Below are 72,089 nucleotides of genomic sequence, written 5' to 3'. Positions count from 1 at the left end.
AAGAGTCAAAAGTTCGAATGAGTTGAAATCCCGAAAGGGCAAAATTCTGAATGGGTCGAAATCCAAAATGATTGGACTACTAGAAGAATCGAAATCCGGAAAATCAAAATCTCGAACGCTAAAAATTCAAATAATAAAAATCCAGAATAGCCAAAATTCGAAATAGGTCAAAACCCCGAAGAGCCAAAATTCCAAGTGGAGTCAAAATCGGAAAGGGCCGAAGTCCTAATGGGTCAAAATCCCGAAGACATAAAATTCCAAATGTGTTGATATCCCGAAAGGGCCCCAATCCCCAAAGATCCTAAATTCACAAGAGCCCAAAATCCCGAAAGCCAAAATCCTCAACGCCAAAATTCTCAATAGTCAAAATCCGGAATAGACAAAATCCGGATTTGGTCAATATCCCGAAGAATCAAAATTCTGAATGGGCTGAAATCCCGAAAGGCCCGAAATAGAGGAAGAGCCAAAATCTCGTGTAGCTGAGATCTCGAATGGGTCAAAATCGCGAAGAGCAAAGTTACGACTGCGTTGAAACCCCGAAAAGGCAAAATTCTGAATGGGTAAAAATCCAGCAAGATTGGACTACCGGAAGAATCGAAATCCTGAAAGTGAAAATCTCGAATAGTAAAAATCCGGAATATCCATAATCCGAAATAGGTCGAAACCCCGAAGAGCCAAAATTCCAAGTGAAGGCAAAATCGGGAAAGGCTGAAGTCCTAATGGGTCAAAATCCCGAACAGATAAAATTCCAAATGTGTCGATATCCCAAAAAGGTCCAAATCCCCAAAGATCCTAAATTCACAAAAGCCAAAATCCTGAACGCCAATATTATCAATAGTCAAAATCCGGAATAGACAAAATCCGGATTTGGTTCCCGAAAGGCCCGAAATAATTAATTAGCTGAGATCTCGACTGAATCAAAATCGCGAAGAGCAAAGTTACGACTGTGTTGAAACCCCGAAAAAGCAAAATTCTGAATGAGTAAAAATCCAGCAAGATTGGACTACCGGAAGAATCGAAATCCCGAAAGTAAAAATCTCGAATGTCAAAAACTCGAATAGTAAAAATCCGGAATATTCATAATCCGAAAAAGGTCGAAATCCAAAAGAGCCAAAATTGAAAGTGAGGCCAAAACCGGACAGCGCCGAAATCCTAATAGGTCAAAATTCCGAATGGGTCGATATCCCGAATGTGCCCAAATCCTCAAAGATCCTGAATTCACGAAAGCCCAGAATCCCGAAATCCAAATTCTGAACGCCAAAATTCCCAATAGTAATCCGGAATAGGGCGAAATCGCGAAGAGACGAAAGTTCGAATGAGTAAAAATTTCGGAAGGGTCAAAATTCCACAGAGCCAAGATCTCAGTAGCCAAAAACCCGACACTCCAAAATCCTAAATGGGTTAAATTTTGAATACGAAAATTGCAAGTATTTGGGAAGTTTTAATATGAAGTATTCGAATAAAGTAAAGAGAGTAAAGTAAAGTATTCAGATCTTCCGGTGTTCGTTAGGGGCAGATTCTCTTCCTCAATGAAACACTCAAAATTTTTCTCCAAAGCTTTCGACCCTTGGCACGGGTCTGAGGAAGATTTTTGGAGAAAAATTTTGAGTTTTTGATTGAGGAAGAGATGCTGCCCCTGACGAATACCGGAAGATCTGAATCCTATCGGAAATACTGTACGTATATTTTGTAAATACTATCTGCCTCTAGTACAAGCCTTTGAACATACTGCAAAATGCAGATATTTTGACCAAAACGTTGAAGATGTATAGGGAGACTGGGGCAAAATTTGTCAAAACGAAAATTTCAATAATCCCTATTTTCTAAAATAAAAGGGACTGTGGCTTGAAATTTTTATTATAGATAGCCTTTATGAACCTTTTTAAACTTGCAAAGTTTCAAGCAATTCGAGGAAGGATTATGTAAAATAAAAAAAAAAATAATGAAATTTTGAGCCCTATTTTTGGAATATTTGGCTTACAGAAAATTTCCATACTGATTAATTCAATTTAAGCACATTTTTCGTTAAGGATAGAGAAAAATTATCTTGGATAAAGTTGTAGAGGAATAAATTTCCTATAAAAATATGTCTATTTTTAATATTTTTAACGTTTGCGAGAGTAAAACGAAACAAATTATCCGAAGACTGACAAAATTTGCCCCAGAAATTTTGAAAATCTCCACAAAATTGACTTTTAGAAAATGATTCGAAAATCACATTTCTTTCGAGATAGAGGAAAATAGTCTTCTGCAATGTTGTAGAGCAGTAAATTTCCTATAAGTATATGCTCATTATAAAACGTTTAAGTTTTCTCAGAGCTCGTGAAAGAATTAAATATGCGTTTTGACAAGTTTTGCCCCAGTCTCCCCTACTCATGATAAACAAGAATAGTTGATGTATCACAAGATCGGTATCGTTCACTAATAATTTGTATAAATGAGTTATCTCTTACTGGCATTAAAATTTCAGAAGGAAGAGCATTAGGTTATAGCAACATTGACTGCTATTCCATTGATCTTGATAATAAATTATGGGATCACTCTCACCGATTTGATGCAATAATGACATTGAAGGTGCGCTGTAGCATGATCATTGATATTAATTCAAAATTATGCTAAATATTGGCAAATTTTGTAAGAAAATAATGCTAATTTATTTTATTTGGTGTGATATGTAATTTATATGACACATTTATGACTAGATATGTATATAAATTGGATTGTGTGTTAGTGACTCTTTTCACGTGGATGCTGATGAACCTATATGGAAAATCCCTGCTGTGTATAATTTCTTCGCTAAGTCGCTGAATTTCTTGGAAATGGGGAATACTAGTTAGTACTGGGAAAATTCATTCAGAAGCTTCGTGACTTTGGCTTATTTATGCGAGCTTTTGCGCGGATTTGTCTTTTTTTTCGGAAGAGGCTACGTGACCAAAGCCTCGATCACCATCAGCTATCGGAGGATACTGATATTGATATGGAGCCTTACCTATTGATCAGTACTTTGATTTACGATTTTGTTCAAATTTCTTTTCTTGGGGGAGGGAGGGGGGATTTTATTGCTAATTTATGCAAAACTTATTCGAATAGAAGGAAGTATGAAAATGCTATGGCCCTATGGATTTATTCTTGATATTTACAATAATTTATTGTGAGATTATTCAGCGAGGGGCATGGAAAGATTATTCAATTAATATATATGTTTCACCTTTGTGGTCAATGTGATGAAGACTTAGAAGTCAAGGTCTAAATTGAAGATAATGATATTTGATGAATGAGCTTTTTTTTCAAGGGGTTCAATCTTGCAATTGTCGATGATTTTACTATGAAAGGTATTTTGGTTTTTTTTCTGTCGTTCATTGGAACTTCTGTGCACTTTGCAGTACGTTGACATTGATTTTTGACTAACATGATCATTTGCAATAAATTAATGAAGAGTGGGGTAATTTTCGTATAATCTTCATGAGGTCTTTTGGTGGTTAAGCGTTAACGACATTGTGCAAGAGCTATTTCAAGGAACACCTCCACATATTTCGTACAATGCATGCGATTGTTGCATGAAGATATGATCATAAACAATTAATTTATGTTTTTGGTTTCAATATTGGTGACCCTTTTGTCAGATTAGCATCACCGTGTTAATTGCATTAATGCTGACGATGTCAATGCATTTGTCACACTTACTTTTGGTGCCATTGCACCACAGGATCAGCAAGAATATCACTCATGTCCACCTGGTTGCCCTTTCGGATGACATCGGGATGTTTCTTCATCATGAGCCATCCCACATGGGCAAAGAAGAAGCCTCGGTTGGAATTGTGAGGATCTGCGTCCGTTTCGGAGAATTTATGGTGCACCCGGTGGTCGCGCGTCCAGTCGAATAACGTATTCTAATGAGATGAATGAATGAAAGTTATTTGCATATTTATCGACATGTCAGAATATTTATGAATTTAGTCATTTAATCTAATCTACAATCATCTTACCTGCCCGGCAACTGAGAAACAGAGAGCTAAGATTACTCTGAGTTGAGTTTTTGCCTTGTACGATCTATGACTCCAGAGCCTATGGGCACCTGCTGTAACCCCAAATCCACCAATTCCACCCACAAGAAAGGCTGTTGGGTTTAAAATTAAGAAGCTTAGTACATCACTTGCAAAAGACTCCAATGCTCAAAATGAATGATGCACACAAATACATTTTGATGGAATTTTATGTTATACTATTACGTGTACGAAAAGATGCGATGTTTGCAGAAAAACCTTAATGAGTTTTTGAGGTCATTTCTGACTTTGCTATTGCAACAAGGGGCATTATGTTTTGGTTACAATTTTTTTCTTGTTTATTTTTCCTCGAGTATATTTGTAATGATACGTGAATTGAGGTAAGTTCACAATATCAGTTTTGGGTTCTTCTTGAATTAAACAGAACCTTTAACACATTTTAGAACTGATAGAAAACCGAACTTTAATCCTTAACCTTTGACTTATCTCATTAATCTGTTAGCCCTATTAGAAATGAAATCACGCTATGCATTTTTCGTTAGAATTAGAATAATATAAAAAAAAATCATGACATTGCTTTATAATCTTTGTTCTCATATTAACAAGTTCTCTTAAATTTAATAAATTTAAATATTTATCGATCTAAAATTCCATGACGTAAAATGACGAATCTTGTTATAGATATATCTTTTAAGCAAGGGGCTGCAAAGTTGTTCATTTCTCTCTTTTGTTTAAGAAAATTATTGCCAAAAGTTCAAAAGGTAGATATGTTTTCATACAGTGGAACAGAGCTAAATAGAGATATAATATAAAATTTTTTGTAAAAAAAAATAAAAGATTTCAAAAAAAAGCTTTTGTGCTAAAATCAATATATATTAACATTTTCATATTTTTAGCAAAGAAAACATATTTATCTCTATATAGCAAATGTAGTCTTCATTGCCTATAATAGATTCAGAGGTACTGTCCCTATTTGGCTCTGTACCACTGTAAATAAGTTGGAGGTGATAATAGATTAAAAAAAATTGCAAAATCATTGTTCGTATTGGTTCGTATCACCCATTGTTGTAGCTTATTCGTCATATAAATTAGCAATTTTTGTATGAAAATTAGCACAACTGCTGAGGCAAATGGGGAAATATAGATGATTGGTCTTGAATATTTTTTACTGATCGAACACAACAGAGAGAACAGTATAATCAGTATAATCCCCCTACACGGGGTCCACTTTTGTCAACACATCTTCTTGTTTGAGATGATTTCTAAGAAATGACGTCCGTCTGTCCGTCGGGCTGTCTCAAGCTCTAGATCTCTCTAGCTATCTCTCACTCACCAAGCGGTGAGAAATAGCGACTTGGGCCTTATAACGGACCCTCCCATAAGTCGATCCAAAGACTATTAATATACCTTCTATTTTATTGAATGTTTATCTAAAAAATCGTAAAAAAAACCCTCTTTTAAATAAGAGGATACGGACTAACTTTTTTCTTATTGAGAAAGCTTTTAAAAATCAAAATTATTATTTTAATGTAAATAAAAAGTTAAATTTTCGTCCACTAAAGGGAATTAAAGGAAATTCAAGAGTTTTCTTATTGAAGAAATCTAATTGATATTCAAAAATAAATCTAATAATAATATGAAAAATCATTAATAGTTTTCAATTGCTATTAGAATAAAATGTTTTTTTTTTAAATTATTTATTTATTTATTTATTTATTTTTATTTATGATTAATAACAATGCTTTGAGCTAGTGATCTTCAAAGCAAAAAAAGGATACACGTATTAAGTATTTTTTCTTGATATTTTAGTATTTTTCTTCATAATTAATACATATTTCTCTTAAATTTTTGAATTCGACATCCAACAAAATATTCATTAAAAAATATAATAAAATAAAAAAATAGTGTGCAAAAGCTCTCTATGATATTTTTCTTAGCGAATAAATTATTAAATTTTTAATTACGATAATACTCCTGCGCAGTTTTTAAAAAAAATAGGGGGAGTAGGGCACCTTTGAATTTGGGTAAGGTAAAGTGCCCTCAAGTCGAACGGTTCCTCAATTCTACCGGTAGAGTTATTTATTCAATTCATTTATATTTGCACTGATATTTGGCCTATGATCTAATATTATTAAGTCAATTATTCCATAAATAAATACGAAACAGTGACAATTTCATAGAAATTCACCATTAAAACATTCAAATATTGACCACCGGCCAAGTCTAGGAACCGGTCGACTCGAGGGCACTTTACCTTACCTTTGAAATTGGGCTTTTTCTCCGCTTTTTGAAAGGGAATGAAGTTTCCCAGTGAGCTCAGTTAGCTGAAAAAAACAGTGTTTTCAATATATTTTTGCTTAGTTGATCAGCAAAAATATGCTAACAGATCAGCAGTCCCCGAACAAAAAGTGCTAACCAAATGTATATAAATGGCACTGCCTAGCGGATGTCGTTTAAATGTTAGTAGAATTCATCTGAAAATACTTATATTTTCAACTGAATTGAAATCGGTTAAGCGGTCTTCAGACTATAGGTTTAGTCCAGTTCCCGAAGGTCTCAAACTCCTAAATAGCGAGCAATTTTATTGCTTTTGAAGAACCTAATAGGTTTTTCTAACCTAACAGTTTACAGCAATTAAGCCAATTTTAGGTCTGAAGCCAGTATTAGCATTTGGTGCTCGCTTGGTTATTACAATAACTGAGCTTTACATTTGGTTGGTTGAGCTAAATTATGAGAGAAAAAACTTGTTATCCCAGCCTTGTTGTTAAGTTTCCCTACCAATACTAATATTCCACATACGAATGACTTTGCAACCCTGCTTTTCATGAGCTATTTTTTTTAATTCTAGCAATTCTAGCAATTAGAGATGGTCTTCTTTGATCCGTGCTATTATGTCTAATTAGTAAATATCATACTTAAGTGCTAGAAGTGCTGGAATTAAAGAAAAGCTTACGAAAAGCAGAGGTGCAAAGGTGGAGCGCAAAGTTTGTTAATACTGTTTGTCAAAAATTTGTCAAAAATTTGTCAATCGCAGTTTGTCAAAAGTACAGGTAGGTGGGACTACTTTGAGCTGTGGGGCTACATTGTTATACGATTTTTTTTTGCATTATTTCTAAAGGAAGGATTTTAACATGATGTAATGTGAATTTATCAAACAATTCGTCGGTTGCCTCAGCAACTGTGCTAACTGCATTTGCTCTGTGTCAGCATTCGTTGTAAGCAACGCATCGCTGCGCGGCGTTTGCAATGAATGCAGACACAAAGCAGATGCAGTTAGCACAGTTGCTGAGGCAACCGACGAATTGTTGATCTAAATAAAATAATTGTAAGGACCAGTTTTATCAATGGGGGTCCGGAAAGCGACGGAAGTGGAAAGTCACTCACCGTGGTGTCACATATAAGATTAATACTAAGAGTAAGAAAAGACGGAAAGAGAGGTGTATAGTATGCAAAATTTCAAATGGAAAATCACGTGTGTTAGAAAGAGTACACTCTAGTAGAGTAATACGATGAGTAAAATATTACTGTTCGTATTAATTGTTTTCTGAATCGTATTAATTGCTTTCTGAATTGTATTACAAGCAAATCGAGCAATTTTCCATGCGTGCCAACTGTGAATCGGTCAGTTTTCGAGTGAAACGCGAGTGAGAGGCAAGATAAAACACTTGCTATCTTTTTTTTGACATTCTCGCAGTTTAGAAAGTATTAATCTTAATATTAATCTTATATGTAACAAAGTCATCAGGGAAAATGCATCAACTTTTTCGAGAGCTTTGGTTGAGTGTACCAACCTTCATCAGTGGTCAAGTCTTCAAGTTCTTCTCTGAGTTTCGTTCAATTTGTCATCAGACTTATTTCGACCGGCCATATGCAGAGAATGGTGACACTTCCTTACTAATTTAACAATTTTCACTACTCTATGTAATAACAAACTTTATATCTCCCTTTCTCTTCTCGGGATTTCCGTGGTATCAGGGAACCAGTCTTTGTTTTTATTCATCACTTACTGATGAAAGCTTGGGCACTGAGCCGAAAGCTCTGGAAAAAGTTGATGCATTTTCCCTGAGTGATTTTCCACTTCCTATGATTTCCGGTCCCCCATTGATAAAATTAGTTTCACGTCGGCTTTTTTTTTACAATGTAAGGACCAGCTTCATATAGAAATATGCGAAAAAATCATATAACAATGTAGCCCCACAGCTCAAAGTAGCCCCACCTCCCCCTATGACATTTACTGAGAAAAAATAGGGTGAAATTTACTTTTATTCGACTTGTACATTTTTTATATGTAAAAATATATATACATTTTCCATGTTGATTTCACAATTTTTTAAGGGTAAGTTTTTTTTCATAAGGGTAACTCTAACCTTTAAAACGCCTTAAAAAGTATTATTTCTGCCGATTTCGAATCGCTGGCTAAGGGTAAATTTAACACTATCGGAATGTTATTTTAAAATTTTCTGATTTTTCTCAGTGTTCATGTAAAAGGGTTTGGATGGAACAGTTAGTCAAAAAGATGAGTTTGGCTGTTAATTTGTCAAAACCTTTTCACCCTTGACAAAGTGCATCAAGAGCTTTTTCTTTCCCAGTGATGAAAAAAATTTTGAGTATTTCTTCTTAAGGTATTTAAAAATGCTAAGATAGAAATGGACACCCAGATCACGTAGGGGGAAGTGGACCACCTTTGAAGTTGGTATTTTTCACCTATTTTTAAATAAAATTGAGCGTTATCGTGATATAATTTAGCTTCTCAATCTGCTTGTGCAGTCGAATTATATACCGATATGGCTCAATTTTATTTAAAAATAGGTGAAAATACCAATTTCAAAGGTACCCCACTTTCAAAGGTGTCCCACTTCCCCCTATAAAAAAAAAACGGTTTAACAAAAGAATTCAAATTAAAAATCCATTTCAGTTCTTTTGGTGCTTTTAAGTTCTATTTACTTTTACATTTACTAAGTATACTGAGCAATTATAAACAGAAGATGCTTTAGTTGTACCTTGACCCTTTTTCCCTAAAAGCTCTTTGGGTTGGAATTGCAATATTATTCAATATTCTCAAATAAATCGGATTGTCTTGAGATTGCGCGACTTATGATACCTATTTCGTCATGTACACTAAATTGTGGGCTTGAGGAAATTTGATGAGATAAATCAATTGAGTGTGTTTATCTTATTCAAATAACCACAGTATCGTAAAATTGAATACCTCAACAATTTGATGGGATGTGGTTTGTTTTAATTAAACAATTGCCACAAAAATCGTGAAGAAATCATAACGCAAAGTGGCAATGATATTAATATACAGAGAAACTCTAGCCTCCAAAAATTAATGTAACTCATTAACTTTACCAAATATTCATCATCATAGGTACTCCAACACCTCTATAATTCAACAATATATATTTTTTTCTATTTTTCAATTAATTACAAAACGCTTAGTATTATCATGGAAAATCCTTCGTTTGTTGCGAAATGTTAGATTTTGTGCAGAATATCTTGATATGGGGAATTTTTTGGTGAATGAATAATAATTTTGTTTATACAGGAAAAGATACTTTTGGTGAGTAGTTTTTTCTTACGTCTTATGGGTGAGTCTTTGAGCCTTGAAATTATGATTTTTATGGACATCCTATTGGTGAGTAATTTTTTTTAGTATATCATTGAGAGATTTTTCACTTACCCCAGAGCACAGTGTAGAAATGCGGAGAGCGGAAGTTCACTAAGAAAGCGTAGATTGATACGAGGTGGAATCCAATGATCGACACAGCATTAACTAATTTTAGTGGTTGTTTGAATTTGATCCCGAAATACACATAATCCTTGTCTTCCTTGCTTTTAGGATCATAATCACTTTCATCACTTTTGCTATTCAATTTGCTTTTACCTTCGTAATTATTATTATTGAAGGTGTCATCACTTTCATTCACTGTTTCATAAAATTTATTAGCACTTTTCTTGTCACCATTTGCTAATCCATTTGCATAGTGTCCATCGGCGGTTGTTCCTGCCATCATCGTCATCGTTGATAATTGTGTCATGGTCACGTTTTGTGATCCTCCTCGACTGGGATGGAGAAAAACGAATTTTTGTTAATTTGTTGTGAACTAATTTTTTACGAGCTTACTCGCAGAATATATTTAACCACAGATTTTTTTTTATTCAAAGTCACGAATATGGTAATTTTTCCAAAGATATTTCATTCACATTTGAGGACACTACTCTTGCATTATATTTAGATCTTGACGTACTTTGTATCCTATTTATGGACTTAATATCCTTCAGCTGGATTTTATGTTTTTTTTTCCAATTAAAGAAAATCTTTTCCTAGGGAGATTACAGAAATACACTGAGCCAATCAATAGTCAATCACGATTCACGATGCTTATTTTCAGAGAAACTCCTCTGATACATGAGTGTATCGTTAATTTTTAAAAGACTAAACCATACAGATAGCTGCTATGGTCTTTATATAAAGACGATCCCTCCTCTTCAATTTCAAATGGTCAATCCGTTCGTGACTAGTGTTTGGTCTACCGGTTTTTATTTGATTTTTGCTAACACTATGAGGTCGGAGGATCAATTATTCTATCAGCATACTGATTAGGAAAATGAGAGAATGATATCTCACCAGGTTGCATCTCAGAACAAGGAAATAAGTCAATCCCCTCAAAAAATCGCAATTTAGAGGTCTTTGGCATTTTCTTACCTTTTTTTTTATTTAAACTTCCTCAATATCCTGGATGATTGCCACCCTAAAGGCTCAGCGAAAGTGGAGGACACTTAGAATTCTAGACACTTGTTGTACACTTGAACACTGCCACATGAATGACAAATTTTAATTAATCTACATTTAATTTAGCTCGAGCTGCTACCCCAAAGTGCAATTCAGCATAAACTTTCTTATAACATTTGCTGGAAAATTTGCAACATTATTTCGAAAAGATCACAATATTTTTTTCCACCAATACCAGTGCAAATCGTATGGTTTTCCACTACACTGAGAGAAAAGCTTTCATTAAACGTGGTTCGAAACATGGTTTCATATTTATTGGAAACTTAGTGCTTTAACTTGCAATCAAATAAGCATTTTATGATCTCAATTTTACACTCAAATTTTTTCTGTGAAACAAATGTGGGTAAAAAGAAGCTTTTGGTTGTATCAATGTTACACTTGATGAGTTTCTCTGTATAAAAATGGATTGTTTTCCAGAACAAAATATTTGATAAGCATTGTAATACACCTTCAAAAGTCTTAGACGGAGAATTATGTGGTGAAATTCCTGCAGAAGCTGTTAAGTCTCATGAGAGCGCCACTTTACTTTTAGTAGTCACGGAGACGAAACCAAGAACACTATAAGCAGATTATAAAAAAATTGATTCTACAATGCCTTACACAGAGAATTCTATAAGATTATAATGAGAAAAAAGTGTTGAAGTGAGGGACAACAGTGTTGAATTTTGCCCTATGTGTAGTGTTAGACCAATCCCAAACGGAATAGATTTAATCCCACGATGATATAGAAAAAAATAACGTAAAGATTTTGACAGAATCAATCCCACAATGGATTGAACCAGGCCTAAAACCCTTCTTAAATCAAATAAGCATTATCCTAAACTATTTTTCAAGAACCTCTTTTAATAGATTTTAAAAATATAACCAACTTAATATTTCGTTAATGATAATTGAGATGCTGATATAAATTGCATTGATGTTGAGCATATTGAGTCAGCTTAGGAATTTATTGTGGAGTTGAGTTAATCCCAAAAGAGATAGATTCAATCCCACGATGAATTTGAAAAAATAGAAAATAATAGAATCAATCCTACAATAGATTGAATCAATCCCAAAGTGAATTAAAAATAATTCCAGTATATCTTGGAGTAACTCTCATTTTTTTTAAAACTCGACCCCAAAATTTTAGTGATTAAAAACGGTTTTTGGGATATAAGCTTGACCAACCAAAGGGATAGAATTAATCCAAAAAGGGATAGATTCAAACAATCCCACAATAGATTAAGTCAATCCCAAGGTTTATTAAAAATAATTCTAGTGTATCTTGGAGTAAATCTCAATTTTTTTTTAAACTCGAGCCCAAAATGTTAATGATTAAAAACTGTTTTTGGGATTCAAGTCTGACAACCAAAGGGATAGAATCAATTCTAAAAGGGATAGATTCAAACCTACGATGAAACCGAAAAAATAGAAATGAATAGGAACAATCCCACAATAGATTGAATCAATCCCAAAGTGAATTAAAAATAATTCCAGTATGTCTTGGAGTAAATCTCTATTTTTTTTTAAACTTGAGCATAAAAATTTTAGTAATTAAAAACGGTTTTTGGGATTTAAGCCTGACAACCAAAGGGATAGAATCAATCCTAAAAGGGATAGATTCAATCCCATGATGAAACCGAAAAAATAGAAATGATTTGAATCAATCCCACAATAGATTGAAGCAATCCCAAAGTGAATTAAAAATAATTCTAGTATATTTTGGAGTAAATCTCAATTTTTTTTTAACTTGAGCCCAAAATTTCTGTGATTAAAAGCGGTTTTTGGGATTTAAGTCTGACCAACCAAAGGTATAGAATCAATCCTATAATAGATTTATGCAATCCCAAAGCAATTTAAAAATAATTCGGATATATCCTAGAGCCAATCCCTTATTTTTCGTAAATTTGATTTCAAAGTTTCAGTGAATAAAAATGGCTTTTGGGATTAAAGCCTAATTAGCCAAGGGGATAGAATCAATTCTAAAAGGGATATATTCAATCCCACGATGAAATCGAAAACAAATAAAAATTAATAGAATCAATCTGACAATAGATTTATTCAATCCCAAAGCAATTTAAAAATAATTCGGATATATCCTAGAACCAATCCTTTATTTTCGTTAATTTGAGTACAAAATTTCAGTGAATAAAAATAGCGTTTGGGATTAAAGCCTAATCAGCCAAGGGAACAGAATCAATTCCAAAAGGGATATATTCAATCCCACGATGAAATCGAAAACAAATAGAAATGAATAGGGTCAATCCCACAATAGATTGATTCAATCCCAAAACAATTTAAAAATAATTCGTGGTATATCGAAAAGTAAATCTAATAATTTTCTTAAATTCAAGTGCAAAATTTCAGAGATCAAAAACGGTTTTTGGCATTGAAACCTAATTCATTCTTGCACACAAAAATGATTCTAGAAAATTTATATTATTTTTAAAACACGTTGGATTTAATGTTTTTGTCTTAGTTCCTATTCTAAATTATTCTTAAAAAGTGAAAAGTGAAAGTGAAAAGTGTAAATAATAGACACATTTCTCTCAGTGCACACTGTGCGCAATAAAAATGGGTTGGGTTCTTTTCTTTCTCTGGAAGTACCTGTTGGAATATCTCTAGAACTTCGATGTTGTTTAAGGAAAATTACCCACAGTTATTATTTATTTAAATATTTTCTTCTTCGAGAATTAACACTTCATTTCCTCACATTTGTTTTTTTGCACACAATAAATCTGTGTTCTTTTCTCAGTGTCAGATACTTTAAATACCAAAGTTTTCATTAATATTTTTCTTGTCGAGAACAATGATGAATCCTTCAGAGATATTTTGGAGTTTTTTGGGAAAAATTCAAAGGTAATTGAATAGTAATTGCTGACAGATAGTCTTGAACTTTTAAAATTTTCTATTACCCATTCGAATGAGCAGTAATATTGATTACGTTGATGGGCAGAATTCTCTCTATCAACAAAAATCATCAATGCCACTTGTTTTTCAGCAAAACTTTCCCACAGTAAGAAACAGTCCCCTGTTTATTCCCAATTACCCCTTTGGTTCTTGTGTCAATATACGATCTCAATTAGCAGAATTATAATTTTCTTGATAGGATGACAATATGTAGGTAGGTGAAAAAAGCCAAAAAGACAGTAAACATCGAAATACTCACGACTATAAACGGACCTCATTAGTGATTCTAAATGATTCATGATTAGCAAACTTATGTCTAAACAGCGCAAATGAGAGACGATTTTCATTAATCGTCACATTATTATTATCAAGTGTATATTGAGCTTGTGATAAAAATTAGTTGTGAAAATGGGAATGACGTAATAATTCTGTATTGTACAAATCCTATGTTTCTTTTTAATTTTGATATTTTGTTCTTTAGAAGTTTTCTTACCGCATCTATTTATGTGCATAATATATGACGTGGGACAATATTCATGAAATTACTATGCTTTGCTTAAACTTATGTAGTAAGAGTCAGGATTAATCTTATGCATGGTTGGGCTTAGTACGCATAATTAAATTTTTAGTGTCGTACGAATTACGAATAGATAATGACATCCTGGTTAAACGTTTTCTTCTGAGGAAAAACCAGAATTTTTATATGACAGGGGCTTTTTAAACCATATTTAATTTAAATAAAATTAAAATACTTAATTCATTTAATAAATACATTATTTAAATGGGTTACACTTTCAAATAAAACAATATTTTTAGTGGAAAATCATGAATGAGAGGTCATTGGAAACCTAAAGTTGATATCTCGTACCGTTTTGTTCTTGGTTCTAGGTCTGCGACAAAAGGACAAAACACCGTATTGTAAATTTCCTCGAAACATCACCAAAGTATGATACCTTGGGGAGTACAGACGCAGAGATAAAATTTGTTATATAAGGTAAAGTATCCTGTAGTCGGCCGGTTTCTCAACTCGGCCAGTGCGGCTATTTATTCAATTTACTTAGATTTGTTATAATATGGTCTTACCGATTTAACATTATAAGGTGTATTATATTATATGTATATAACATAAATCAGTGAAAATTTCATAGAAATTGACTATAATACGTTAAAAAATTGGTTAAATAATTCAACTGGCCGAGTTGAGGAATCGGCCGACCAGAGGGTACTTTACCTTATCTCAAAATAGATTCATTTTATTGAGGAAGGCATCCATTACAAGAATTTTGAGACAGGTGTTACTCCTTTAGAATATTGAATATATTGAAATGGTAAATAAGGTTTTCTTTTAGTCTGATGTACTTCTAAAATAATTCTTTACATAATTTTTTCATTGATTAATAAAATTCATAGTATAGTGGAAGTCCAAGTAGTACCAGATCACTTAACTAGGGTCGAAGGAACACCTCTTCGACAGCGAATCCCTATTGACACTTTTGTCAAAATTATGAAATTTATTTAATGTATCTGGTAATATGCAAGTAATATCATGTTTTTTCTGTAATCTACATTTTTTCATAAAAAGAGGTGTTCTTTTCACCCAAATTTCTGAGGTATTTCCAAAGTGCAAGAAGTATCAATTGATATTACATATCAATTTCGGAAGTCCTGGAAGTGGCACACGGATTTCTTTCCTATAAGATCTTCTCTTTGACAAAATAAAACGCTTCCGAACTTACGATTGTGGAAGCATACTATAAGCGGTGTCAGACAAATTCCGAAAGCCATAATCCTGAACGTCAAAGTCCCGAACCCCAAAATTCGAAAAGCTAAAATTGCGAAGAAACAACATCCCGAATGGATCGAAAAACCAAAATCCAAACCGCCAAAATCTCGAAAGCCGAAATCTTGAATGGTCAAAATCCTGAACGGGATAAAATTATACGGAGGATAATGTGTAGAATAATTTCCCAAATACACAGAAAATTTCCCTTTGCCATGGAAGCAGTTATAACATTTTTAAGAATTCTAAATTTTGATTTTCGGGATTTCGACCTACGGAATTTTGAAAGGAACCTCCTACAAGATATCGTTTAGAAATTTTTGTGGGCCGGCAGCAAAATATAGGGGAAACTGGGGCACCACCAAACACGGGGTAGCACCAAACACTAATTTTCATTTCTGAACTACTTGGACTATCTCTACCATTTCTTTAGTGGACAAGCATCCCTATAGGGTAAGTGTGCCAAATTTCGGCATAATTGCGTGCAAGCGCCAAAGTCTCAAGTTTGAAATGTAATATATTTAATAGAAATTGATTTTTTTCATTCCTTCTTGTTAAGGAGTGTTGCTTAGAACCTTGTAGACAGTTTATCGTCTTTATTTACTTTAAAATCATTCTCAATACATTTTAAAATGAATAAAAATGTAGACATAGCTTTGGTGCCCTATTTCGGCCACCTTCATTCTCATAGTTCCTTGCCCTTCGGGAATTCTTCCAATGCCTTTTTCACGTCTTCTCGTTTGTTAAAGCTACATTTTTTGTTATTCTTTTGCATTGTGTAATCTCTGGAGTATGTAAAAACTAAAAATTCGAGGAACAAAAAAGGTGGACGGAATTGCAAGCTGGCCGGAATTTGGCACACTTACCCTAATGCCTAAAAATTTCTATAGGTTTTGTCATCAGAAGTTGAATATCTGATTAAAAAATCACAGTGTTTGGTGCTACCCCGTGTTTGGTGGTGCCCCAGTTTCCCCTATATCCACATCCGTCTTATAAACAAACTCTAGGGCCAATTTTTAAACAGAAGTGGAATGATAAGTTTGCAACACCATCGAATCGATAGTATCGGTAAATCTATATCTGATAGATTAAGTGAATGTCGACTATTTGCGCATTGTCGGGATATTCATTGTAACATTCTTTAAAAAAATGTGACTGTTGATAAATATCTATATTAATTACAGGAAGTGCAGCTATGAAATAAATTTTTCAACATCTACTCGACAGTCGATAGTATCAAAAATAAGTTATCATGTCACCTCGTGTTTTTTATATCGCTCCTTGGAAATTACAAAGAGATCAATTCATTCTGAGCATTTTGCCAGAAAACACCATTTCAAACTCAATTTGGACTGAAAATTTATTTTTTCCTATCTGTCTGAACTAATATAAACAGAAAATTTCATTTTATTCCTTTTCAATCTGAAAATTTTAAGATTTGAAATTATTATAAATTAGAAGAATAAATTAAGAATTATAAGGGAACTGTACTCCCTGTACTATATTCCCAGATTTCAATACCATGGCCAAAGAAAAAAACAAAAAAAGAAACGTTGTTATAATGAATGATAAGTTGTAAGAAAATTATTGAAATTGCAGAAGGGTGAGGATTTTTGGGAAAATTTGTGTCCGATATAGCACACAAAGGAAATCCATATTTTTAACCAAGATCAGAATAATTTCAGAGAAAATAATTATGTTAAACCTGTTTTAAGGTTTCTAATAACACATCTGAAAAAGGATTAAAAACATTTAGTTTGCAATAAATATATTTTATTTCAAACTCACAACATTGGCTGTTGTAGTAACATGTCCGAAATTTCACACAGTTGATCTAAATTTGATTTATATTTCTTATTTGATAATTTTTTAAGTGAATCTAAATATTTTATTATTAAATGACAAAAGTCTTTAGGCTTTTTATAAAAAATTATTATTATTAATCGTATCGTGATATATAGTTACAATGTAATTATGTTATATTGTTATTGAACCCGTCTTGGAAAAATCTCCTAAGTTCCTTTGTAGACTGCCTAGGAGCGCCTTATGCTTCTTCCATGCTCCCGGAGTTGTTGGGCGGAGTAATATTTTCCTGACATTCAGATGCTTGTACCGGGCGGGACTCAAACTCACAACTGTGAGAATCGAGTCAGAGATCTCATCCGCCCAAGACCCAATGGTCTTGCCTATTGCGCCACTGAGATCCTCTATAACAAAGTATTCAAAGACTTACAGATGTTCTATATCGTCCACACAGTAAAAAAAAATTAACACTATTATAGTGTGTAATCTTTCACATCAGTATTATAATGTTAAATTTGGAAAAAGTGTTTAATTTAAAATTGTTGAATTTCAAGATGTTGAATTTTTATGTGTAAATTCAAAAATTGTTGAATTCTGTTTATTGTTGAATTTTTTTTTCATTTCGAAGATTTTGATTTTTTGCCTTTTTAGACATTTTTATTGATTTTTCCTGTACTCGGGATCCCCCCTAATGCGAAATGATTACACCTGATGCTCGGATTTTTACGATATACTTATTATTCATATAAATATTTGATGTTCTATATGACTTTTTCCCAATGAAAAGCATCTCGACTGAAGTATATGTCTTAAATGGAAATTCAACAATTTTTACACAACTTTTGCTTAAAAATTCAACAAATTTGGTTGAAATACACAAGGCTTCACACTATAATAGTGTGAAAAATTATGATCAAACTACAATAGTGTTAATTTTTGATCATGTGAAAAAATACCATAAAGTTGTGTATTTTTTCACACTATAATAATGTGAAAAACTGTAATCATACTATAATAGTGGTAATTTTTAGAATTTGTCAAACAGTTTTTAATCACAAAACATTGTTGAAAATTTTATATGATTATAACAGTGAGAAATTTTACACAGATCGCAATTAAATAATTAATTTATCCGATTTCACTCAATTATAGTGTTAAAATTTTACACATTTTCAAATTAAATAATTTTTCAACTATAATAGTGGTAATTTTCAATCGCGTGACAATAAATTACCAAAATGTTGTGTTTAAACATTTTTAAATTAAACAACTAAAATGGTCGATTTTGCACTATTATAGTAGTAAAATTTTACACATTTTTTTACTGTGCACTGTAGGGTCTACTTTTCACCGTAAACGATACAAGCATATAAAAAATCATTTCGAATACATATTATGTTGCTAATTTTCTATGTTAGAGTTTCTTCTGTGTCTTTCTAGTTAATTAAAAAATAATAATCAATTCTCAAACATTTACATAATTCGATCTTGTAGATAGATGATTGGAAAAATGTATCATCTTTCTAGCTTTATCTAGTGTACACATGACAACCAGCACGTAATCTCAATTTGCGATTCAATTTTTAGTTCTTGCAAAAATCTTCTGACCTTTGATACCAACGTGCACTTGACACAGTATCATGTGCAATTCTCTTTGCGAAATTCAGTAATTAGATTTGCATTTCAGTATAAGTGATTTGTACAATTTCGATAGGATTTTTGTGTACTGAGAAAGATACAAAAATTTGGTAAACTTTTTAGATTACGCATATTGACATTGAATTTATAAAAAAAAGAGAAGAAAACTTTTTGGGTGTTTGTGAATTTCGTAAATTACTTTTATTAATTTTTCGACATTGATATATGCGCATAACCTTAGAAACATAGAGAAGAAGTTGAAGACGAATAGTTGAATTCACTTAAGACTCTAACGATCAACTATACACAATACGTTGATGGGGACAATTCTTGTAAAATAGTCAAATTCCGAGAAGCTATCATTTATTTTGTTTATGTAAGACAAAAAAGTCAAATTATTGCACAATATGGTCAGAAAAGGTTTAGACTTATCATTAGAAAATTGCTGCTGAATTTTGAGTGTTAAAGCAAAATATCGGGCAATTTGTCTTATTTTGAGAAGAATTTCAAGCAAGGTTCGATGGCGCAAGTGGAAGTAAATCTTTACATAATTTACGATCTTGTCTCAGAGCTCTTTTTGACTTTTTTTAATTTCAAACTATCAGGTGATAATGAATACCGCGCGTATGAATAAACGCAAAATCACATAAAATTTTCATTGCTATCCAAATATTGAGGCCAATGTAGTCAGAGAGAATTCATTTTGCTGCACAAAACACCTTTTTTTTCCTCATCTCTCCATGAATCTTGGCCTAAGTTATTGTAATTTAATTCATACACCGATTAATCATTGATCGAAGATGCTTTATTATGCACAGTTTCCTCGTCCAAGTATCTCTATTTGGGTTTTTTTTTTAATAATCAAAACAAAAAAGCTGCTGCTGCTGAATTCTTGCTTCAGGAAATAAAAAAAAAATCTCCGATGAATCATGATTTCTTTTTCATCAAACTTTTCCTTGATAAGTGAAAATCTAAGACATTAAATTCTTAACTTTTTTTTGCATCCAGCGTGTTAATAGTTCAATAATTTCGTAAACTACCGTGGAAGCTTAATTATTCAGTTGTTGCTGATTATTAGGAAAAATTGTGATTTTCACAAGTTGTTGGGCCTCAAAAAAACACCTCTAGTTTGACCTTAACACATCACTAACGTCAGAATTGTTTGGTTGATTCAAATGAATTTTTAATTAAAAAGACGGTGTGTGTCTTCATCCAAATCCAACACTTACCTTCGTCATTTGTGGGTGATCCCGCATTAATTAGAAAATTCGCATATACCACCAGCAAAGCTCCAAAGATTTCCGGTGATATCTTATCACATAAAAAAACACAAAAAGACTGTACAAACAAAACAAGTTAAGATCAGTCTGTAGTCAGGTACCAATGGATCGTGGATGGATTAGCGATGCAATAAAAAAAGTTATCGCATTTCGAGATACTACAACTCTCAGTTTTCCCGCCAAATCATTCACTGGAATCACGTTATTAGCCGTAGTCTATGACCTTGCTTCTGTTTTAATGTTGATTCCATTTGTGAATGAGAGCTGAGATCACTGAACTAGAAAAATGTAGTCAGACACTGTCTCTGGGTCAAAGGGTCGTAAACCGACTGAGAAGACACAACCTATAAGAAAAGTATCAAAAAGAAATTTAAAAAAGGCAATAAAATGAAACTATAAAATGATGATTCAATAAATTTTATAATCTTTATAAAATACTGCAGGGTACAATGTCCGAAAAGCACATGGATGGTTTCGTGATTGAAAGTCACACTGATAGATTGGAAGATTGAGGAAAATTGTGCAAGATTAAACATATCGCGTGATGCATCGTTCTAGATGTCCTCTTATACTAAATTGTATATATACTTAGTAGATAGATTTGATGCATGCATTATTACTGGTCAATTCTGGAATAAATTAATTTCACACATTTCACAAGAATTTTTCCTTATTCTTTGATGATATGGGTTTGTGCGATATATTTTTATTAATGAATAGAGGAAACCGGAGTAGAATTAGCCACGTATAGTATTAGATAGTGGTAACTTATAGTTTACCTTCGAAAGAATATTCATTCATTCAACTATTCATTGAAATATTTATCAGCCTCATACAAATATATTTTGTACAAATTATACGAAATGGAAAATTTTATTTGGTAGCTAATTCTACCCTAGTCTCCTCTAATATCGACGATTTAATTTCAAACATTAAAATACATAATGATAATATTTTAGGAGAACCTTTCGAAGTTAAAAAAAATCCATATACCTCCCGCGGGGACATGACCTTTTCTAACATATTTCGTATTGTGCCAAAAAATTTTTGAATTAATTAGCTGTTCATTGTTAGGTAGGGTGAATCAGTTAAAATTATTAATATAAAATAAAAACCGGTTAATATTGAGCACTTTATGAAAAAACCCTAATTTATCTTGTGACGTATAGGGTAAAGTGGTACAAGTCGGACAATGGTACAATTTGGACAGGGCTTTTTGTCTTGATAAATTTAGTACTTCATTTTTATTTGTATATTTTTAATGCTTTAGTTTTATAATTTGGTTCCTTGTGCTTAAAAACAAATTTTGTACAGTGTTTATCAAGAAAAAAGCCATGTCCAACTTGTACCGACAAATTGTCCAACTTGTAACACTAATTCCAAATTATATCACTTTACCCTAGTTTTTAAAATGTTACGTAAAATGCTTTCGAAGATAGAAAAATGGTAGCATTTTTCAAACCTCGTGTTATACCTTAGACAAACTTACGACTTAACCCGAGAGAAGGCTTAGTAGGAGACTTTCGCCTTAAGCCGTAGATTTTCCAGAACATTACCCAAGAAGCAAAATATCTGCCTTATTGAACCAAGTGTTAGACAAGAGTTTCAGTACACTTTTAAAATACTTAAAGTGAGAATTTTCTGCTGAAATTCCTATAGAAGCTCTTATGATCTTTAAGAGTGCGTCATTTATAATAATTTATTAATGGAATCAAGAGCGTTATAAGCAATTAAAAAGATTTTTGGTTTTATAATGCCTTACTTAGGGAATTCTATATTAAGAAAATTAAGACTATATGGTCATTTGCCTGAAGCGAAACAGTTTGGAAAGTTGGACAAAGCAGTGTGGAATGTGAGACACCTCCCTAAAAACTTGATAATAAATAAATTAAATATTTCAATTTTCAATAAAAAGAATATTAAAACTAATTTTATGATTATTTTAGAAGTTAAAAATGCAAACATCGTTATAAAACAATCAAAGGGTGACTTGCAAGAAGAATTTAAAAAATGTATTGCATGCGTGATATTCATAACCTTGACACGGTAATTGTCATTTTCTCTGTTTCTTATGGAAGTTTCTAGGAAAATATCAAAGTGTTTTGTTTGATTATTTGGCATAATTTATGAAATATTATGAAGTCGGTAGTGAAAATCGATGGACATACATCCATCTAAAAGGTGAATAGAAAATATTTGTGAAATATTACATTTAAAAAGGAGAGAAAAGTAATTTAATTTCGTGTTGCTTTCAAAACAAGTTTTATGAAATCTTGGACAAGTTGATTTTGTGAATGAATTTGGTGGTTTTGTGCAGTGAAATCATGTTCACAAGGAAGACAAAGATCCTTAAGTACCCGAAGAAGTAGTTGCAACAGCAGTTAGTAGCTGATAAGGAGAAAATCTCATGGAAAAGGCTGCAAGGATTTCCAGATTCCGAAGACCACTTTTTCTGACAGGATGTATAGTAAAATAGGATGGACAAATAGGAGCCTCTACAGAACTCCCAAAGCAAGTGGAAAAGGATTTGGGCGGATGGGGAATTGAAATGTGCCAAAAATTGCATCCGTTTTAAAACTAGAACTGCTGGACAGCGCGAGGCGTCTGTGAAATGTACTTTTTGGTTGGACGTCCAGGAAGTTCTTGGTAATTAGTGTACCTCAACAGTTACCCGGACATAAAGGAGGGATTAGGATAACCATCAAATGTGCAAGTATACAGAGAAAACCCTCAACATTTGATTTTCTACATATTTCGTATGATATTTTGTCATTAATATCACTATGTCCAACTTTCCAAAAGTTTTTGTCCAACTTTCCAAAATTTTATCCATCTTTTCAAAATATTTTGTTTTCTAATTTGATTGAATATTCTAATTAATTGATTGAAAATTGTAATAAAAACTGTTAAGATTCTGTTAGAATATTTCACAAGGAATCTCATGATATAAATTAAATTAAAATAATAAATATTTATTCGGCTTAAAAATGTATTTGAAATTAAACTAAGTGTCTCCCTTTCCACAATCCACCCTATTACGAAAAAATCTTGAGAAAAAACTATATTTTCCTTATTTTTAGTTTAATTGAAAGAATTCTAAAATGAAAATTGATAAATAAGAAAATAATTATTATAAAAGGGAAAATTAAGAAGCTATGAACCAATTTAATTTTTTACTGATCCAAATGGATCTTTTTACTTAATAAAATTGAATTTTTTCATTTAACAAATTTACTAATTTACTTATCAGAAATGTTTTTTTTTGTATTTTGAGTTATTTTCTGATCTATTTGATTTTATTTCTGACTATTATTTCTACTTTTTAAACACTAATTTCGTTTTTCTTTTTAATAGAATGTGTTTTTTTTTGAATACTGGTTTCCTTTACTGATATACTGGTTGATACAAAGCATTCTTTATCCTTTACTTAGGACCATTAAAATAGGAGAAAGTGGGTCTTCTTTGATTTGGGCTACATTTAAAATAGGGCTTTTACGGCTATTTTTAAATGAAACTTAGCCTTATTGCAATTATATTTAGCTTCACAATTGGTTGGTGAAACTAAATTATAGCATGAAGCCCTATTGAAGCTATTAGCCTATTCTATGAAGCTATGAAGCTATTCTATGCCTTATACTTATTGAAGCCCTATTTCAAAAGTGATCCAATTCATAGGTACCGCACTTCCTTCTATGCCTTATACTTACCAAAATATGCTCTAAATAAAAATCTTATATCTTTAACTTATAAAATATTTTTTCTCAAATATAACTTAAAATAAGTACATATTTAATAATGTTTGGATAAATTAAAGTTAAATGATTAGATCCAAAAAAATATTTTTGCATTATAAATTATATCTAGAATTTCTCACTGACTTCTTAAAGGTTTAAAAGGTTTTAGTAATCAGTTTTAAAAATAAGGAAAATAATAGAAAGCTTGCTATTTGGATTTAAATTTAATTCCTTAACTAATTTTTATATGTAAAGTCTCAAGATATATCAAATAGATGAGATTATGATGAGGAAAATTTATTTTAAACGGATACCAAATTCGTGATTCATTACTGATGATTCTGATCTTTCTTTTTCTCTTTTCAAGTTGATTACTAAAAGCCATGTACTATTTAATTATAATAATTTGTATGAATACTCACAACACCTGGACCATCCCAACTTGTGGGCTTGCAATCATCGTTTCGCTGACCTTTAAACTGCACCCACACAATACGTGTTAACTGGTGAATAATCGTATAAGTTTAAGTCCTTTATTAACCAAATATCATTTCTACACAAATCAAAAGATATGACAATTTTTTGGGGTAATGACAAATAAGACAGAACGGGGGTAGGGGGCAGATTATAATTCACAAACACATAACCTTCGATAAGAGTGCTTAGAAATGCGGGTGTGAATAATATTCGTTGGGAATTGCATCATCTGCAAATTGGACTCAGATTTGATGCTCGGTTATGGATAATTGGGAGAAATTGCATGTTATTTGTTGTAGGCACGACAGACTTTGGGATATTTCTCCATCTCTGCAACTCCAGCTTCTCTCAAGCAATCTACAACAGATCTTCCAGAATCTACAGCCATAGTTAGACCTGTCTTCACGGCATCCGTGGAGATCGTTGAGAGATCCGTTGCCAATTCTAGTGCAGCAAATACCCGAATCAATATTGTGGTGAGTCCTTCCCCTGAAAAGATTATACCACAAACCGTGAAAATAAACTCATTGGAAGTAGATTAAAAAAATTAGGTGTTAAGTAAGATGATTTTCTTTTGGATTATAGAGGCCATCACACGTCAAAGACAACCTTTAGCAGATAATAAAGTACGACCATTGATGTATTTCGTTATCATAAATTATCAAATAAATTAGATTGCGATCAGCATTTATGGCAATAGGTTATTAACTACCGTGTAGAAATGTCTATACAAAACTGTGTGAATTCGACAAACCTTTTATATCTTTTAAATTGATTAATGGCCTATAATTCGTGTGAAGAGAAACTTATGCTCTGATGAAGTGGGATATTTTTACATAAATATTTCTTATGATTTAAAAGTATGAAAAAAATAGAAATATTTTTGAGAAAAATTCATATAATTTGCATTAGCACAAAATTTTCCTTGGGACGATCTTGTCATCTCAATAACATTATGTCTTCTCTTAATGATTAATAATATATCTATTCCGATTATTAGGGGATTATTGGAAGAAGAAAAGACAGCTCGTGGGGCTGAATAAATGTTAGCGAACATGTGCCGCGACAAATTTGCTTCAAATGTCAAATGAAAGTAAATTAATAACCTACGGGAGAAGTATAATTATGCAAATGATCTAGTTCATAAATATATATTCTTTGTGGTGTATCTTTGAAAAAATGCTGAAGAGGAAAGCATAGTTTAAATCACGTGCAAAAGCGATCAATGACGATCGATATTTGACTAAATCAGTGATTATTGAGTAATACGCTAATCTATACCTCTGAAAAAAACTTCTTCTTTTTCTTAAAAATATTTTTTAAAATTACTAACGTTAGTTTCAGTAAAAGCTGTACTTGAAAAATTTGCTTTCAAGAGCTTTTGCCCAAAAGTAGTTTAGTAAAACCAATTGAAATGGATAAAAATAAAAGAAATTAAAAATTGTCCGAATAATGCATTATAACAATATATTAATTTTTGGTTTTAAATTTTATTAACTTTTTACGTACTGTAGGATATCCAGCAAGCCTATTTCAATCAGCCTAATTTTTTCAAAGGTATAGGTTGTCCCTCAATTAGAAATTTATAGAAGAGAGTTTTTCAGATTAAAAAATACTTGTTAATTAACTTTGAAAATTTCGCGTGATTCCGAGAGAATCACAAAAAATATATCAATTTTTGGATTTAAAAGGTCTTGTAATACCTAATCCTCCTCCTTAGAATAGATTTTGTAAAGTGTACTTCTCCGGAATAAACGGTTTACCCAAGATTTTAAAAGGTGTTCCAAAGTTTAGCTAGATCTTTGCAAAAATTGTCTTACATTTCGATGTACTTCTACTTTACAAATTATTCACAAGACCAGAATTTTTAATAATTCTATATAGATTTAAAAAAAAATGTTTTCTTCTTAGATACCAAGACCCAGTGTTCCAAAAGAGACGAAAGAGAGTTAATAAAAATCATACAATCAATAAAATCTCACCGTAATTTCCAAATTCACCAGTTTGATAGTCCCATGGCATGAGGTAGTGGTACTGAGGCCAGTATGTCTTGGTTATCACGAAGATGAGATTTGAGTCAGATTGCTTGAAGTTCTTATCGAGACCCCAGATAAAGTGCGCGGAATTTACCATCCAGGCTACATTGATCACGATCATATAGCGCAGGGAGAAGGCTACAAAGAGGGCAGCCTGCACGGTATCATCCCAGTATTCCAGTGGAGCATTGATTGGCAACAATACAAAGAAGATCAAGTACAGAATCCAGTAGAATTTCTTCTGGAACATGACGATTTTGTCATCTTCAATGTCACTCATATCGATGGTGTCCAGCAATTTCTGCTGCTTCGCACTCAGAGTCCGAATTTGAGCCAGAACTTGACTGTGCAGAAGATCTTTATCACTATAGTAGGGATCATCTGACGTCTTGAAGACTTTATGATGAAGTCGGTGCTGGCGTACCCATTCATAAATTGACCCCTGCGGAAATTCATTGATAAAGTCAAAATAGTGCACAAACAAATCCTTATCTTATCTGGAACTATTTATCTATGAAAAGTTTTATTTCTTACAGTTTTTGTTCCTCATGAATTCCTAAGGTATTTAAAGTTTTAAGAGGTTTATGAGCTTTATTGGCTTCATTTGGTCATTCGAAAGATAGTACAAAATTGTTAATTAAAACCGCGTCACAAAAACACTATTTTTACGCATTTTACAATTGCAATAGAGTCTCGCTAATTCAGCTCTTTAATGATCGAAATACTTTTCAATTCAGGCAGCAGTTGAATTTGAAAAAAGTTTGTTGATGTTTTTCAATTTTGATAATAATTATCGAATTTACAATGAATATAGGGGAAAGTGGTCTGCCTTTGAATGCGGCAGCCTTTGAATATTGTAATTTTTTTCATTTTTCTTTAAAGCATAAATTCTTTTCTATTAGCTATTAGATAGCTATTCATAATCCTCACAAGTCATTAAAAAATGCAGACCCTAGCTCTTATTTTCTAGGTGCTAGGGCAGAAAAACCAAACTGAGCTCTAAACTGTAATTTTGATGTTCCACAATTCATGTGTTTTTTCATAATCAAAATAATTTTTCGAACAAATCTTCTATTGTGAGTCATAGAAGGGTATACTTGGATGGTATTTCTCCAAATACATTTTGATTCAGATGAGACAATTTTTGTGGGTGATAAAAGTTTGCAAATATTGCTCTGCGGCAGCCTTTGAATCTTAATTATGTGTGCTTTTGAATCCTCTCTTTACATACATTGAAACGTCTGACAGCTTCCTGTCCGGGAGCAGAATAGAATTTCTACTTTGGTCTGACGAATGTCATACAAATACTTATAACATGCTATCTTGCTCCGGCCAGGATGTTTCAAACTGACAATTGTCAACTTCAATTGCGTTTTATTACAAATTTTCAAGTGAAAAACAGTGCTTCAGAAAAATGTTAAAAATGTTGTTGTATAATGACTTTTGACTACAGTGATTGTTTTATTGAGTGCATTAGGGTTCATGCTAATCAATTATGGGCCGTTTAATGTTACAGACCCAATATTCTCAGTGAAAGATTAAGATTCAAAGGCTGCCCAAACACATTCAAAGGCAGACCATGCAGGCTGCCTTTGAATATATCGACATCACATTTTCAAGTTTCTCACCAGGAAAAACTGAGGACTTGCGAGTCCTGAATGGGGTAAGCATAGAAGCTCAATGAACAAGAGAATTTTTTGGTGTAGTGCAAAGTAAAACTCATGTTGTAGTTTACTCTGAAAAAAATCTCAAATTTTGAACATCATTTTACGTTCAAAGGCAGACCACTTTCCCCTAATAATTTCATGTCCGAATTTCACTCTAATTTGGATCACATTTCGGTCCCAAATACTCGAATTCGAGAGAGTCTACTTTATGTCAAAGTAATCATAAAAATTGGTCATGTGGTAATCGAGTTAATTTAGGTAATATTATGTGGAAATTGGTTTTTGAGTACTACACATAGCGTTGATTCCACGAAATTAAAACGTTCTAAGAAGAGTTGTAATGTTTTATAAGATTTTACTGCAGGAACTCCATGGAGAGAGAAGTGTATACAGTGGCGGCCAAAATAATAGAATAACTCCTGAAAACCTGAGTTTTTTTTACTTTTTTCTAGTATATGTTTAAAAAAGTTTATTTTACAAATGTTTAAATAATTGCTTTACATCGAAAAAGTACGGTACTTCCCGGAAAAGGTCTATATTTTGACTCAGAATACGTCAATAGTGATGTTCTCCTTGGACAAAAAAATAGAATCACTTTCATGTATAGTTATAAACGGAAATTCATTTCGAGTATTTAAAAAAAAACAAAATTTTAGTGTAATGTCCATAATTATTTAGTGTCTTTACAATTAGTTTTCTAAGTTTAGATACACGAAATTATTGGAAATTGGAGAAAATGTAGAACTTTCTCGTTAGAGGCTCTATTAGATTTTTGAGGGTACAGAAGCATAGAATGATCGTAAAAGTTATCACAGTGAATTACGAAAATCAAATCTATAACATAATATAGTGTTTACGTACACATAAGACTCGGAATTTTGTCTGCCATCGGATCCACGGCCCAATGGTATTAAGAAAACAACAACAATTCAGGATTTCCGAATTGTTCAATGTGTTAAAATAAACGTAACATTTCATCAGAAGGTATTCTATGGGAAAAATAGAGTTGAAAAGGTTCTCAGATAAGTCCTGGCTATGTTAGAAATACATTTCGATCAACTGAATTACTTGAAAGGACGAACATGAAAACACAGTAGTGTTAATATCCTTGAAAATGTAAAACAAATTTAGTTTCATTACGAAAAAGGACTCTTTTATGATTATTTTCATTCCAGACTTGGTACTTATTGGAAAATTCAAACCTCTTTTTTTAAAGTAATTAACCGCGTCATCCGTTTTTCAAGGCCAAAGTTGAAAAAGGCTCTAGGTAGCGCATTTATCTTGGAATTTCCGAAAAAACTAAAATGGTTCCACTCGGTTTTGAACCGGTTTCATAACCTATAACTAATTTTTATTCCAAATTCAATTATATTAGTCCTAAGTGATTTTGGGCAATGTTTTGAGTGATTTATAAACCTGTTCAAATCGGTTGTGAACAGATAATGAACCGATTATGAAACGATAAATAATTTTTGTCCGAAAATCAATTTCATTACCCTTAAAATTATTTTCTGAGATCTTTTGACTGATTTACAAATCAGTTTAAATCGGTTGAGAACCGGTAAACGGTAAATGATGCGAAAGTACTTTTGAGGCATAGCATCTAAGTTTGAGGGGTAACTCATTTCGGGAAACTCGAGCCAATCTGGCTGGGGAACCCATACATTTCTTTTTTCAGAAAACCCGGGGAACACATACATTTTTTGGGAACTCGAGCTAATTTGATTGATTTTATGAATTACCCCTTGTTTAAGTTACGAATTCGAGCACTTTGTAAAGTCTGGGACGCTTTGCCACCCCTTTTTATTTGCAGTTAATCATCAAATTCAGTGAAATACAACCAGAGTGGTTAACGATAGAATTTTTGAAAATTTTATTAGTTCTCTCTTTAAGCATTTACTATTGCTAAATTGCTATCAACAGATGATTTCGATATTTAAAGTTTATGATCAACATTTGACATAAATGTACGTAAAACTGAATAACAATTGGTCAAAAAATCGTTAAATTAACTTTTGTGTAGATAAAATCAACTTTTTTACCAATAAGTTGATAATTCTATTAATTAATTAATTAATTTTCAGTTTTAACAACTATTTTGATCAACACCGTTGATCTTTATCAAATATTTTTCTCTCTGTATATAATGTTAGTCTTATGACAGGGACAGATATACTTTGATCTTTGAACAATTACCTATAAGATTTTTTGTAAACATTAAAAAAGCAGAGTTAAATTTGGGCTTCAGAAGTCGGATTGACCTAAAAAAGTATAATTTTTTTGCGTTTTTTTCATGGATTTTTAAAATTATTTAATCCTAAACATTAAAAGTTTATTCCGTAAGCATTATAAATATTAAAGATTTCAAAGATAATTTTTGGTTACTGAACTAAAAATTTATTTATTATTTATTTTTTAAGAAAAATAAATTGAATAACAATATGACATTCTAAATTGTCTTTTATCTGTTTAAGTTTGAAAAAGCGACGTAAACCGGTAACTTAAGTCTGCTATTTTTGGGTCAAAACTTGTCATCAAATTCTTAGAAAATAATTTCACACCTTGACAAAACTTACAACCAAATTATGTTTAATAATAAAACTATCAAGCATAGGTCAAAATCAACAAAATAAAAATTTTATTAGGTATTTCGACGATGAATATGAAATTAGATTATTTAATTTTCTGCAAAAATATACTTCTGTTGATCACTAAAGAGCGGCATTGGAAAATTTTATAGCTTTTTAATGTTTCTTTCTAGATGATCAAGATAAATGTGTCTTATTGAAATAAAACTGGGACCTTACGCAGCTTTGGTCACGTCCGCATTTGATGAAACATTTTCAAAATAGCACGAAATTTTAAATGGCATGCAGTTGATTAATTTATTAATGCATTTTTGCAATGCTTTGGTACATTATTGAAGTGATTGATAAACCCCTTGAGCTTCCAATGTGAACTGTTATATGATTAAATATTGCCGGTATTTAGGCGCTGTTGAATTACTCTGAACTGAGTGTAGAGAGAAGACATTGATTTTCAATTCTAAACGGAAATTGAAAATGCGCATGGAAATTCATTTTGTAATGTCATTGTTTTAAATTTAAATGAATGCAGGTCAGGAGAGGTCTTCGTGGTGGGTAATTATATTCGTCTTACTGTACACCGCTGTACACTTACCTGACCGGCCATGGTTTGGCACAGCATAAGAAATCCACGAAGGAACGTACTGGCTGTGTAGGTACGATGGGCCCAGAGACGGTGGGAGCCGCATGTGACACCAATTATGCCCAAGAATGTTAAGATTATTGCTGAAAAGAGACAAGGCTGTTGATCGAGGATGCAGACATGGAGAAAGGGTCTGGCCTTAACTCACTAAATAATGCTGTTATGAGGGAGGTCTGTGTAAAGAGCACTACAACTCCATATATTCCTAAAATATTGAGATGGATGTAGAACAAAACAGCTGGCCAGCTTGCTTCCCTCTTGAGATCCTTGGGATTGTCCTTGGGCTCATCAGCGGACGTTGGCTGAGACACAGTCTCCGTTTGACTCATTCCGTTTGTGCTGTGTTTTTCCGTCATCTCAATCGCACTTTTACCTGGAGTAAACAACACAATATCAATTGGAGATGAGATAGAATTTCTCAGGCTTATTTGTTGGAAATTTCTGAGAAATCAAGTTCAGGAAAAATTACAAGATTTGAACCCCCCACAAAGCTCTTACACGTGTTCTAATAACCAGTTTCTTGAACTTGGCTTTTGAGCAATAATTTCTATTTCTCATTCATATTTCTCTCCTAAATGTCCGGACGGTTACAGCCAGAACCATGAACCTTAGGAATTAAGGTCAAGGAGAGAACGCAAAAAAGAAATTTCCAACATACAATATCGATTCTGATCCCATTCCTGGCTAATATACAAATTTTATTGAGAAAGATTGACCGATGAGAAATTGGTTGAGGTCATTTAGGAGTGAAACTGCAGACAATACAACAAAGTTGTTCATTATGAAAATGCCCCGACTATTCCTCAGGCCTAATAGGAAGTTCACATGGTTATTCAGCGATTTTTGCAGTAGTTTAATTAACAACAATTGGAAATGCAAGTTCATTTAAAGAAAAGTATTGGATAGGATACAAATATTTAGTTAGTTTTACTACTTGTTTTTTTTCTAATTTTGTGGTAAATGCAAATATAAATTATTGTTTATTCAATAATTGTCAGATGCAAATTCTTGCTGGATATAATCTACGATTTCTGACTTGTTTACAACTGAGAATTAGATGTGATTAGAAATTCCGTCATATTTGTAAAAGAAAAACATTTTATTTAAAATTTAAAAAAAAACTTGGGTAAGAATGCCTTAAAACAAGTATTTAAAAGAATTGTGTCAGACTTATTCCTTGTAGTAAGGATATTAAAAATATTCATAATACAAGTTTTTCATTTAATGAAAGAGAATCCTTGTATGTAGGAAAATTTAGGAGAGATTAGGGCAAAATTAGACAGAAGATGAAATTCTTCTTAGCATATCGTCAGTTAAATCAGCATTTGTCGTAACTTCCTTTTGTCAACTTTTCAGGAGACAAAATTTTCAGTTCAATATTACTTTTCTTAAAAATGAGCCCCGAATGCGATACTTTTGAGTCAAAATAATAAAAGTGGCACTAATAAACTGTAAGTTAACTCGAGATAATCTTTATAAAATTATTTAAAAGCTGCAATATTGAGAAATATATTAGAAGCAACACAATAATATTTTATCGTAACTTCCATAATTTATAAAGCCGTAACTTCCAATGTATGGAGATTCTGGAAGTTACGACAATTTTCTAAAATGCATTATATCAATTTGAATTATTCTAGTGATAATAAGCGCCATTATTTGACTAAATTAGTCAATAATACTGTTATCCTTGTCCCTAAAAGCTTTTATTTCATAAGTTTTTATTGAATAAATTTTGTGCACCACGTCGCTTGTTTTGTTTTGAATTAATGACAGATGGGTAGGGATTTTTTCTCACTTTTTTCTCGCAAATATTGAATTAAAATGATTTCATGTTACACTATTCGCACTGTCTTTCGATATTTGGAAGAGTGTATAAACGTTTTATTGAGAAATATTGCAATTTTGCTGCAAATTACAAGCCACGCAAACAAGCAAAAGAAGTTACGACAAATGCTGATTATTGAAAATTTTGTATGGATATTTGTCGTAACTTCCCCAAACATGGAAGTTACGACAAATTCTGATAAATTTTTCTTAATTAAAGGCACTTACGATAATTTTTGTTTAAAATAATTTTTATTAATAAAAATATATAAAAGTTATATTATAAAAGTTTCTTTTTCACAAGTGCGTTTAATAAAGAAAATTACGCTGATTTCAAATATGTATATATCTCAAAATCGCAAAAATGAAGTTACGATAAATGCTGATTTAACTGACGATATGGTTTGTGAAAAACATGTTTAAATGGGATTGATAAATATTTGAATGAGTAGAGAAGGAGTTTAATAAGCTGAATAAACAGTAGTTTACTCCGGTGGCAGCCAAAATCCCGAAAGCCGAAATCCCGAATGTTCAAAATCCTGATAGGGATAAAATTATATGGAGGAAATTGTTTAGAATAATTTCCCATGACACATAAGATTTCCCTTTGCCTCCAGCAAGCGCGGATATAATCGTGGGAGTAGCTATGACACTTTTAAGAATTCGGGATTTTGCCCCATTCGGGATTTTGACCGGGACGCGTTTACTCTATATTCGTTCTAAAGAAACCTGTAATACCCCACTGTCATTCGGGCTCACCTATGTCTTAAAGAATCAAAAAGTTAAAAGAGTTTTTAACGTGAATATTTATGTCCAATATTTGTAGAAACTTTTGAACACTTAAGAAAGGAATTAAGGAATGCGCAATTTTGAAAAAATGTCGAATAGGTTTTAAAAGTATAGGCTTGAATTCCTTATAATTTAATACTAAAGCGGCCTTCAGATTTGAGGTTTACTCCAGTTCCCGAAGGCCTCGGAATCTAATATACCATATTTGTCCTTCACAATCGAATCTTAAGTAAAATTAAAACAGTTAAGCCATATTATGGCTAAGCCTTAAGACTTGATGCCGATGTAAGGGCCTATACAGATTTGAGGTTAGCTTACAGACGGTTAAGTGGAAAACTGACTGAAATGTAGTTTAATTTTTGTATGATAGGGGAGGGTGGGGCAATTTCACGTAACTGAGTTTTTTTAGAACTCATTTGTTGAACACATTTGAACCGTATTAAACAGACTATATTCCGTTTCTTGGCTATTAACTATCTAAAAATATACAGGACAATTTCTGAATAATTATATTTCTTCCTAAAAATCTTTATTTTCAAAAGTAATGCATATATGGTAAACTGTAACAGCATACTCCCCGCCCCTCCTATGGTATTTATGACACTAGTCATCATTATTTCTATCACCATTATATGGGCTTCAGACCTGAGACTTAGCCATACGGCTTAACTGCTCTAATTCTTCATCAATCAAGATTTTTTGGAAAAATTTGGCTTAGGATTCAATTACTAAGGACAAATATGACTTATTAAATTCTAAAAAAGCAATAAAATTGGCTGTTATTTAGGATTTTGAGACCGTCGGGAACTGGCCTAACCCCCAGTCTGAAGACCGCTTTACGCTAAGACTTTTCTCTGGTTGTCTTCAGGATTGCATAAGCCCTGATAGACCTAATGGTCCTAGTGGTTAGGGTAAAGCTAATATTATGATGGAGGCACTTGATGGGTCAAGTGGTAGAGTACTCGCTCTATGATGCAAGTTTCCCGGGTTCGAATCCCCTTTAGGTCACCAGGAATTTTTCTGGCATTAACTCTTTCCGGACCGCAGCATATGCTGCAAGCCAATTTCACAATTTTTAATCAAAAATATCTAAGCTCAGGAATTAATTGAAGTCCTACAAAAAATATCTTACATTTGGACATCCTTATAGTTTGTAATCATCCACAAGAATCGGATTTTTATCAGTTCTGAATAATTAAAAAACATTGTTTTTGATAGAAGATGCATATGCTTCTTTGGGTACTACATTCCCAAAAGAGACGAAAGAGTTAAAGGTGTTCGAATTGCATCCAGTGAGCTTCACTGCACTTGATTCCACGGGGCATGGGGCAGACGACCCCATACCTGTATAAGAAAAAATAATAATGGATGTCCCGAACTCCCCCCCGAACGTTGTGCCACCATTATTATTTATTATTATAATATTATGATGGACGCTTACGAGAAGGGAAAAGCCCTTGTATTAAACATTGAGTGGAAAATTTTTTTAAAGATCGTAGCGACACAAAAAGCTTTAAAATGGTTCATTAAAACTTACTTAGAGAATTATAAAAGTCTATTAAAAGAAGAACGCATTCCTTGTGCTTTTGGGGGGTCCATGCGGTGCAATTGGTAAGAGCGTTTGGTTTTTGGGCGGTGGAACCCGCCCGGTGCAAATGATTGAAGCGTCTGAACGGACATATTTCTCATACACATTGTAAACTGAATAAAAAAATGTAAACTGGGCAATGTATAAAATGGCAATAAAAGGCCCGGTACATCTAAATAAATAAATAAATAACATTCGTTGTGAAGCTTCTAAGAAAAATTAACTAAAGTCTTTAAGAAAATTAACTTAAAGAAATTGAAATTGATTGAAAATGAAGTGATTTTCAGACAAACAAAAATTTTTTATTTGAGAAACTGCAGTGAGTATATACTAGCCGTGACACACACGCTAAACCAATCAATTTCAACGCGTATTTTAAAATTAGAAGTTCTACAGTAAATTCAGTAAAATCTCCTAATATAATAGTATAATTTTTGGTTGCTATCTGGTTCGTTCAGGAAGACAAGGATATTTGAAAGCACATTGAAAATCAGTCATTTTTTGTTTGATACAAGTCGAAATAGTTTATCATACTGTTTTCGTACAAAAAAAACAGAATGTATTAAGTATGATGCATTTGAACGGTTTAATTTTATGAAATTAATAAGTTTTCAGTTGTAAGGGAGAGCACCACTGACCGACAGTGTTCCTCGGATCGTCAGGTTACTACTATATTGTTGCACCAATTCAAATGAATTTTTAACAATTATTATCTACTTTTTGCAATTTAACTCTCACAAGAATGCAGTGCATTAGCTCAGATTTAATTTAAAAAATCTATTTTTCGTGAGACACCTGATTTTATTCCTGACGATCCGAGGTACAGAGCACATTGTTGCAGTTACATCTATTTTTCATTAATTTATTGTAAAATTTAAAATTCAAATGCATAGTTAAATGGATCACTAATATACCAATTAGCATACATAAAAATATCAAGTAGTATTTTGTGGCTTATATTTTCAATTAAATATCGAGCACGTTTCTTAAAATTCCAATCCGGGGTGCTCTTTCCTTATTTTAGAATAAAGGCACACAAGAAGCTCAGGAGCGACATTCAGTGCTTTCTTTAACATTCTTATTCACTATCAGTTGAGAAGTCTCAAATTTGCTAAACTACCTTCGATCAAACTCTTTTAAATTAAAAATTATAATTTATTTGAACACACCGAAGCACTTTTGAATAAATTATTAAGCTGAAGTGCTGTTTTTTACACCAGCACCGCTAACAAATTTCATTATTTGATTTGAGTTGATGGGAACTGGAATTCTTCGGGGAAGTGGAGTTATCCTTAGAAAAATAGCAACGTTTTTCGGAGCTTTCAGCTTGGTCTTTAAGTCTGCATCAGTGGTCAAATCAAAAAGGAATTTCCAGACTTTTATCTAACAATCTGTCCATGGATCTACAAGGTATTACAGAGGATATGAGGGCAAATTTTCTAAAAATAATAGTTCACTTTAAACAATATTCAGAAGACAAGAAGTTTAAAAAATATTAAACTGTCTCAATACTTTTTGAAAGTAATTTATCATTGTAAGAAAAAGTTGTCTCATATCCTCTATATCCTGTAGATCCTTGGAAAGATTGTTAAACAAAACTCTGAAAATTCCTTATTGATTCGACAACTGTTAGAGGCTTGGAGACCGAGCCGAAAGCTCTGGAAAATATTGCTGTTCTTCTAAGAGTGACTGCATTTCTCCAACTAATTCCAATTCCCACCGTCTAAATTTTTCTAACGTCGAGTTTTTCATTTTGACTGTTTCTTTGTACGCAAAGTGTTCGAAGCCAAAGTATGTGCGAAGCCTGAAAGCCTTTCCTTATTTGAATTTTAACTATACGCTGAGTGACTATACACTGAGAAAAAAAGAGGATACGATTAACTTTTTTTCGTCATAACTTTAACACTTTTCGGGTGTAAAAATATATCAACATTTTTAATGTTAATTTTACACCTTTTTAAGGGTAAAAATAACATGAAAAGGGTTACTTTAACCCCTAATACACCTAAAAAGCATAATATTTACACCGATTTCGGATCAATACTGCAGGGTAAAATTAACATTTCCGGAATGTTATTTTAACTTTTTCGGATTTCTCTCACTCAGTGTAGGACCACTGATTATCTCGTACAACACACCATTCCTCTTAATCCGAGACACATTTGATTTTTTTTTCTAACTGGACGATGATAATGTGAAATTATTAAGTAGTGGACAACGGTAGCCAACCAAAACTACGTCTAAATTGTTAATCTGCAACCTTTCTTGTGAGTAAATATTTCACGAAAATTAATTGAATAGACTTGTATAATTTCATATGCAAGTTAGAAAACTCACACTTGCAGGAATGCATAAAAAAAAAGTCGTGGGAAAAGTTCCTTGAACTTCAAAGCGACACACATTGTTTTTTGAGTATAAGTTTTTCCGATGAAACTTTTCCAGCGCCGTCAGCTGCGTCAACAGGCGTCATAAGGTCAAACGTGCTTTGATGTCGTGACCATTGCAAAAATAATGTACGCAATAGATTCGGTTTTTAATATGATCTTGAACTTGACTGATGGAGAAATCAGTGAATTGATTCACAATCATTTGGGAGGAGTGCTCGAGACAGGTTGAGCTGAAGAAAAGTCCGTTACGCAAGCTGATGTAACGATTGTAAAGTTGATATTTTGCACAGTCCCAAAGTCGCGAAGGACTGGAAAGTTATGTGATCGATGCAAAATGTATAAAATGGGAAGAGAAATGTAACTTATGAGACTGGTTTCCCTCTCAGTGGGTCTTTCAATAATGTGTCAATATCAACGAGTTTTTTTTTAGGTGGTCTTCGAGGTTTATTCTTAAACGGGGGGACTAACTTAGTGGACCACACGTCACCATTTCACACATCTTCACAGTAAAACTATTTACACTTGAAAAATTTATCAAACAACAGTGACATTTTTCGTGTGAAGAAGCTTTTATTGATCGCGACGACACTTTGACATACTTCAATGATATGGCAAAAATGTTCAATTTTACGACTATGCATATGAAAGGGAAAGTTTAACCAATCCATTGCCGATAGTCACCAATAGTGTTAAATTCACTTGCTCTATTGTTAGTTATATCAATTAATTATTGACAATAGATATGCAATTGCAAAACTTATGGCATTGCAACACTCGTCAACTTACTCAGATGAGTTCTGTTTGGTGGAGGTGTGGATGTCTGGATTGAAGGGGCACTCAACACAGAAAATTCCACACACAATTTTTATTTAATCTGAAAATCCCTTCCTCCAGAATTTTTTTCTGAAAATCCCAAAGTTCCGTGCCACAGAATCACCACAAAATTAGCCACTTTAGAGCAATTCCGGGTTTGGAAGAAAAAATCAACACACAAATTTTCCCAAAGCGAATGGTCTGAATGCCCCGACAAGTGGATTGAAAGTAAAGGGATAATCGATAGTCACTTGTGGCTTATTACACCTCGATCGAGGCTCTTTAATTTATTCTTGATGATAATGACGGACAAAATAGCCGTAGTGCGACAAAAGAAACTTACACAGTGACTTAAACACACCGAATGACTATTTTTTCGTGTAATATGTCCACAGTTACTTGAAAATCAGTAAATTTCCCCCACTCATTCATGGTAACATATTAAACATATCGCCGAGGTCTGTACATCCATTGCACCTCTCTTGTTCCACCACTTATCACTAAAATCACAGCCAAAAGTCAAAAAATTTTCATAACTTATAACCGCAGCAAAAGTGTAAGATGCTCTGAAATGCTAAACCACTTCCCCGTGCGATTTGCAATTAAACTTGCTAAAGGTTAGAAGATAACTAAAAGTGAGAGAGAAAAAACGGAATTTTCCAAGATATTTGCATCGCAGTTTTATCCACGAGTTGCAAAGCTATTAGATTTAGATTAAGGATTTTCTTACTACTGAAAGTTTGAAAATTAAAATTGATTCATAACTCTGTATTTAACAATGATATCGCGTGTTAACAAATTATTTGAATATATTAAAAGGACTACCCCAAGACTGTGCAAATATATTCTAGAATTTTTAATATTTTGGCTTGTGAATAATAAATTCAAAATATTAGACTTAGGGCTACAACACATTGTCTGTCAAATTCTTATGGTAATGGCTTAGTCAAATGAAGCATATTTTATTTGAGAATATTGTGACAAAAATTATCTGATCATCATTGAGAATTCAAGAACTTTTCAAAGAATTTTGTAAGGGAAGAGTACCAGCGATTGGCAGTGTTTCTCGGATCGTCAGGTTATTACCGTATTGTTGCTCCAATTCATTCATTCATTTTTTTCATTTTCAACCGCTTATCCCTATTGGGGTCGCGGGCCCATGACATCCAATCTAGCAGCCCACGCCTGTCGGTCGTCCGCCACTTCAGGAAGATGTTCGGGTTCGATCCCGAGGCGTTCCAAGGCAAGATTCTGAATTTGATTCAGCCACCTTGTCCTAGGTCTGCCTCGAGGCCGAGGTCTCCTCACAATGGCTTGCATAGCTTTTCTGGGGAATCTTTCTTCATTCATGCGTTGAACATGTCCATACCATCGAAGTTGTGATCTCTCAACCCGAAGAAGCAGCTCCTCGACTCTTAGTTCCTCACGAACGGCCACATTCCTCACTCGATCTCTACGAGTGATTCCCTTAACCGCTCGAAGGTACCTCATCTCGGCAGCTTGTACTCGCGATCTTACCCTTTCGGTCATTACCCAAATCTCATGACCATAGGTGAGAATAGGAATGAACACAGCTTTAAAGACCGATAATTTAGCCGATCGACTAAGCTCGACCTTCCTCAACACGCTTCTGCCAAGCTCCCTCATTACTGCAGAAGCCTGACCGATTCGCGACGAGAGTTCTGCCTCCATCCTACCATCACTCGTGAATAACACCCCGAGATACTTGAATTGTTGCTCCAAATCAAATGAATTTTTAAAAATTATTGGCTAGTTTTTACCAATTAACTCTTACAAGAATGCACTGCATTAGCTCAGATTTAATTTATAAAATCAAATTTCCGTGAGACACCTGGTCGAATTTGTGACGATCCGAGGTAGGTACAGATTGCAAGTTTGCAATTACATCTAATTTTTATAAATTTATTGTAAAAATTAAAAATTCAAATGCGCATATATAGTTAAATGGATCACTAATATACCGATTAGCATACACAAAAATACCAAATAGTATTTTGAAACTTATATTTTTAACTAAATATCGAGCATGTCTCTTAACATTCCGATCCGGGGTGTTCTTCCCTTATTCTCATTTTTTTTAATAAAATATTTGAGAATAATATATTAAATAATAAAATAGGGATACGCGGTTGAAAATGGTGGTGATTATGATAATGATGGTTATTAAAATAGTGAAGATTGTAAGGATACTATATAGGGGAACTCTTTTAGGCTTCGCACATACCCTGACTTGAAACATTTTATGTTTTTCCCATATTCCTTCAATGAATCTGACCTATTATTATTCGGCATTGAATAAATGAGCAGTAAAAAGTTAAAATTGATCAGTAACAAAAAAAAATTGAAACAGTGATATTATCGTCCAAATTCTGGCAAAGGGAAAATAAAGGGCTTTTCACTCTATATGGAACCATTTTAAATGTTAAATTTAAACAAGTTTAAGCTATCGCGAACAATTTTTGTTGACGGAGTTGTCTTGTTCAACTCCCTTCCCTTGCATGCCAGATCCTCACTGGCTGGCATTCCTAGATTCTACCAGATCGAGTAGGGCTAATCTTGGATTTCTGATTTTTTTTTGCCTATTATTTTATGTCTTTGCTTGTAACTTTCCTTTTATTCTTCTAATCAAACTATGTAAGAGGGGCGGACCCTATCAGCTTTGATTAAAATAAATAATAATAATAATAATAATATATAAATTGGACCCATTTTTGTAAAGATTTAAATTTTTTACTGACCATAATTGGATATTTTACTGCTCTTTTTTTAATTTTTTACTGCCCATTTAGAATTTTTTACTGCGCGTTTGTTTTTTGCCTTTTTATTCAAGAATGTGTGACAAGAATAGTTATTAAATATATTTCCATAGGTATATCAGATTCATTAAAAGAACATGGAAAAAATATGAAGTGTTTGTAGCTAGGGTATCTGTGAAGCCTGAAAGCCTTGCCTTATAGAAAGTCCCTTACCTTATTTCAAGTTTTTTTTTGAGTCTGTTAAATAGCTTATGTTTTTTACCATTTCTAATATACCAAAATAACTATTAGTGGATTGTGTCTGAGTTTAACCTAGAACCGATTTCACGCTGTAATTTTTACTTTTAAATCATGGATAAATGAGGTTAAGAACTAAAAAGCAAAAGGTACTGAAAGGTTCCTTTTACTGCTCGAACTCAAAAAGAGACTAGTTATGTTATCCACAAGTTTCAAATTGAGATATTGAGATAACGACTTTCGGTCTTCTACGACCCCCCCCCCTCTCCCGCCATAAGTCAATTTTATTTAGGACAGTTTTTTCCCTCCAAAATCCTGTTTTTGATTATTTCGAAAACGACTCCTTATTTTATTTTTCATTTTCGAAAATATTTTGGAGTTATTCATGGTGAATATTCCATCTTAAGACACATATGTTCGAAAAACATTTCGGTATTGAATTTTCGAAAGTTTAACCCACTTTTCAACCAATTTGCCTAATTTTGGATTATTAAGAGATCTTGGAATTTCCAAATCGGATGCATCGGTCTTAGTGGGTAGTGTATCGGTATATTAGTACCCGTAATTGAAGAATATTTTTCTGATTTACTTTTTTATATGAACGTACGCTTTTTACTCATGCTGAAATATTCTGAAATATGCTTTTCATAAGGTATTTTTAAATTTCGAAATGGGTGTTTTTCAATTTGAAACAGAATACGAAAAGATAATATACAGCTCTTTCTCATGAGTTTCAGCACTCCGCAAAGTTTGTAATGCTTTAGTTAAAATTTTAATAAAAATATTTGGGAATAAACTGATATCTGTTATTTTTCATAATTAGGGGAAAGCGCGCTACCTTCGGACAACTCGATTTTTCTCTATGTACTTTACGGAATTGACCCGTAGCTCTCTTCAGAATATTTGAGACATTGGACTAGCTTATCAAACTATAGTATTATAGGGGAAAGTAATCTCCCTTAGAACGTTTATGCCTTTTAATAATGTGTTTTTTTTTACTTTCCCTAAGAGACTTACACTTGATTATCACATAATTATCAATAATTGATAATAAGCTAACTAATATTTAATAGAAATGTGTAAGTCTCTTAGAGAAAAAAGAAAATTTACATTATTCGAAGGCATGACCGTTCGAAGGGGGAGTACTTTCCCCTAATGAGTAAAATTAATCATAAACATATTAACAAAATGAGTTGTTCGAAGCTTGAGTCATACGAAAGTAGCTCTCTTTTCCCTACAACGATTAATTTTGGTAAAATCTAAATCTAAATAAGGTAAAGTGCCCTCGAGTCGACCGGTTCCTAGACTCGACCGGTGGGCCAATTTTTGACTGTTTGATGGTCAATTTTTATGAAATTGTCAGTGGTTATTTATTTGTTATGGAATAATTGACCTATTATGCCCAACGCACAATAACTTTTGTTGGTAAACATGTTTTTGACATTTCAGTGAGTGAGTGAGATCTAAATCTAGTCATCTCGCTCATTCTTATAAGCATTTTCGAAAACATGTTTACAAAACAAATGTTATTGTGCGTTGGGCATTAATGTTAAATCATACGCCAAATATTAGTGCAAATACAAATAAATTGAATAAATAACTCTACCGGTCGACTTGAGGAACCGGTCGACTTGAGGGCAATTTACCTTATACACCTTCATAAATTCTGGAAAAATTTGATATCTTTTATCTATGAAAACTTTTATTTTCTGCGAGTTAAATCAGGAAAATATATTTTGAGAAAAATATGATTTTAATTCAGCGGAGCAGAGCAATTAAAATAGTAAAGATGGACATTCATATTAATTTCTCCCAAAATAAAACACTCTAACAAAAGAAATTTAATTACGTCCAGTGAAAGAGCTTCAGTTTAATTGCATTTTTATTTTAATTAAATTTACCATAACGCATAAATATTGTGAATCTTCACGAATTTCCGGCAGTTTTCAATAGAAGAGATTTGGGCTGAAAATGTATCAAAGCAATGAAATTATTTTGGAGGCCCCCTTGAATGTCTCAATAAAGATTATCTACTGGATAGCCAATATCTATTTGATAATGAAAAAAATTGCTGTTCAAAGCAATAAATGAGTGTCTTCATTCCAAAAATTCAGCAGTTTGTTCTGAGATATTTTGTTGAAAGTGTTTCTGCAAAGTGATCATGAAGTTCTTAATTAGTGTATCAATTATTCTTTCACTTGGCACTTTTGTGCGCACTTTGGAGATTCTGGATCAGCTGAAATCCGCATCAGCGAGCTTCTATCAGCAGGTTCACACTCAAACCTATTCATCTCGCAGTCGAATTGGTAGAGAGACTGAGAGAGCTCTGCCAGATGAATTGAGCCTCTTTGAACTTGCTGTGAATGATATTCTCAAGGATATTGCAACAATTGAGCAGTCATTCAACTCTGTTTCGGTGGAATGTCAGCAAAGAATGCCAACAACTCCAGAAGATATACGGAATAAAACTGAAAGTGCCTTTTACGAGTGCGGAATTGACTTCTATCACGAGCTTCTTGATGCCCAAACTGCTTCAGAGGGATTTATGGGTATCCTCTACGGAAGAGCCGTAGAAGAATCACTTAACAGTTTGGACCAAATCTCCAGAAATATGCTATACTCTACCTCAGAGTCTCGGGAAAATACCATTGGGCAAGTATACCAGGATTACATCCAGAAGAGACTCGAGTGGGATAACATCGGAGCTATGGAATTGGTTCAGGAAGAATCTTACTATAAGGACAAAATGGAAAGTGTGAAGACAAATCTGAAGAATTGCCTTCTGGGCGCCAAAGGAGGAGCTGGTGTAGATATTGGTGATGTCTTCATTTCCCTCTGGGACTGTTAGAATTCCACAAAAACACTTTACATCCGTATTTCGATATATCAACTGTTCTGTACTTTCCATGTGAAATACACAATCAGTGATCGTAATAAAACGATTTTTAATTGAGTGTGGCTATAAACTATTGGAAAATTCATATTTATTCATAAAGATCTTATTAAAGTGAACATACGGGTTTTTCTATTATTAACAATTACAGTAAATTCAAACTTGCTTCAAAGAATAATTCCTGAAATTAGAATGAATGGTGGTGACGCAAATATTTCTCAAGCGTTAGACTGCGACATTTTCATGAAAGTTTGGGAAATATGAAATTAAGTGAGGAAATTAATGAAATATGTCAATCGACAAAATGTAAAAAATCCTCTTGTACGTTAATTTGTTTTTTGTGATAATCATTAGGAGATATCAAACGATGTCCTGCGAGGCAATTGAACGAAACTGAAACTGAACGAAGGTTTCTCAATAAACCTTACAATTAACTAAAACATGCCAATTTTTCATGATTTTAAGAAAAAAGAAAATCGAATCTTTGAATGCTCAAACCATGGGGCCATCACGCCTAATAAAATGTGAAGATGTTTTTCACTTTTCCTTATAAAAATTTTGCAGCTATTGCACAGCGACTTAAACAAATTTCCTCGTAGTTCTTGTATTATTTCGACGAGCATTATGAAATATGTATTTTTAGATAGCTTTTAATGCACGATTTCGAAACATATTAAACTGATAAGTCAATTCTCTTTAGGAAAAAACTTGCCAATAGTCTTCAGTGCCTCTATGCAAAAACGTATGGAAAAATGAAATGTCGAGAGGCCCCTGGCTCAAACTTCATAACATTTAGCAAAGACACAAACCGGATGATAGCAAAATTTTAATAAGGAAATTATTTCTTTTCAATTTTATTGATTTTTTTCAAGAATTCATATTTCTGACTTTTAATTTTGCGTGAAAATGTGCTCTGTAAAAAATTATTCGCGCACAAAATATCATGGACAAGATTCTATGACATTTGCTTCAGGTGTCTCGGCTAATAAATACAAAAAATCAAAATTTATTTAAAGTGTTTTTCTCTACAATGATTTTATTAACTTTTTATGAAAGTCCAATAAATTATTCTCTTTGTATTATAAAAAATCAAACAGGGCAAAGACGTAATTCACAGGTAGTCAAGACCAAGCTCAGGTCTTGATCCCGTATAACTTTCCGGAGTATCCATTGGGATCCCTGAAGAAATATATGGATTTTCCGAGTTCCCTGCAAAATTTTCCGAGTTTTCCGGGTTTCCTGCAAAATTGTATATGTTCCCGGGTGCTCTAAAAAATAAGTTTCTTGGCTTTCCTAAAGGATAATTGGTTTCCGGGTTTCCTTGAGTTTCCAGTGGGTTCTTTGAAAGTATTATCAATTCCGATATGCACCGGGAAATGGGGCAGCTAAGAAAAAATTGATTTTTCCCAAAGCTTTCGGCTCAGACTCCAAGCCTTCCTCAGTGGTCAAATCTGTTCTCTTCTTGCTTCGTCATTGGTGTCCTTAGTTCACAGGGCATAGGATCTGCGGCACTGCACTTGTCTCTCTTAGCTATTTTCACAATTTTGTTATTAATTTTATTAATTAATATGTCTTTCTTGGTGGTTTCTCTGTGAGACTACTGGTTTAAAAGTACAATTTTAATTACAATTTAAATTAATTCTTTAGTTCTTTGAAAGATTATATAGACAACCCGGTTTCTCCAAGTAAATATTGTAGTCGTGTATGATGAGGACAGTGGATAGAGTCGGAACTTCTGTGGAAACCGTCCGATCTCCCCAACGATCGGCACTACTCTGGTCAGTCTCACAGAGGCTTCTCACCTGTGAAAACTGGTTTCCACAATAGCACAGCTATACTCGACATAAGGGGGACAGGGAATGATAGAGGGAAATTCCTTTCTTTAATTATGGTGCAGAGCTCTTCTTTGCTGTGGATAGTGACACAATTCGTCGCCTAACTGTTGCCTTTAATAATTGAGCAGTGCTCTTTTTGTTCAACTTGTTGCTTTCTGAATGTCCTGGGTACCTGTCGAATCTTTTGGTTAGGGTGGTTCGGCCAGAGTACGGGGACACATAGTGCCTAAAACCAACAGTGATTACTTTCAACGTACACTGTTTGTGAAGGGCATTTTACTCTTTAACTCTATTCCGGCTGACAATCGCACTTCTGCGGATACTATTCGGCTGCATTTTCAGTCTGGACCTGAGAGTAATTGACTTTATTTATTTTTCTTTCTTTTTTTCTATTTTTTTCTTCTTTTCACAGTTTCTTGTCATTTTATTGTTCCTTTCTTTTTAATTTCTTTCTTTTTGAAATCGTTTTTACTTTTTCTTTTTCTCACGACTGTAAGAGGGATGACCCTATTGTTGTGATGCAATAAATATTATTATTATTATTATTAAAAAAACAGGATCCAAAGTTAGGGAAATTTTTTTGATGGCAATGCTACAATATGGGTTCCGGGTTCTGAAAAATATGACGGGTTTCCGCCGTATCCGGACACTCATGAAATTTCAGTATGTTACCCGAAAAAATGTATGGGTTCTCAGGATTTCCTGTCAGTTGCCTGGGTTTTCTGTACATTATCCGGGTTTCTTGTGAGTTCCCCTATCGATTCAGCGGGTTCTCTTTCTATTCCTTAAGTTTCACAGCTTGATTGACTCGAGTTCTCTCAATTTAATCCTGACTTGAGCCAGATTTATTTTCCTGTTCTATTCTGTTAGATTGTGGATTCAGGTACCATAAGTACCCCTTGCCGTGACTGACATGCTCTTCTGTATTTAAGAATTTATTATTCTCTAATAATTTAATATATTTATTTTAAATATTGATTAGTCGCTTCATATAAATTTCGTTCTTTATCACTCTCCGAAAAAAATCAAGTATGAAATTTATGAAATTATGAAAAGTTCAATCCCTAATTTCTAGATAAACAATCTTCATCTTAAACTCTTTGCAGTATTTCAAACATAACTATTCAGATGTGAGTTTTCTTGAACCTTCTACAGGATCGATAACAATCATGTAACTAGAACTGAAGCAAAAATCTTATAAAGTACGCCATTAAATTTATAAATTACATTATTGGTTACATTATATCACTGTAAGCTTTGATTTAATCAACTGTGCAAGAGATTTCTTTGAAATTCTGGTGATAAGTAAGCCCCCTATTAGCCCATATTGCCTTTGAGCAATACTTACCTCGACTTGAGATCAGTGTCGTGTTGAGCGCGAAAATGTGCAAATGAAGGGAAACGGTAAGTGGTGATTTAATAGCAGAACAATGCTATTACAATTGCATTATGGATGACTTGCAAGTCGACATTTCTTTGACAATTTTCTGCAGGAGCACCTATTTTGCAGCAATATCACTCAAACTTCAGAATTAAAAATCAATTGGTGTTCGCAATAGAAAATTTTCATTTGCAAATTGCCTCACTAAACAACAAGATATTTTTTTTCTTATTTTTTTCCAATAATGTTAGACATGCGTAGAATTTTATCGTATTCTCACAGATTTTATCTGGAAAATACAGCGTCAAGGAGGTAATAAGGCTTGACAGCAAGGCATGTGCGCAACTATTGCATTGAACGTAGCTCAACTTCATCATCCGAAGGAATATCCTTGTCTCCATAGCCCCAAACGGGATCCTTATGGGCTTCATTCGAGTCGAGGAAGTGCGTTCCATCACCACATCTGGCCGCTCTTCGTGCAATCATGTCACGTGAGACGGATTTACCTGGTGGTGAGTAAAAAAACAGGTGAGAAAGAGTGTCTCAGCTAAGAGCTTTATGCCACTCACGTTCAAAAGCCCAACCGATCTTGGCGAAGAAGTCAATGAAAGCTGTGGTGGGATTGAATTTGTAGTCGCCCAATTCACCTGTCTTGTAGTCCCAAGGAAAGACATGGTGGTAATTGTGCCATCCTTCACCAAGAGCTGCAACTGCAACTGTGATGTTTTCTGCTGGATTAATATTCCTGCAAATATTCCAAAGATCGAGGGGTTACTCACACAGATTTTGAAAAGAATAATCTTGAAATTAAGTGACAACAATACTTCACTGAAGCCCGTTGTCACTCAATCCCGCATCTTGTGCTTTGCTGCTCCTCCGCTTTCCTTACCATGCCAAATGAGTCCACTGTAGGGTGGCGGCATCACTTATGGCCTATCTTTACTTATGGCCTTGTCGCAATTTTTGCTAGAAAATGTTTTCAAAAACCAAAAAAGTATGTGATGTGCTTTTAAAACACATCAAATATTCTTAATTTTGAGGATTTTCAAAATCATTTTGTGACATTGTAAAGTTTTTTGCGAGGCAAGACAGCGTCAAGTCAAGACAGATGCTACAAGTAATGCCTCCACCCTACATTTAAGACATAACTAATTTCCAATTTATTTAGCTGAGTTTTTCAGTTTAAACTCGATTATATGAGTTGGTTTAAACGGTCAGTAAACCAGGGTTTCTGCTGTTTACCTGAGGAGACCGGGAATGGTAAGTAGGCGGCAGACGCAACTTAAGCACATTTTTGGGAAGTAAATAAATAAATAAATAAATTGTTGAACATTTTTCAAAATGGAATAATTTGAACTTCGTGCATTGATTAAGTCCTTTGATAAAATAGTTTGAAGGCCTCTACACATTGAGAAAAATTATCGTCAAAAATTGCGTTTTTCACAGAATTTTGACTTTTCGACCTATAGCAATATGTATAGACGATTTGCTTCAAGAAAAGAAATTTTTGACGAAAATTGCTCCCAATGTGTAGAGGTCTTAAAGATAATGGAAATTTATTCCAAAATCGTAAATGAACTATGGAGGCATTTCTTCCTTCATAATTTATTGTTTGTAGTTGGTTATTTGATTTTCAAGGTGGTCTGCAAGCCTTGAAGTTGAATCATCCAATGGAAGTCCAAAATGCGTACCATCCAGAAATTTCCAAAATGATCTAAGATATTATTTATGTGGGAATGAATTTGGAATTTGGAATGATTTCACTGGGAACGTATAGTACCCGATCAGTAGAATAAATAATATGATAGAGTTCTGTTCAAGGGAGAAGACGTACTGAAGTTACATAGTTTTGAATTAAACCATTTATTAAATTAAAAGGAGAGTTTTCCCTCGATATCCCCCTTTCCCAAATCTTACATTTATGGTAATCCAAATCTGATTGGGTCTAAAATTGCTCATATCATAGGTATCTGAAACCCGTACTGCAAAAATCAGGGGTATGACATTTCCTATGTTTCCCATATGTTTCTAGCGAGCCGAAAAAACTTTTGGGTTCATTAGGTGTTTTCTGTCATAGTGGAATGAATTAGCAAAAAATACTAATACAAAATAAGAGCCAACTTAATATCGAATAGGCAACCGGAAATCCCAAATTGGCAAGCTATGAATTTTTGGAGATATCTCCTGAAATGTGTACGAAAACAGGGAAAAATTGACACTAAAATCGGTCGCATTTATCAGAGCTAATGTCACCCTCTGGCAAAAAAATAATTACTTATGAAAAATTGGTAAAAAAAAAATTGTACTGCACACGTTAAAATTTCAACAAAAACCTTTTCTAGTTTCTGAGCCGCATATGAACCATTTTAAGTATATTAAAACCGATTTTATGTATCGTGTAATTTAGACAAACGTTAGACCTATTACCGTGATCCAAAATTGATACAATAATCATTTCAGTGCGGTCTGAAGCTGAATATTTGATTAAAATGAAAACAAATTTTGAAACATCGATTAAAAGAGTTTCTGTCTGAATTTCAAGGATATTCGTTAATTTATTATCACGAACAAGGCAAAACAATTGATTTTGAATATTATTGTAAATTTTTGGATTAATTGAACCCGATAACTCATGAGAAATAATCTGAATTTCAGCTTATAAAAAATTACTTATACATCAAACTGGAACATCTGCTCACAAAAATGTTTAAACTGTTTCCGACCAATGTCAAAATTGTTTAACCGCTATATACGCTAGATTTGACTTCTATAAACTTTTATTTGTCCAGAAATGTATAGACATTTTATCGTGACTTACGGTTTTAAATCGAATAAAGGAGCCGTAGCAGCCTTAGCCCTTTAACGACGAGACAGTTTTCGCTGACCGAAAATCAGCAATAAAAATGAAACCGATAAACAAAACTTGTGAAACGTCTTACATCTAATTTTCTAAAAGCCAACAGAGACTGATTTTGTGTATATTTTGCCTCTATGAACGATAGGGACTAAAATAGCTCAAAAATTTAAGTAATTCTTCTGACGATACCAATGACAGATAATTTTCACTCTAAAGAAAAATATTGAGTATTGTAGTTTGTTGTTCTAAAATGGTTTTGATTAAAAAAAATTTTCAAGTATAAAAAATAATTAAAATCAATTTTCAATATGGGAATTTAAAAATTCGCCATTTTTGAACTTAAAAATTTACTATATAGCAAATAGCTGTAGACTTACAAAAATATTCTAGATTCCATCAACCTTCTATACTTTGCAATTTCGTCAATATAAGAAAAAAATAACTTTAGGTTAGAAGATATTTTGCAGAACTTCTGGAAATAGATTTCTGCAAACGGTTATAAGTATTCGAGGGGAATTGGGTCAAGTGCGTTAAAGTTATAGAAGATTATTTAGTAGAAAAAAAAGTTTTAGAATCATGTAATGTTTCTTTCATGTCCTTTAATTGAACTTTTCAGACAACCTTTAATTCGAAAACTATATTCATTGGTATTTGACATAAACAATTCAAAAAATATTATTTTATTTAGTTCAATAAAATGAACAGTAAAAGTTTAACGAGTATAATTGTAATTTGTGGAAAAATATTGTTGCTGAAAGTAAAGAAATGCTAACGAAAAGGAGGAATGAAAAGTCACCTGCTTCTACGTTATTATATATATTTATTTTTAGATTAAAGCATTACGAAACACATTCATTTATATAGTGTAACTGTCTAAAAATAGAATTTGTCATCCAGAAATCAAATAATAAAAGAAAATGAAGGAAAATATTATCAAAATCGACACAATGTCAAACCTTGCATGTTTTTCTACGATGCAAAAAAAGATCACTAAAATGTGTTTCTGCCTTTTTCGGACTATTCATTCCATATAATTGTAGGACTAAGGTAATTAAAAATCCTTTCCAAATAGTAATATCAGAATATCCGGAGGCAGCCAAATTCCTGAACGCCAAAATCCCGAAAACCAAAATCCTGAATGTTCAAAATCCTCAAAAGGATTAAATTATATGGAGGATAATGTACAGAAAAATTCCCCAAGACACAGAAAATTTCCTTTTGCCTTCAACAAGCGCGGGTGCAATCGTGGGAGTAACTAACTATGATACTTTTAAGAATTTGGGATTTTGACTTTCGGGTTTTTAGCTCATGCGGGATTTTAGATTTCGGGATTTTGGCGTTCGGGATTTTGGCTTTCAGGATTTTGGCGTCCGAGATTTTGGATTTCGGGATTTTGACCGGGACCCCAGGATATCAATTGTGTAGGAAAAAAATATTTAAATCGTTTAGTTTTCGGTCAATATAGGGTGAAGCCAATGAGAATGGATATATATAGGGTAAAGTGATATAATTTGGAATTAGTGTTGCAAGTTGGACAATTTGCCGGTACAAGTTGGACATGGCTTCTTTCTTTATAAATACAGTACAAAATTTGTTTTTAAGCACAAGGAACCAAATTATAAAACTAAAGCATTAAAAATATAAAATAAAAATGAAGTACTAAATTTAGCAAGATAAAAAGCCCTGTCCAAATTGTACCATTGTCCAACTTATACCACTTTACCCTAATTGTTTCAATCAAGTTACAAGCCCCTCGATCGTTAAGTTATTTCAAGAATATATTGAACAAATTAGGCTACTCACTTATCATATGGCCTCTGACCCCACATGTGAGCAGCGCTATTGACGAAGAAGGCAATATTGAGCGTTGTGCAGAATCGAAGATTGAACATTGTCCAGAAGGAGATCCAGAGATTCTCCTGCCAGAAGTACCAAGGCACAACCACAGGCATAGCGATGGCCAAGAGAGCAAAGAGCGGCACATAGAGCCTCTTCTGCCACATTACAATGGGATCTGCCTCCAAATCGCTCATATCAATGATTTTCCTTTTCTCCACGACATCGGGATGAGGAGTAAGGAAGAGCCATCCCACGTGTGCGAAGAAGAAGCCTCTTTTGGCATTGTGCGGATCAGAATCCGTCTCGGAGTACTTATGATGCACCCGGTGATCGTGGGCCCATGTGTAGGCGTCTCTCTACATTGGTCACAAGAGAAAGATGTTAGGAAAATGCCAAATATGATCATCACCATCGAAATTCAAAGAGAAAATGTCAACAGCTAAATACCATCATAAAACTATCATTCTTTCCCAATTGTTAAAAGATCCATTTAACATGAATTATGCAATAAATTTTTCAGAGGTAATTGATAGTTTCTACGATATGACCTCTCAATGATTCCCTTGCTTACTCACTTGACCAGCAATTGTGAAGAGGAACACAAGAAGAAGACGCAGCGGCCACTTGGCCTTGTATGCTTTGTGTGACCACAGTCTATGGGCACCGGCTGTTATTCCGAAACCCGACCCGTATATTAAAGCTATGACTGGAATGATAAGGAAAACAAAACATTCATTTAGTTCAGGCTTCCCTATAAGTTCAGCTGCTTAAGAAAATGATAATAACAATATGAAGGGCTGTAATTGACTTTACACGGAGATTAGCTACATTATCTAAATTATGTTTATGTAATGTGTTTGATTTCAAGGTGAGGTAAGCATTGACTAAAAAAGGCCTAATTCTGGGTGAGAAATGTTAGCTAAACAATTATCACCTAAATTCGTTTGCAAGAACGATTATCAAATAACAAAAATAATATACTTAGAACAACAACAAGGTCATGTCTCTAAATTCCACATTTTCTCACTCACAAAGAGACTTATTTTAATAAATATTATATGCAAATTCATTTAAAAATGTAACTATTTAGCAATAAAATTTAATAAAAAAAATTTGCCAAGATAATTTCAAAAGAATCGTGAAGATTGTGTGGTAAGGCAACTATTTCAAAATCAATAATATCTAAAATGCTTGCAACTAGCTCATGAAATCATGAAATTCCCTATGAATAGATTATGATTGAATTCATGGAAATTTTTAATGTGGTAATTCACTCTAAATCAACTTGACGTGCACGAAGGAAATGGTTCATTTGGAATTAATCGAAAAGCAATATATTTGGTGTGAACTTGATTCAATATTACCTAAAGTTTCTTCATTTTAACTAAAAGAATTAATTGATTTATTACGCGGTTCAGTAATTAACCTTCCATCATTTTTATTCAATACCATGTTTTTATGTTGTTCCTACAAACACTCAGAGAAATTATTATGTGTGGAGATTTAAACCATATTTGTGCGAGAAAAATACTAACACAATTTTTTATTCAGTTTTGCAAATTAATGTGTGACATATTTCCTCAAGGGGTTATTCACATTGAGATTTTTGGTGTATTTGAAAAGAATTACAGAATGTCAAATAGAAAAAATAGATTGCAAAGTATCAGAAGATTGTAAAAAATCACAGGCATTCAAGGAGAAAAGGGTCGAATGATTTGTTTTATTATTTTATATTTTTAAACAATTGTTCTGTACCAATCGTATCAATTGACAATAAAAAAATTTAAGATGAATGTTTATTTAAACGGGACACACGTATTTAGACTAAATTATTTTAGAATGAACCCCTTTGTGTTGCGGATTGTTAATGTTAAATATCAAAAATACCCCGTAGTGGTTTGTTTCTAAGACATTTGGTTTGTGTCTTGACATTTTAAGTAATCTACTAACGGTGTCTCGGCTAAAAGAGATTTTTTTTAGATCTAGGGGAAATCGGAGCACTACTGTAGAACTTAACACTGCGATTTTTTAATTAGACATTAGACTTCAGAGGACAAGATCTTTATGAATTCATAGATACTGATAGGTTTGCTAGTCCACTAAAAAAATGGTCATCATAGTTCAAGTAGTTTAGAAATTGAAATCAGTGTTCGGTGCTATCCCATGTTTACTACTGCCACAATCTCTTTTATTCAACAATATGACTGTTCAATTTTACAGTTAAGTTATGATAATGATGGTTATTAAGTCATGGTACCCCAGTTTCCCCTAGGGTATATGTCCTAATTCAAAACCAGACGCTTTAACTTTGACAGAAGATACAACACATTAAGTTCATTTTTTTTTCTAAAGAAAATTACATAAATTTGCTCATTGACTCTTCTAGAATGTTATTTTTCAGTGAAAATTCTTTAAATATAATTTGAAAACTTCTTAAATACAAGAAAAATACATAAGTGCAAAATGATTCTATTGGAAAAAAAAATTAATCCAAATGGAGACAAGGGAAATTTTCTAATTGGAGACAAACGGTGCAAGTGAAACCTCGACGAAAGGCTTCCAAAAGGCTTAATAGGTCAATTATTCTATGAATAATACCAACCAGTGACAAATTCATAGAAATTCAAAAATTGACCTACCGGTCGAATCGAGGAACCCAATTAAGTGAGGGTACTTTACCTTATTAGGCAAGCCCGTTTTTGCTGTTTTAAGTATTAGGCGATTATATAGCTCCGATTCTGCTAAACCTATTTAATTCTTCATAAGGCAAAAATTGATATTTAAATGACCGACAATATATAGAACAGATGAAGGTCGTAAAACCGACACCAGAGGCGCTGTGGTCTTAATTGTATCAAAAAACATGGACAAATCGTTTTTTTAGAACTTATTCAAATATATCTTAAGAACTAAACCTAGAATCGAGAACTTTTTCAAAGTCTGGATATATTTTTAATTTAAATATTCCAGTATGAAGTTTCAATAACATAATTTATTAAAAAAGTTATGTTAAGGAAAAATTAAAAACATAACTTTTAGAAAGTGAAATTCTTAAATAATTTTAAAGTGAAGTTTCATAGCTAAAAAGATAGAGCATTTGAATTTTTAGATCTCATCGATATTATTGTTTTTCTCAATAAATTTCTATTTCTCAAATATTTTAATTTTTTTTTCTTAGTAACCCTTTGAGTAACTCTCCCCTTGATTTTTATAGCATATCCAAGAAAATTGATTTTATTCTATGTATCTCCCGTGTTATTCAATTGATTTTTAGTTTATGCCGCTTTCCTGTGCAGGTGCAAATGTTATCAGTGTTTCCACGTGCGCCAGCAGTAACATATACGCGCTGAGTTAATTCATTAAGTTGTCAATAATCTTCACTTCTTACTCACCGAACGATTAATCAGAAATAAATGTGTACATACAGACAGTCACTGACTTTATCAACAATGTTCTACATTTTATGGCTAAGTTTTTAATTGGATGGTATATAGATAGAGAACGTTTCGTCTGGATTCTAAATCGATCGATTAGATACTCACACCATATAAATGAATAGAGTTTGATGGAGAAGAGCAAGTAGAGGCCATAGAGGGCTCCTGAATGAAGGAATATCTGCACAATGAGATCTGGCCATCTGATTTCGGGCTTGAAGTCTGTGTAATTTGTGGAAGATTCCTGACCCTTGATCTCCTCTCCATCGACACTCACTGGATTGTCATTCAAATCATTCTTCCTCTGCCTTACATCACTGGTTAGATTATCTTCGAGTAGGGTTGATTTAGAAATACTGGGTGGCATTGTGTTCACAGTTGATCACACGAGAGTGAAGTCAACCAGGCTGCAAAATACAGAATTAAAAATTAATAAAAAAAAAAACGTCAAGGACTCTTTCAAATCATTAACAAATTTATGGTAAAAATAAATGAGAAATAAAAAAAATTAAATAGAATATTACAGATTAGTAATAGAATATTACAGATTAGTAAAGAATTAAACTTTGTTTAAATCTTTACAAAAAATGGGATAGAGTAAGTGTGCCAAATTCCGGCCAGCTTGCAATTCCGGCCACCTTTTTTGCTCCTCGAATTTCCATGAACTTTTAGATTTTACGTGCTCTAGAGATTATACAATGCAAAAGAGAAACAAGAAATGTAGCTTCTACAAACGAGATGACGTGAAAAAGATATTGGAAGAATTCCTGAAGGGCAAGGAACTATGAGAATGAAGGTGGCCGAAATAGGGCACCAAAGCTATGTCTATATTTTTATTCATTTTAAAATGTATTAAGAATGATTTTAGAGAAAATAAAGACGATAAATTGTTAACAAGTTTCCAAGCAACATCCCTTAAGAAAAAGGAATAAAAAAATCAATTTGTATTAAAAATATTACACTTCAAATTTGACATTTTGGCACTTGCATGCAACTATGCCGAAATTTGGCACACTTACCCTATTTAGTCTATTTTATTTTTATTGACATTTTAAGTTATGGCAGGTGAAATGAATAAAACTTTATTTTCTCTTTATCGTAACCCAGGTGGTAATTTAAATACTTTTAAAGTTCTGTACTGCTCATTTGTGCAATGCCAAACACTTTTTCAAATTCCAGATATTGTAGGATGGTCTTATTGGATTTTCTAAACTAGCCACACCCCCTTCAGAAGGTATAACCAATAAAGGTTTTCTGTTTTTTAAATCAGGATCGTTTCACAAGTACCTATAAGAAAATCTACTCCAACAGAGTGAGTAAACATGGTGTTAATACTGTCCTGTCAATGAAGAATTAAGCCCCGCCCTTTATAGATTTATTAAGTTAGTTAAGATTCTTTATTTTTAAATTTCCAGAGGGACAGCTTGAAAGGTACCTACGGCCATTTCCGAAAACCTAAACAGAGTACCGTTCCCAGCTTCATTATGACTTCCGCAACAACTTGATCTGTTACTAGATAGCGCCATCTATCTAAAAATCGAATTAACAGAATTAAGGTAACGCCCATTACTCATAGAATAGCATTACTCATTTACAAATTACTAAGACAAAATTATATTCTGTGCATAAATGTGAAAAAAGTCTGTTTAGACTGATTATAGTTAATAGTAAGTAAAGAAACTTACTTAAAGAAAATTAGGTGCTACTACAAATTCACACCCCTTATAAGCCCCGCCTATTTATTTACGCCACATAAAATAATCTATTCGTACCCGCAAAATTGTTAAAAATACTAAACAACAAAAGCTTTGGGATGATTTCTATGCTATTTGCATAGTTTTCGTTTCTCATTTAAGACCTTTTAGGGGCGTGGTCTATTTTGTAGTGGGCGTGTCTTTCCAGCGCTTCCAGCTATGCTTAAAATTGAATTTCCGTTTGGAGTTTTCTTTTTTCATTTTATTCTTTCTCAATTATATTTTGAAAATGAAAAAAAATAATAGAATTAGATAAAAATCCCGATGGGGCGTGGCCTAGAATGCCTAAAATTATTTTAAACACACTGTGCTAATCTGAAGGAATTAAAAAATGTCATATTCAGAAAGAAATATCATTTGTAGAAGAGCTACAATAAAAATTCATGCCATTCACAAAACCAGAAAAAAAATATTTCGTTGCTATTTAACCATTTTGTCAATCTTCGTGTAGTAATTCCAATTATTCACACACGATTATGTCATCGGAAAACTGTGTGAACAACCTTGACTATGACCGAAAAAAAAACCGCGAGAAAGAGCAAATGTGTATAGAGGTGTTGTTTGTGAATTGTGAGGGATATTTTTGGTGTGTAAATTTCTGGCACAACTTTATGAGCCACCACAGAAGAGTTTCTTTGATCTGAGAGTGGTCCAAGGTGTACCAGAAATTTAGGAAGTGACCAATTGAGGCTCTTCAAGAAGATAGTAAAGGAGAAAATATGAAGAGCGAAATATCAAATATTTGATGAACCCAATTACCAACAAACATGCAAAAGTGTTGACTTAACGTGGAAGAATCTCTAATGTTGCGATATTGCGGCGTACCATTGTGAATCTATGGCCTGAGTCACCTTTTCCCAATACATTTATGTTGCCATGCGCAGTCTATTGTAATTGATAACGTTTGGAATGAATGAAATTGTCCCGCGATAAGCACTGCAATTCACTGCATTGAAATTTTTTGCATATAAACTCTAATTTAAAATGCAATTGTAAAACAATATTCTCCAGGCGTTTGCATTTTTATTTTATCTTTTGCATTAAAATCACATTTTATTTTTAAAGCGTCTATTTGAAACACCATAATTATGGTTTGTTGCATGTCTCTGTTTCATCAAACCGCCTAATGTTCAGTATCTCGAGAGATAGAGTTGGTCACACATACTGATTACTTACAAAGTATTGAATTTGTGGGCGACCGCTTTATAGAATGTTGATGAAATTTATGTGATTTTCATCGAGAAAACCCATTCATCACCACTTCCAGGGATGACATAAACTTTTCTCACAGATTTGTCGTTTTTTTTTAATTTTTTTTTCTTCACTTAAACCACATACGAAGTAATAATTATAGAGAGAACAATTTCTTTGCAGGTTGTAACTTAGATTTCAATGAGGAAAATAATTATGTTGAAAAGAATATTTTATGAATTCAACCCTGGGATATCGAAATCCAAATGGAAATAAACTGATTTCACATGTTGTTGACGTAATCTAAATATTCTACACATTACTAAATTATTAATCCAGAACATAAAACCATTTGATATAAATCATATTTGCCATTACTACAATCCCAATGACTTCATAATATTTAATAGATTCTTAATGTATTATTCTGGAGAGTTGATTATTTTTTTGAATTAGGTTTTCTAGAAATTTTGAAATTGCTTGCTGAATTTTTGGTAATTTATTAAAGAATATTCAGGGGACTAACATTGCCCGATTGCACATATGCCCAATAATTTGACATGTTTTCCATTATATCTAGATACTTCTTTTTATTGATTTTTAACATTTCTAGTATTTTTTAGTACATGACTGTACTAAAACTAAAAAAAACTCTATTAAAAAAAATCAGGGGCATGACATATCCTATGTTTCTCATATCTTTCTTGCGTGCCGAAAAAACTTTTGAGTTCATTAGCTATTTTCTGTCATTGTAAAATGAATTAGCAAATAATACAAATACAAAATAAAAGCCAATTTAATATAGAATAGGCAACTGAACACCCCAAATTCGCAACCTACGTAGTTTTGGAGTTATCTCGTGAAATGTGTACGAAAACAGGAAAAAATGTACACTAAAACTGGTCGCATTTTTCAGAGCTAATGTCACCCCCCTGAAAAAAATGTTATAAATTAAATTTGCGTGTAGACTGGTCTACTTGATGAATGGGAATTTCTGAGTTGTTAATGTTTAGTACAGGAGCGTAATCAGTACTAAACTAAATATTATATTAAAAAATATAATAAAAGTGCAGACAAAGAAAAGCTGCTGGATACCTCGTAAAAGCTCAGGAAAGAAGAAAAGTGAAGAAAATTGTGAAAAACGGCGTTGGAGAAATTTTAGAAAATTGTAAAAAAGAAGCCAATCCCTCTACATGCCATGTGAATATCCTGATACAATTAATAAAAGAGTCTCAGAGAACCTTGCAGAGAACATTTGAAAGACTTGACTACTGATGAAGGCTTGGAGACCGAACCGAAAGCTCTGGAAAAAAATTTATGAGGTTCCCTGAGTGAATTGTATTTTCCTGACGATTTACGGAATCCCCACCTTGTTAACTATACTACGTCGGCTTGTGTTTTACAATGAGTAATAAGAGAATTGTATACTAAATTTCCGTGAAAATGTTATGCACATGAATATCTCAATATTCATACAGAAAAAAATATTTCGTAAAATTGTTCGTAAATGTTTGTGAATTCTTATTGGAGACTTACGAAATGCTCGTAAATTGTATAACCTACAAACAAGTTCGTAAAAGTTTGTAGTTCTTTCAGAAACATTGTTTGTAACATAATTACTTGACGAGTGTTATTTGCGGCTTTAAAACATTTGTTCGTAAATGTCCGTAAACACACAGAAAAATATTCGTCGTAAAATTTTGTCATTTGTTCGTAAACATTTGCCGGACAAACAAAAAGTGACGAACAAATGAAAAAATGTTACAAACATTTTTTGTATGTTTTCGAACATTTACAAACAAATGTTTGTAAAAGTACAAAAAAGCTCGTTAAACGATAGTCTTACGAACAATGTTTATGAAAAAAGTACAAACTTTTACGAACTTGTTTGTTAGTTATATGACTTACGACAATTTCGTAAGTCTCCAATGGGAATTCACAAATATTTAAGAACAATTTACAAAATATTTTTTTCTATGAATTCAAGTTTTTAAAAAGTTCTATTTATTTTGAATTATTTATAAGAGTTTCTTTCTAGTTTGCCAAATTTTGCTTACACTAGACTACTTAAAAATTTTGTAATTAAACCACAAGTCCACCGTTTGACTCTGGAGGTTGGTCACCAACGCTAAGACGGCGGTGGACAAAAGTATTGCTTTCTAACAAATCTTTATATCTTAATACACGTATTATTTTTTTCTGCTTTGAAGTGCACCAGCTCAAAAGCATGGTTATTAATAAATAAATAAAATAAAATAAATAAGATAGCGCGCTTTCCCCTAGAAGTAAGACTAGATATAATATTCGTGAATACAAGAACTTCAGAATTGCACCACAGATTTAAATATTTAAAATAATAGTAAGTAAAGTAAAATTTAAAAAAATTTTCAAAGCAGAAAAATAACAGGAAGAGCGTATAAACGTAAGAGTAAGTATATTTTAAACTACTTTTAAAATATACTCTTGCTTATGAATATTTTATTCCCTTTACTTTATTCGTGTAGTGCCAGAATAAACTGAGATTTTATTTGTTTTTTAGTACTTGTACTAAAAACTAGACCAATAATTTTTCAAACATAACTGAGGTTTAGTACAAGTATTAAACATATTTTTAAGTGAATATAATGACCTTTCGCTGCAAATTATTTCTTTGCCTCCGATACACCTTTTAGATCAGGAAAATTTCATGAAGTCGAAATTTGAGTCCCTTTATCACACGCTGTATATATTATTCTATCTCATTCCTTCGCACTCTTCTTCTTTTTTAAACATCACAATTCAATTTAGCTCAATCGAATTTGGAATGCGTTGGAATGAAATAGACATATGCAAAACGTGTGGAAAAGAAAGCGATGTGAATTTTGATTTCATTAAATTTTCATAATCTAAAAGGTATAAAGCCATAAACAGCGTGAAGGAAAAAAATTGATGTTAATTTTTGTCGCCTCAATTTATACAGGTTTCATTCTAAAAGTAGTTTTTTGGTTTAAACTTGTTTAATAGGTTTAGTACATTATTATGTTCTAAATTTAATTTTTACTTTTATATTTTTTTAATACAATTGTTCTATTAAAGACTTGTTTTATGTGTATATTTGTACTAATTTCAATAAGATTATCAGAATAAACTTGTACTAAAGTTTACAGCATGATTCATGTAAGTTGCAGTAATACAAACACTATTTTTCGAATGAGTCATTTTCTTCTCTAATTTCAGAATAATTTTTTATGCTTTATGGCTTAAAGTAAAACCAAGTTACAATATTGATGTTATAAGGCCGTATTACATCACGTTAGCGATAACAATTCTGGACAATTCTTTGAGTATAATTGCCATAAAACTCAAAAATTATCACAATTGCTTAGTCTAGTAAACACAGGTGTTAGATGGGATCGTTTTTTTGCTGCTGTGCTCGCACGAAAGTATGAAAATTATTCCTTGTCATATCCACCTTTATTAGATACACACTGTATTGTGAGATATTCGACACTCGCGATGTGGTGCAAGTATAAAGCTCAAAAACCACCATAATTAAGAAAGCAAACATTTCGTGAATGAAGAGACTCTCTTTCGTTGGCAATTTAGTGAGCGTGTTAGCATTTATCATCTTATCGTTGCGTGATCACACTTTGTCCACAATGGTTCTGTGGCACAAGTTGAAAAAAATAAAAGTCACACTATATGTCTCTTTTAGTTTTTAATATATTTTTCTACTCAAACTATTCTTTATGCTTACTTATGGTGTCATGGAAGACTTTCTGATGGCGATAAATGATGGTTTATATCTCTCTTGGAATTACTCATAAAATTATATGAAACTTAGAGTTGAGATAAGGTATGAAATATTTCTGGAAATTTTGCATAACCTCATTCTTTTCCAAGGGAATGTGATTTCTAATAAGATCTTAACCTATTGTGTTCATTCTTCCATTTATAGGAAAAAATCGGAGACACAAACCTATTCAAAATGATATAGAAATGTTTTAGTGAAGATTCTTTCTATCATCAAATTTTCCTACTAAGGCTTTATTATACTAACCGTTATATCTTTTGAAATTAACTGTGAAATCTTGGTTCCTAATATAAAATCCTCTTGGTGTTCGTTATAATACTCCACGTGTGTCTTAGCTAAAATAGAGCATATATTATATTTTAAAATGTTCTGAAGTTGTAGTAAAAGTAGTTTTTACTACAAAATTAAATTTTAAGGACTTAAGAACAAGTAAATGGATCATATTTTTTACAGGAAACCCGCCTTATGTTAGATTTTCTGTGAAGGTTGCAATTAATTTAATTTAAAAAAATCATAATAGAAAAATTACTGTGATATAAAGATTTTTTATGGTTTTGCTAAAAAAGATAAACAAGTTTTTTTTTATCATTTTACTCTTCTCAAGTTATTCTGCATTTTCGACATTTCTTTGTATTGGTTATTCCCTGTTTTCCCTAGTCCTTGTCTAGTGTAGAAGCACCTGAAAACAGTAAAGTGCTAAAAAACATGTTAATTTTTTATTCAAATGGCACCATAATTGCGCTAAACACTAATGTTCGAAAATATTTCGAATACAGCATCCGCTCTCTAATCCGGATCGGCGTAATCCGGACGAGTTATTGACGGTTACATTTAAAATAATTTTGAGGTGAATTATTCTGTGATGTTTTTGTTTAATAAATGAAGTATAATAGCATAGAATTCTCTAATTATGTCTTTTTAAGCTTCTCTAAAACTTTTATTCTAATTCTACAAAAAACCTTCTAGTATATTTTCGAGACATTAAACAAATTCAAAAAATCCATCCGGATAACGAAGCGGACATCTGTCATATTGTCTCCCAATCATCCGGATTACAAATCGGGCACTGTATTAAGATTTTTTTTTGGCCGAAAGGCAAGCAAAGGTCAACCAGAGTAATGGTGCTTTTCGTATAAAAATTGAACAAAGGAAAAACATTCTTTTAGTACATGTCTGCTTTTATGTTCTTCTGCATAATTGAATTTTCTCTATTGGTTTCTACAGTTTACGTTGTGTTCCAAAACCGTAAAAGAGTTGTGACACGAACTTACACAAAGAAAAGTCGATTATGCAGAAGCACATGAGAGAACTCATGTACTAAAAACATGTTTTTCTCTTTCCATTTTTCATTGGAATAGTAACATAAAGCCACAAAAGATGGAGTTTTAAATGGTAATCGTTTAAATGGGAATGTAATAATGTAATAAATAGTAATAATGCTGGCACAACATTCCATGAAGGAACAGGGCCTTCCCGCAAAGGGATTTCTAGACATTATTATGTGTTCTTGTACGTGATGAGGATGTCAGTCCTATGCCTCGTGGAATCAAGTGCAGTGAAGCTCACTGGATGCAATCCGAACACCTTTAACACCAGAAAAATTCCTGGTGACCTAAAGCGGATTCGAACCCGAGACACTTGCATCATAGAACGAGTGCTCTACCACTTGACCCATTGAGTGCCCAATCTTAAAAACCCTTAAAAATATACCGAAGTGAAAAACTAGTTTCAAAATGTGATAAATTTAGGTTATGATGAAATCAATGACTGGCAATTATTATGCAAATTTAAATTCGCAATATATATTTTAAATAGAAAAAATTAGGAAAAAAGCTAGAATTACTGAAAATCAAAGCTAAATACTGTAACTTTGAGGTTATGTTGAAGATAAAGCGGTCTTCAGACTAGAGCAGACCTGTGCTCGTTCAAAGTCGTATAATATCGGAAATTTTGTGTTGATAATTTTAATGGAAATTACAGATAGCCATACTGGTAGCACTAATCCCGCTCATTCACGGTGCCATGGTAAATATTTTTGCGCGAAAAAGACATAACAGACATAAAAACTCATATAGAAAGAAATTGTCTTCTTTATATCTTTGTCGGAAGACGGATAGCTCTTCACTATTAAATGCAAATATGACTTCAAATGGAAAGTTCTTAAATCGCGCTCAATTCAAATCGAGAGAGAGAGAGATAGAGACACAAATAACTCAATTGACAAAAGTCTGGCGGCGCTGCGGTTGCAAAAAATCTCTAAAATGCCACAAAATATTTTCTCCTCTAATTTATACTTATTAGCAGATTGTGTCCCTTCTTGTAATATGTACTTTTGCATTCCTTATTAACCAAAATTGTGTTGTATAAAAGGATTTTTCTCAAACCTATCCTGAATTTTAAGACAGTTCAAAAGAATATGAGTCTTTCAGCTCAAAATTTCATCCCAATGTTTTTGTTTTAATATCAATAATTATTCACAATTAACCCAAATAACTGTATTCAACTAAATTATTCAAAGGATTTTCTTGTGAAAATGACTTAACTCTAAGGAATTAAACAATTTTCACATTAAAAAACCTCTCATTTTCTCTACGTGAATTTTCGCGGTATTTCGAAGAATGTCAACAGGCACCACCAAATTCACTTCTGCTTTTCTTTTAGCTCAGGCCTGGACTAGAGGCTTAGTCCAGTTCCTAAAGATCTCAAAATCCTAAATAGCAACCAATTTTGTTGCTTTTTCAGAATATAATAGGTCATTTGTTCTTAAAAGACTAATCATAAATTAAATTCATCCAAAAAATCTTGATTGATAGGGAATTAGAGCAGTTATGCTATATGGCTAAGCCTTGTCTGAAGGCCGTATAACCCTAAATTTACAAATAAATGCAAGTTAGGTCTAATATTTCAAAGTTTTTAACAATTATTCCCTTTTTTAAATCCGGTTTAGTGTTACATTTGTTGTAATTGAAATATACGATTGCGGTTTCTCACTAATAACGTGATTTATTTCAAGCGAAACCACAGAATGTTCTTCACAGTTTAATGATGTGATAAGAAATATTCAGAGAAATATTTACAAAGAGACCAACAGCAAACATTCAAGCGATTTGTCAATATTTTTTTAACTGCTTGAAAGACATGCCAAAGGTAAACTTTCATTATTCAACATTTCCGATAAGATTAGAATGCAAGATTAATTTGCAAGATCCGCTGAAATATTCGAAACTTCTTTTCCCTTTTTCACAGAACTCTGTGAAATTTTCATATCTCCAAGGTGAAAACAATTGAACATGAAGGAAATATAGTTATTAATTTATTTGCGTAGATTAATGGATCATGAAAGTAGTGAATAAATAATTTTTCTTCGCACTTGTGTTGACGATGGATTCTTTTGCCCTACTCAAATACCAATTTGATAAGGGAAATCATTGATTTTTTCCGCGTCCTCTGGGTGATGTCTTTTGATTTGGAACACAATACCCTAGGCAATTGGGTGTGGGTTCTTTTTAGGATTCTCCATGCGTGAAGCCCAAAATGTTTTAGTGTTAACCTTCTCTTTGGGATGGTCATTTCGCATTACACATTGAATTTCCCCTGGTGGATTACAAGAATGACTCACTGGCATTTTCTTGTGGAAAATTTCGTTAAAACATCTTTTGGGGAACTTACCAAATATTCGGCGATGTCACTCCGAATGTTATCAATTTAATCAACCGTCAAGGTTCTATTGATTGAAAATTAACCCATCCAATTGATACATGTTAGATTTCATTTGATTAAAATTGTCTCTGAAGCTCTGTCTCCACATGGGAAATATTTCTCTTGAAATTTATAGTGATGTGTCCATTGAAATTCATTTCGTTGTGGAATTTCTTCATAAACATTCCCTTAAGAAGTTTGGTTCTTGGGTGATAAATACCAAAATAGGAGTTTATTGCCCATCATAGTAAAAGAATTTAATTCACTAATGCTTCAACTCTATTGTTATTTCATCCCAACTGGGTGAGTGTAAATGAAGAGAACTCTTACTTTCACAAATCGTTAACCCGCTTTGTTTGTATATACATACATATAATCATAATCTAGATATATGCGCTGTATGCTTGAAGTTCAAGGCGAAAGAATATGCGATGTTGTCGAGGGACTTCTTGGAATTCCATGAAGAATTTTCTTATTTAGTTCGCGCGCTAGTTTTGAAAAAAAAAATGGGAAAAATGATGAATTGGGAAAAATGAGAAATCATAAAAGACCAAGTTTAGTTTCCTCATAATGAAATTTCATAGATTTTTCTGTCCAATAAAATGATTTACGACTACACTTTTATTTGGCGCCTCAATACGCATTTTTTTTTCTAATATTACACTTTTCCCATTTTTTTTTGTACAGACTCTAAGGAGACAGCAATGTTTATAATCCATCGATTTTGAGTTTAGGAAATCTTTGTATAATTTTGAAGATGTTTAAGTTTGATTAAACAGCTGTTTGGTACTACTAGAGGCCAATAGGAATGAGATACTGTTGCTTGATGTTTCAGCGGCCCTTACTTTGAGAAGAAACACTTTTTTCATAGATTTTTCGAACCGATTTTGTGGATGTATTTTGCTAATGACCTTTAAAAATTCCGTTTTTAGGATTTTCAAGGTCAAACAACAAAATTTACCTTAGGCGAAGTAGGGCATCTTTGAATTGGGACACCTTTGAAATTGGGCCCTTTCCCCTAATTTCAAGTGGAACTGAGCCTTACCATATTATAATTTGGCTCCACAATAAGTTTGCGAAGATGGCGGTAGGCGTTTTGTTGTCGAAATAAAATATTCTTTATTTTATTTAGGTATTTATTTTTTCCGATTTTTACTCGAAGGACTTCTGTATAACTTTGTTACTGTAAATCAGAGGTGTGCAAAAAACCGTTGAAACCGAATAAACGTCAAATGAAACATGTACGTCAATGCATTGACGTACATGTTTCATTTGACGTTTATTCGGTTTCAACGGTTCTTGCACGCCTCTGCTGTAAATATATTTAGAGATCTATATTTTCAATTTCTTCACTAATTTTAAACTAATTAATTCTAAAAGCTTTAGAGAACAAGTTAGGTTAATAACTTTTAATTACTTCCAATGACACGTAAAAGGGCCCCGGTAAAAAACCCGAATTTCAAAATCGCAAATAAACCAAAATCCCGAGAGCCAAGATTCCGAAAGGACCAAAAGCCCGAAAGGACCAAAATACCGAAAGGACCAAAAACTCGAAACGACTATAATCCCGAAAGCCAAGATCCTGAATTTTTTAATATGTCATAACTCAAAATTTTCCAAGGATTTTGACCATTTTGGATTTTGGCTTTCGGGATTTTGGTTTAGGCGAGGGGCTAACAACCCCTCCCTGGAAAAGTAAGATTGTTACGAAAACTCTCAAGGAGCCTTCGATTGGACGCACTTTACGACAGGGACCTATGTTACGTTTTTGAAGCGAGCTAACGGAGAGTCGCCAGGACTGGAGGAGGCTAGTGGGAAAGGCCCGGTCTCTTGAATGTCCGTTATACGGGCTTCAGACCTAAGGCTTAGCCATCTGACTTCACTCCTCTAATTCATTATCAGGTACGATTTTTTAGGAAATTGTTGTTTAGAATTGGATATTAAGGACAAATTATCCACTAGATTTTAAAAAAATTATTATAATTGCTTGTTATTTAGATTTTTGAGACCTTCGGGAACTGGACTAAACCTCCAGTCTGAAGCCGACATTACAGCCACCTAAGTAAGTGAATAAGATTTTGACTGCCACCTGTTTTTATATCTTGTACTTTCGAACTTACTTCGGTAGAGCAATATATCCGACTGCAAAGATTTTTTAAATACAAAGGAGATTTTTGAACGTAGGTTGTAACGTCTTAAAAACACTGGAATACTCAATAATGAGTGGAGAGTGGCATGCTTTCGTACAACCTAACTTATTTTCTTGCGCAAGGGTAGGCTTTCAGACTTCGCACATATTATGCGATAATACATTTTAGTAGCCAGTCTTTAGTAATACATTTTATGAAAAACTAGGTCGGATTCATAAAAGCAATATAGGAAAAATATGAAGTGTTCAAAGCCAGAATGTGTGCGAAGCCTGAGATCTTTCCCCTATTGATTGATTCTACAAATATATGGAGACATCTTTTTCCAAAATTGAAACGTTTTAAGAACTGCGTTCTGATAGGATGTAGGTGGGAAGTTAAGAGAAAAATAAACCTTTGTAAGCCCTTATAAGGCTCAGCAACTTTTAGCACTTTCCTAAGGATGAGGGTTTAACCCTTTAATGACGAGACACTTTCTACGGACTGAAAATCAACAATAAAAATTAAACTGAGAAACATAATCAATGATAAGTCTTACATCTAACCTTGGAAATTCCAACAGAGTCTGATTCAGTGTATTTTGTGCCTTTATGAACGACAGGGACAAAAATAGCCCAAAAATTTAAGTAATAATTCTGGCAATACCAATGAGTAATGATTTTCGCTTTAATAAAAAATATTACGTATGAGTATTGTAGTTTTTACTTCCGTAAGGGTTTTGCTTAAAAACAATCGGAAGTATAAAAGTAAATAAAATCAATTATGAATTTTGAGAATTTAAAAATTCGCCATGTTTGTGCTTAAATATTTGCAATGTAGCAAATAGCTAGAGACTTGCAAAAGATATTCTAGATTCCTTCAATCTTCTACTTTACAATTATGTACAGACATAAGAAAAAAATAACTTTAGGTAGTCAGGAAAAATTATTTTCTTTATGGGACACCGGTGTTCCAATCGTCCTTAAAGGGTTAAGCGTTTCATAGGAATGAAGGATTAGGATTGATGGGTTCGACTGTCGATTGGGTTAGCAATTGAAGATTAGGCCGTATGCATGCTGCACATTTTGTTTCTTTTTTTATTAACCTTTTAAAGATGAATGGGACTTATAAAGTTCAAGTATACAAAGTTAATAAAGTAGTCAGAAAAAAAAGTTTTGTTTTTGGGACACAGGTGTCCCACTTGTCCTTAAAGGATTAAATGCTGTGAAGATTGAATTTCTGTTCGGTTATTGACATTCTTAAATTGAATTAGGACCATTAGATCATCTTCAGATCAGAGGTTTAGCCCAGTTTCCGAGAATCACAAAACCGTAAACAGCAACCGATTTTATTGGTTTTACACAATTTATTAGGTTATTTGCTATTAATAAACCAATCATAAGTTAAAATTTTCCAAAAATCTTGACCGATAAGTAATTAGAGAAGTTAAACCATATGGTTAAGCCTAGATCTGAAGCCCGTATTACGATCATGTGACCATGAGTTCGATTTAAGAATGTCAAAACCCGAATTTTGTGGACGTATTGAAGAAGTTATTAATCTCTGGAATATCCTTAATAAAAATAAAGAAAAGTCTATCTCTTTCATTCACTTCCGGCTAAATGCATGCATGTGTGAAGCTTCTCCACCCTGCTATGCACACATAAATAAGATATCAACTAGTGACTTAATTTTTGAATTATTGAGTTATGATATCTTGTGAGGTTGAAGACTCTTCGAGCATACATTCATTGCTGTAAATTTATATCGTAACATTTGTACTTTGGACTGTATCTTCAACTTTAAGACAATTTTGTGAAATCCTATAAAGATTAATCGAGCGTTCTGCGAAGTAGAACTCCATCTCATTTTTTCTTTTCCTATATTCTGCCACACAAATTGAGCTAGTGTGGCAAAAAGTCATCATAGTAATTACATCACATGAGAATAATGGGAAATAAATCGATGACATACTATTTCTGTATGATTTGCCATTAAGCTAAAATTTTGTGACCACTTTTATCGTCAATAGTTTCTGCCAATACAATTTCCCAATGACGATGCCTTTGAGAACGAGCGTCCAGTATTTTTTCATGAACCTTCATAACTTTTAGTATAGGAAAAACAAACAGATTTCGTGCTTAAAAAATGGGCATGTTTGTTTATGCTACATTTATGATCAACTGGGGTACATAAACTTTCCAAAAAATTCTGTGATAGTGTACTTCTAGGGGAAAATACTTTACGGAAATGGCACCTTTTTTTCACAAAAAATAACTATTTTTTTTTTAAATTTAGCAATATAAGAGAATAAAATGTGCAATTGGGAAAACTAACATTCCACTCCCTTCTTCTTCAATCCACCAAAGCTGCTGAAAGTTGCGTTAAAAGCTTAGTGTAGGCTTTTCTTCTATGCGCGGTCTTTTCACTAGTGCTGATACTTTCCGAACTACACCAAAAGAAGGTTCCCGTTCGACTGAATTTACTAACCGGCTTTCAAGCTCACTCAAGTAGAGTTTTCTTGTGATGAAAATATACACAATACAAGCTCACTTTTTTTTTGTTTACGATACATTTCGGCCTTATGTAAGCTGAAGCGCATATGTGAACATATGTAGTACCGTCAGTGTTTGCTCTAAGATTCATCAAATACTGGTGTTAGAATTGGAGACACCCATGGTTTAGTCAAAATCTTCAATTTGGGCACACAGTGGAAAGTCACAGGTATAAACTGCCTCATGACTTCACCTTTTCCTGTGTTTTTTATTTTAATGGAGATAATAATTCTATTTGGGCCTACGAGAAAAGTATCATGCCTAACCATCCTTATCTCTGGAGCTTAACTGGGATGCAAAATCCCCACGATTCTCACTACTAAAAGACAGTCAGGGGACTTTAGGGGTATTAGTCATTTACCCAAAGATTTCCCCTAACCCAGTTTAATTTTGCCATTGTACGATAAAATCGATTAGTGGTGTTTTTTTTCACGTGTCTCATCTGAAAATCGTGCCCGTAATTTACCCAATAGAATATACTTTTCATGGCGACAACAATCCCCCTCATATCAAAATCGAGATTGGATACTGACAAACTATATTTTGCTGTGTGTAATCAGTATCTATACTATATTGAATATTATATAGAGTGTGACAATCAACACTTATGGAACACCAGTCATTGGGTAAATTCTCAGGAAAGTACACAAAATACATTTTTTCCTAATAAATCGACTCAATTATTTAATTATAGATAAACGTGATTTTAATTTGAAAAATAATATTTATGAATACACTACATGTGATGGCACTTTCCTGATTGTAAAAGGAATTAAAAGCACGTAAACATTAATTGATCTGAATTTCAGTATCTTCACAGAAAGATCACAGAAAAGTGAAACAGAAAAATTGTTGAGAATTGAAATATGATGATAACTCTAGAATTTCTGTTTATTCTTTCAGCACGGAAGCGTCATGATCATGATATTTGAGATCATTTCAGGAATTTTACCATGCACCAGAAGTACACTGTCCAATATTC

The 72,089-nt window shown here is 32.9% G+C and overlaps 3 protein-coding genes across 6 annotated transcripts in view; all 3 read right to left on the bottom strand.

Moving 5' to 3' along the window:
- LOC129798618 (acyl-CoA Delta-9 desaturase-like) overlaps positions 1 to 10,899 on the bottom strand; it is a 15,074-nt gene extending 4,175 nt beyond the window's left edge. The window contains exons 1-4 of one of the 2 annotated variants that reach the window (XM_055841847.1): positions 10,714 to 10,899; positions 9,688 to 10,070; positions 3,987 to 4,117; positions 3,685 to 3,890 (exon numbers count right to left, since the gene is read on the bottom strand). In XM_055841847.1, coding sequence (XP_055697822.1) covers positions 3,685 to 3,890; positions 3,987 to 4,117; positions 9,688 to 10,045 — 695 coding nt within the window. In that variant the 5' untranslated portion in view covers positions 10,046 to 10,070; positions 10,714 to 10,899. Of the gene's footprint in view, positions 1 to 3,684; positions 3,891 to 3,986; positions 4,118 to 9,687; positions 10,071 to 10,255; positions 10,601 to 10,713 lie in introns of those variants that run through there. The other variant, XM_055841846.1, reaches the window with a different exon arrangement.
- A 13,544-nt stretch (positions 10,900 to 24,443) lies between these two features.
- On the bottom strand, positions 24,444 to 39,367 carry LOC129798616 (acyl-CoA Delta-9 desaturase). Of its 2 annotated transcripts, none has more exons than XM_055841844.1 (5): positions 38,710 to 39,367; positions 31,481 to 31,705; positions 31,285 to 31,415; positions 26,384 to 26,879; positions 24,444 to 24,890 (listed from the first exon to the last, which is right to left on the bottom strand). In XM_055841844.1, the coding sequence occupies exons 2-5, from the start codon at positions 31,686 to 31,688 to the stop codon at positions 24,688 to 24,690; spliced, it is 1,038 nt and encodes a 345-aa protein (XP_055697819.1). In that variant the 5' UTR covers positions 31,689 to 31,705; positions 38,710 to 39,367; the 3' UTR covers positions 24,444 to 24,687. The 2 variants fall into 2 exon arrangements, with proteins under 2 accessions (XP_055697819.1, XP_055697820.1); XM_055841845.1 differs by having other exon boundaries at positions 39,080 to 39,367.
- An 8,658-nt stretch (positions 39,368 to 48,025) lies between these two features.
- Positions 48,026 to 71,040, bottom strand: LOC129798615 (acyl-CoA Delta-9 desaturase). 2 transcript variants are annotated; one of them, XM_055841842.1, is made up of 6 exons: positions 70,890 to 71,040; positions 56,098 to 56,396; positions 53,131 to 53,261; positions 52,520 to 52,911; positions 48,429 to 48,604; positions 48,026 to 48,365 (listed from the first exon to the last, which is right to left on the bottom strand). In XM_055841842.1, exons 2-6 carry the CDS (start codon positions 56,354 to 56,356, stop codon positions 48,205 to 48,207), a joined length of 1,119 nt encoding a protein of 372 aa, XP_055697817.1. In that variant the 5' UTR covers positions 56,357 to 56,396; positions 70,890 to 71,040; the 3' UTR covers positions 48,026 to 48,204. The 2 variants fall into 2 exon arrangements, with proteins under 2 accessions (XP_055697817.1, XP_055697818.1); XM_055841843.1 differs by lacking the exon at positions 70,890 to 71,040 and adding an exon at positions 58,920 to 59,119.
- Positions 71,041 to 72,089: the final 1,049 nt, after the last annotated feature.

This window comes from Phlebotomus papatasi, chromosome 1 (genome assembly GCF_024763615.1).
Source record: "Phlebotomus papatasi isolate M1 chromosome 1, Ppap_2.1, whole genome shotgun sequence".
NCBI classification, from domain to species: domain Eukaryota; kingdom Metazoa; phylum Arthropoda; class Insecta; order Diptera; family Psychodidae; genus Phlebotomus; species Phlebotomus papatasi.
This window is presented reverse-complemented; position numbering and strand designations above follow the sequence as displayed.

Bases quoted from the DNA above. Each gene is read 5' to 3' on its own strand.
- LOC129798616 (XM_055841844.1), bottom strand. From the start codon at position 31,688: ATGACGGAAAAACACAGCACAAACGGAATGAGTCAAACGGAGACTGTG. The intron at 26,880-31,284 runs GTAAGTGTACAG...GAATTTCCGCAG, and splicing joins GCCAAACCATGGCCGGTCAG to GGGTCAATTTATGAATGGGT. The intron at 24,891-26,383 runs GTGAGATTTTAT...TAATCTTTTCAG, and splicing joins TGGTGAATTTGGAAATTACG to GGGAAGGACTCACCACAATA.
- LOC129798615 (XM_055841842.1), bottom strand. From the start codon at position 56,356: ATGCCACCCAGTATTTCTAAATCAACCCTACTCGAAGATAATCTAACC. The intron at 48,605-52,519 runs GTGAGTAGCCTA...GAATATTTGCAG, and splicing joins GGTCAGAGGCCATATGATAA to GAATATTAATCCAGCAGAAA. The intron at 48,366-48,428 runs GTGAGTGGCATA...ACTCACCACCAG, and splicing joins GATCGGTTGGGCTTTTGAAC to GTAAATCCGTCTCACGTGAC.